General features: G+C 37.3%; 9 protein-coding genes across 10 annotated transcripts in view; 5 read left to right on the top strand and 4 right to left on the bottom strand.

Moving 5' to 3' along the window:
- The first annotated feature begins 4,880 nt into the window (after window positions 1-4,880).
- Window positions 4,881-7,213, top strand: LOC110719236. The gene is made up of 3 exons (XM_021898135.1): window positions 4,881-5,814; window positions 5,905-6,525; window positions 6,600-7,213. Exons 1-3 carry the CDS (start codon window positions 4,881-4,883, stop codon window positions 7,211-7,213), a joined length of 2,169 nt encoding a protein of 722 aa, XP_021753827.1.
- LOC110719288 lies at window positions 7,200-8,282 on the bottom strand. Its single transcript, XM_021898173.1, has 2 exons — window positions 7,675-8,282; window positions 7,200-7,522 (listed from the first exon to the last, which is right to left on the bottom strand). Exons 1-2 carry the CDS (start codon window positions 8,149-8,151, stop codon window positions 7,400-7,402), a joined length of 600 nt encoding a protein of 199 aa, XP_021753865.1. The 5' UTR covers window positions 8,152-8,282; the 3' UTR covers window positions 7,200-7,399.
- On the bottom strand, window positions 8,217-16,120 carry LOC110719237 (protein MAIN-LIKE 1-like). The gene is made up of 3 exons (XM_021898136.1): window positions 16,052-16,120; window positions 8,333-9,384; window positions 8,217-8,268 (listed from the first exon to the last, which is right to left on the bottom strand). The coding sequence occupies exons 1-3, from the start codon at window positions 16,118-16,120 to the stop codon at window positions 8,217-8,219; spliced, it is 1,173 nt and encodes a 390-aa protein (XP_021753828.1).
- Window positions 16,121-16,416: 296 nt separating this feature from the next.
- On the top strand, window positions 16,417-19,706 carry LOC110719652 (high mobility group B protein 13-like). 2 transcript variants are annotated; one of them, XM_021898631.1, is made up of 10 exons: window positions 16,417-17,070; window positions 17,479-17,598; window positions 17,726-17,997; window positions 18,120-18,225; window positions 18,363-18,428; window positions 18,525-18,695; window positions 18,798-18,889; window positions 18,990-19,074; window positions 19,186-19,331; window positions 19,636-19,706. In XM_021898631.1, exons 1-10 carry the CDS (start codon window positions 16,612-16,614, stop codon window positions 19,667-19,669), a joined length of 1,551 nt encoding a protein of 516 aa, XP_021754323.1. In that variant the 5' UTR covers window positions 16,417-16,611; the 3' UTR covers window positions 19,670-19,706. The 2 variants fall into 2 exon arrangements, with proteins under 2 accessions (XP_021754323.1, XP_021754322.1); XM_021898630.1 differs by lacking the exon at window positions 19,636-19,706 and having other exon boundaries at window positions 16,528-17,070; window positions 19,186-19,580.
- Window positions 19,707-22,745: 3,039 nt separating this feature from the next.
- On the top strand, window positions 22,746-29,200 carry LOC110719654 (probable GABA transporter 2). Its single transcript, XM_021898632.1, is given in 8 exon segments — window positions 22,746-23,230; window positions 23,321-23,551; window positions 26,016-26,113; window positions 27,259-27,445; window positions 27,810-27,940; window positions 28,079-28,315; window positions 28,514-28,826; window positions 28,829-29,200. Coding segments are annotated over 8 exon segments (1,389 nt in total). The 5' UTR covers window positions 22,746-23,112; the 3' UTR covers window positions 28,903-29,200.
- Window positions 29,201-41,358: 12,158 nt separating this feature from the next.
- On the top strand, window positions 41,359-42,587 carry LOC110719655. Its single transcript, XM_021898633.1, has one exon. The coding sequence runs from the start codon at window positions 41,614-41,616 to the stop codon at window positions 42,292-42,294; it is 681 nt and encodes a 226-aa protein (XP_021754325.1). The 5' UTR covers window positions 41,359-41,613; the 3' UTR covers window positions 42,295-42,587.
- A 5,602-nt stretch (window positions 42,588-48,189) lies between these two features.
- On the bottom strand, window positions 48,190-49,718 carry LOC110719238. Its single transcript, XM_021898137.1, has 3 exons — window positions 48,981-49,718; window positions 48,615-48,909; window positions 48,190-48,392 (listed from the first exon to the last, which is right to left on the bottom strand). The coding sequence occupies exons 1-3, from the start codon at window positions 49,716-49,718 to the stop codon at window positions 48,190-48,192; spliced, it is 1,236 nt and encodes a 411-aa protein (XP_021753829.1).
- Window positions 49,719-51,472: 1,754 nt separating this feature from the next.
- On the top strand, window positions 51,473-52,984 carry LOC110719239 (hydroquinone glucosyltransferase-like). The gene is made up of 2 exons (XM_021898138.1): window positions 51,473-52,064; window positions 52,108-52,984. The coding sequence occupies exons 1-2, from the start codon at window positions 51,473-51,475 to the stop codon at window positions 52,854-52,856; spliced, it is 1,341 nt and encodes a 446-aa protein (XP_021753830.1). The 3' UTR covers window positions 52,857-52,984.
- A 3,766-nt stretch (window positions 52,985-56,750) lies between these two features.
- The window catches only part of LOC110719656 (protein SEH1-like), a 4,473-nt gene continuing 2,543 nt past the window's right edge, over window positions 56,751-58,680 (bottom strand). The window contains exons 6-8 of the mRNA XM_021898634.1: window positions 57,991-58,103; window positions 57,600-57,726; window positions 56,751-57,203 (exon numbers count right to left, since the gene is read on the bottom strand). Of these exons, the coding sequence (XP_021754326.1) occupies window positions 57,072-57,203; window positions 57,600-57,726; window positions 57,991-58,103 (372 nt within the window). The 3' untranslated portion in view covers window positions 56,751-57,071. The remainder of the gene's footprint in view (window positions 57,204-57,599; window positions 57,727-57,990; window positions 58,104-58,680) is intronic.

Here is a 58,680-nt window from a genome sequence, read left to right on the forward strand (position 1 = left end):
CAGCCGTCTCTTTTAGCAAGAAGAACAGCGCTTAACGCATGATCAGAGACGGCCAGGTACATGTAGAGTACTTCTTTGGGCAAAGGGCTGACCAGCCTCGGCAAGGAATGCAGGTGAACTTTCAATTTCTGGAAGGCCGCCTCAGCATCCGGCCCCCATTCAAACCTTGCCTTCTTCTTAATGGCCTGGAAGAAGTATAAGCATTTGTCGCCTGATCGGCTTAGAAATCTTCCCAAGGCCGCCAGACAACCTGTTAACTTCTGAACCTCTCGGACGGTACGAGGCGACTGCATGTCGATGACCGCCTGCACCTTCTCAGGGTTCGCCTCTATTCCTCTCTGATTGATAAGAAATCCGAGAAATTTCCCAGACTCAACTCCAAATACACATTTCTTGGGATTGAGCATGACATGGTGCCGCCTGAGTGTGGCGAAAGTTTCTCGGAGGTCCGACAGATGATCTATCTGAAGCTTAGACTTGACAATCATATCATCAATGTATGCCTCGACGTTTCTCCCAATCTAATCAAAGAACACAGTGTTTATCATTCGCTGGAAGGTGGCCGGGGCATTCTTAAGACCAAACGGCATGACCGTGTAACAGTATAACCCTTGATCAGTGACGAAGGCCGTCTTCTCCTGATCTTTCTTCCATAAAGGAATTTGATGGAAACCAGAGTAGGCGTCCATAAAGCTCATCAAAGCATAGCCGGCTGTTGAGTCGACCAGGTTATCAATTTTAGGCAGAGGGTAACTGTCTTTGGGGCACGCCTTGTTTAAGTCTGTGTAGTCTACACACATTCGCCAGGTGCCATTCGACTTTTTAACAAGCACCACATTTGCAACCCAGTCTGGGAAGTAACATTGCCGAATGAACCTTGCATCAAGTAATTTTTTAACTTCGGCGGCTGCCGCCTGACTTCTTTCTTCGCCATGGTTCCGCTTCTTCTGCCTTACCGGCTTATTTTTCGGATCCACAGCCAGTTTATGGACCGCCAGGTCAGGACTAATGCCTGGCATCTCGTGGACTTCGAATGCAAAGATGTCCTTGTATTCTTTCAATAGTTTGTGAAAGTCGTCACCCAGGACTCTCAGAGCAGTCGTCCCAACTTTGACTGTTCGGTCAGGACGCGAGTCGTCTAAGATCAGGTCCGTATGCTCACCAGCCAGCTGAGGACGGAATTCATCCGACCGCTCCTCTGCCAATGATTGCTATTTTCTGTCTTTTCTTGCGGCCCCCGTCTGGGCTGCCTTTCTCTTCTTGCCGCCTGCTTCTTGAACAGGCGCACTCTCCTTGACATTGTCAAGGTCTGTTTTTCCACCACTTGACCCAGCGGCCATAACAGTGGGCTTGATATCCGAGAGATAGCACTCTCGGGCCATCCTCTGATCTCCCCTTAGGGACCCGACTGTTCCATCATCCCTCTCAAACTTGAGCAACATAAGAGATGGGATTATAACAGCCTTGGAATTATTCAGGGTTGGTCGCCCCAGAATCATGTTGTAGGCCGAGAGTTCTTCTATTACCAGGAACCGGACTACCATGTGTCGTCCTTCCCCTTTTTCACCCAGGCGGATGGGTAAATCCACTCGTCCCACTGGGTGGACGACTCCTCCTCCAAACCCTACTAAAGGGTGGGATGCCGGATGTATGCAATCAGTCTGATATTTGAGTTTTGACAGACATTTGCTACTGATAAGATCTGAGGAGCTTCCGGTATCTATAAGGATTCGGCCAACTCTCTGGTTGGCCACTTTACATTCAATAACGATAGGGTCGTTATGCGACCCCCTTACCCCTCCTAGATCTTCTTCAGTGATGACAATCTCAGGAAATGAATATTTGGAGGGTCGTTCTTGGTGAACGGAATTTACGTCTAGCCGCCTGATATTGTCTTTGTTGCCCCTAATAGTGGGCCCGCCTCCTGAGAAGCCGCCTGCAATGGTGCAGACGACTGCATCATCTGTATCAGAGCTGTCGGCCTGTTGACTCTTTTCGGCCGACTGCTTTTTCGAGGAAGTGTTCCCCGTAGATTTCTTGACATAAGAGTCAAGATCGCCTTGCTCAGCCAGGCGGTCCAGATACCGCATGAGACTGATGCATTCGTTGGTGTGATGACCAACATCTTCATGATAATCACAGAATTTTTCTTGGTTCCGGTTGCTCGCAGAACCCTTCATGGGGGCCGGCTTCTCTATTGAGATCCGTCCCTTGATTTCCTTTAGGATAGCTTGGCTATCCTTGTTAAACGCATACTTTGGGGAGTATGGTTTGAATTCTTTCCTCTTCTTCTGGGCCGGCTGTTTAGAGGAATCAACCGCCCAGACCTCTTTTCTCTTCTTCTCATCTTTGTTCGACGACTGTTTCTGTCGTTCTTCTCTTTTATCGAACCTTTTCCCGTCCGACTGTTTTCCCGTACTACAAAGATCATTCGCCTGTATATAGGCTTCTGCTTCAATCAAGGCCTCTTGAAGAGTCGCCACCCTCTTTCGAACCAAATCAAATTTGAATGTCGACCCGTCTTTGAGGCCGCTGAAAAAGTCAGTATAGGCTACCTCATCCGGTAACCCTTGAATCTGTATTCTCATCAGGTTAAACCGCTTGATGTAAGAACGAAGCCCCTCCTTCTCGCCCTGCTGAATCGTTCCTAAATCAAGGGTCGTCTTCTTCGCAGGTATGTTCATGGCAAAGTTGGAGGTGAATAAGTAAGCAAGCGTCCTGAAGTTATTCACACAACCAGTCGGCAGGTTGCCGAACCATTGTTGTGAGATTTCTTTGAGAGTCGCTGGAAAACACTTGCACCAAGTGGGATCATCCAACCCTTGAAGGTATATCAGGTTGGTGAATGCCATCAAATGGTCTTCTGGGTTAGTAGTGCCGTCATAGGCGCCTACTAATACATTTTTCACTTTGGCCGGCTGAGCGGCTTCAGTAATTTCCTTGGAGAAGGCCGACGGCTGTTCCCCAAGTCTAAGCAACCGTAGCTGCCAGTCCATAGGTTAAACATTCTTTGCTGCATGCCCTCCAAACAGAGGTGGCTGCAAAAAATATTGTTGTTGCGGTAAAAATGGTAAGTTTGGTACCGCCTGGTCACTATGAAAGCCGGACTGACGGGAGGTACCGCCTGACTGACTCTCATGATGCGAATGAGTATACCTCATCGAGGTATTGCGTAGACTGTCTTGGAATTCTGAAGTAGAGGCCGACTCTGACAATCGGTCATTCTCCTTCTGCTCTAGCAATAGCCGAGCATCTGTGTATGTTTTCTTCGACCCGTCCGCCTGAATATGACGAACAGGTTTCCTCTTTCCTGGAGTAGGAAAGCGGTACTTTGTGAAATCAAGGACATGCGGTTCCCACTTCCTAGAGTTAGGATGAGGGGTCGCCTCTCGCCCTTGAACAAGCTTCCTGTTCCCTGAAGAGGAAGGTTTCTTAGCCGACTGCTCCTTGGCCAGAGCAGGCGGCTTCTTGTTGAGCAACTCTTGAATCTCTCCCTTGAAGCCCCTCATGAAGGTCATGAGTTCGTTTCTTGTAATGGGAGCAGACCCATCAGCCGGCTGCTGCTGAACAGGTGGTGCGCCGGCTGGATCACTGAGTCCAGTTTGAAGATCTTCCCGTTCTCTCCTTTCGGTATGTCGGGTGCGTCGGGCCCTTAGGGTCCCGTCTGAAGCTGTGTGAGCTTCAACTTCAAATTCTTCCTCAGTATCATGGTCCGACTGAACTTGAGGGTCGTCCAGGGGACGCCTCTCTTCAGGAGTCGGTACAGACGTGGATGCCATCTCAGAAGTACTCTCCCCACAGACGGCGCCAAAATGTTTCGGGGTTTTCTGATGTCCTGCGGGAGAGTAACAATTCTGAGACTGGAACCGGACGCCTGCACCTGCAAAACAAACGGATGCTCCGGACGATTGGAGATCCGCCTCCGACGGTCAAGTTAGTACTTGATTAAGGAGTAATTAATGCGGAAATAAAAGTAATTGGGTCTCTCTAGGTGAGAGTGTTAAATGTGCGTCCTCTCCCTTAATGAGGATTAATGGGCATATTTATATGCCTTGGGATGCGTGCCAGTACTAGGTTTAGGTTAAACCTAAGGCTGAATGGGCCTCCCACAATGATTGGGCCTTGTTGGCCGGTTTTCCCATTTGGCATGGGTGGACACGTGTCACATTGCAATTGGTCCAAGGAGGACGAATCTCTTGATGACACGTGGCAGGCTCCTATTGGACTACATGAAGGACACGTGGCGAAACCTGGCTGGCCCACGTGTCGGATGCTGATTGGTGGATAAAAATCCTTTAACTAATTATCATTAGTATTATTATTGTTATTGTTATTATTATTATTATTATTATTATTATTATTATTATTATTATTATTACTATTAATACTATTAATATTATTATTGTTATTATTGTTATTTTTATTAAAATTATGATTATTTGTATTATTATTGTTATTATTATTGTTAAATTTAAAATAGTAATCCTTGCGTTTTTTATTTGTTTGTATTGTTATTTTGATAGGATTCGGAGGTTGAAGACGACGGTGACGTTGTGAATTACAGTGCACATTTTGTGACAGACACGGTTTTTCTAACGTTTGACGATGCAGTTACATGGGCGGATGCTGTTGCAATAAATCTGGGATTTATTTTGGTGAAATCGTCTTTCAACAAATAGAGGGATGGTCGACCAGTTCGATATTTAAGATGTGACCGGGGACACAGGAGTAAGCCGAGAGATCTTGAGAACGCAATTCGGAAGGACACCAAAACCAAGGGCATTGGTTGTCCTTTCTACATCAAGATATGTTACGAGTTCGTCACCAATACTTGGTTTATCCGGGCGAAAGATGATGTAACTGGGACCCACAACCATCCAATGATTGCGTATCCAGAGGGTCATCGTAAAATTAGTGGGTTGAGCCCGAATGCGAAGCAGGTTGTGCGTGACATGATGAAGTCTAAGGTTGCATCACGTAACATCATGGCGACTATTGCGGAGCAATTTCCTGATGATCATCCAAACATCAGACACATCTACAACTGCCGGAATGACTTCAGAGAGGAGATGTCTGATGGGAGAGGAGTTGTTCAGCAATTTCTACATTTGGCGAGACAGAGTCAGTATGTTTACTGGGTCATGTCCGATGATGAAGGCGTTTTACAGCACGTCTTTATGGCGCATCCAGTCATGGTAGACATCCTACGGACGTACGCCTATGTGATCGGTATGGATTTCACTTACAAGACTAACCGATACGGGATGCCGTTCTTTGAGATAGTTAGCGTGACACCAACAAATCAGAATTTTCTCGTCGCTTACGTGTTCATGCGCAACGAGAGCACGACAAGCTATCAATGGGTTTTGCAGAGGTTGAGAGACGTGATTGGGTATAATAAGGAGCCGTCGGTTTTCTTGACAGACCGTGAGCTTGGGCTATGTGCTGCATTGAGGGAAGTGTTTCCAGGAACCTCGCACTTACTTTGTCGATGGCACATTAACAAAGACATGGAGGCTCGGGTCACTGCTATGTTCAAAAGCAACAAAATCGGTGCGTCTTTCAAAAACGGAAAATGGAAACGTATCATGGACACTGCAACCGAGGAAGATTATGAGGCCGCTGTAGAAAACATGAAAGATAAGTGGGCAAGTTTTCCAGCAGTGATACAATATGTAGAGAACACATGGCTTTGTCATAAAACGAAGTTCGTGACATTTTGGACAAACCAAGTTCTACATTATGGAAACACCAGCACTTGCAGAGTTGAGAGCCAACATTCGGCCGTGAAGATGTGGTTTGATTCCTCGACAGGTTTGGTGTAAGATTATTGAACTTCATGTATGTACTTTATTTTAGGAATTTGAGTTACAAATCATAACGGTTTTTCTTTGTAATGTGCAGGTTCTTTAGATACCGTATGGGCTCGAGTTCATAGCCACATTGGTAATCAAATCATCGCAATTCGTAATGGTTTGGAGGCTTCTAGGTCGAAGATAGGTCAAAAGTACCGACAATTGCCACTGTCACGTATAAATGGGAAGGTGTCTCAGCATTGTTTGAAGGTTCTCGATGAGGAGACAAGGAGGATGAGGGAGCTGAGTTATCAAGTGCACGAACGATGTGGATGTGCAATGCGTGTGACCCACGGGTTTCCCTGTGCATGCCAAATACATGATTCGCTAGCTGCTGGGACAGGATTGTACATAAGGCAAATTCACCCGTTTTGGAGGACCTTGGTTATTGGTTCTGGAGATGGTGGGACGGTGCCTGACAATGACTCGACCGAGGATGCCGCACATTTTCGTTCTCTGATGGAGGAGGTGTTTGATAGTGATCCTGCTGTTCTTCGAAACGTGTCTTGCATCATTGAAGAGGAGCTGCATCCGGATCATTCCGATCTCAGAGAGCCTGCTGTAAACCACCGGGTTCGTGGTCGACCAAGAAACAATGATACAAGACGTGATCGTTCTTATTTTGAACATGTAAACCGCCAACACACTGAACGCGGCGCACGACAAACAGGTACGATTGAGTGTTGTGTTTTTCACATAAATCAGCGTTCACTAAACTATTAACTGAAACCTACATTTGTGCAGGAGATGTAAACGACATTAGCCAAAGCCGTTATCGACACATGCTTCCAGGGCCGATGTTGCCTTACATCACAGGATGGAAGGATGTCATTGGCGATGGGAACTGTGGGTTTCGTTGTGTGGCCGAGTTCTTCTTCGGTGATCAAGGTCGATGGTATGACGCTCGAGAGACAATAACGAATGAGGTCCTCGGTTATCGAGCCTTATATGAGAGGATTTATGGGCTTGGAAGACTTGAGATCAATGTGCAGCGTATTCGATGGGACGGTGGGGCGGTTGATTCCCGTCATTGGATGGTTGCAATACAAGATTTATTTCCTATTGCGACTTGGTTCAACGCAGCGGTTATTATTCTTGGTGTAGGCCAAACACCAACTTGCTACTACCCATGCCTCACGATATTGCCGTTGCGGGCAAGAAGGGGGGTCACAGCACCGGAGCGAGAGTTTGTCATCGCTACAGTTGGGGCCTCACATTTTATTTGTATTGAACTTGCACCTGATTCGCCACTTCCCCCGGTTGCAGGTTGGTGGACTGAGCACCACGACCCAAGTGTTGACAGTTGGGATCAGCGTTACGAAGCTAGAAGGAACATGCGGGATGCCTTAATTAGATAGTGAACATGTTGTTGTACTTTCATTTATGTTAAACAGTTGTCGTTATGTAATTTGCAACGAATTGAACTTAATTAAACAAAATATTTACAAAACCACCAAAACAGTTGTTCAATACTTAAAGTACGTGACGAATAAATAGTACATAAACGAAATGCGTACAAGGGAAATAAAAAAAACACAGGAAGTTCACAACCCCATCATCGCCCTCCAATAAGCTCGTAGCGCCTCAGCCATTGATCTTGTATCACGCGATAGGCTCGGATACTCCTCCAGGGTCCTGTTGATGACCTCCATAGACCGACCCATCCACTTTAATTAAAAAAACAACATATTAAATAAATCACAAGTTTTTTTTTAAAAAAACAACATATTAAAAAAATCGGATTTTAAAAACAACATATTATAAACAACATATTAAAATAGCAACTTATTAAATTATACCAAAAAATACAACTACTTACGTAATCCGTGTTAGTTCTCTCTGGCAGTGTGCGACTCTCATGTGATGACGCAACTGGAGAAACACGTGGATGAGAAAATCGGTACAACCACTGCATGTAACCAGGACCGACTGTAGGAGCACCACCACCAAGTCTGCTGAGGGCACCTACCACGACACTAAAAGACATACCAGGGACAAACCGAGTCCACATCACAGATGTCGTCTCTAACGGAAAGTCAACCCGATACATCTTCAAGTTCGTCGGTCTCTTAGCCTTCTCAGGCCTGATAATGGCTGGTGGAATGCCCTGGACGTATCCAAGTTGCCGAACCACTCGATCAGGCATGTATGGCTCAATGATGCTACGATACTGGATGCAGCCAGTGAAAAGAGTAGCAGGCACGCGTCGTGCTGGATCAACTCCGTACGGTAGCCAGTTAACTTCATTGTCAGTCAAATGATCCAACCTAGCCCGAAAAGCGAGAAGGCGCTCCATGCTCTTGTTAGGGCACCCCGATCCAACATCCCAGGCGGACGCACGAGGAATAGCAAGCTCTCTGGTCAAGGTCCCCTGCTGAGGCCGGAAACACGGAAAGTACTCGTAGATCCACGCCTGCAGAAGCGTAAGGCAGCCAACGATAGAATCAGCATCTCTTCGTGATGCTGTACCAAATTGCCGGTACATGTATGCTAGCACAGCAGAACCCCAGGAGTACTCACTACTCTGAACATCCTCAACAAACAGCTCGTTAAGGAAGGAAGGATGAGTACGGTTTCCACTCTTGTCCAAAAACAAACAACCGCCGAGTACTAACCACAGGGTCGCCCTGTAATGGAAACTGAAGGGCCTTTGCGCCTCCAAGGTCGACTCCACTATCCTCTCAGTCAGGACCCCACTACCCTGCCATACGGTTTTGGTACCGCACTTCTCATTCAGCTCTTCCTCAGTCATATCCAAGGTAACCGAGCACGCGTCCTGTAAAACGTCTGTGCTAGGAGTAGTGGAAACCATGGAACCGTCGACACGAAGCCCTAGAATATGATACACATCATGCAGCATGATCGTGATCTCCCCAAAAGGCATGTGAAACGTGTTCGTGTCTGGCTGCCATCTCTCAACAAAAGCAAAAATTAAGGGCCAGTCAAATCGCCGGAACATGATCCCGGGTAAATGAGATAGACCAGTGCCATCAATCGGTTCCAGGTGCTCCGACGGAAGACGAGCGCGCCAGTTACCCAATTCAGAACACAAATGTGTCCTGCTCAAACACCGCAGCATGTTTCGCTCCTGCCCACCCCATATGTAGGCAGACACGTGACCCCCAAAACTCGGAATAACGGTACCATCCTCAGGCCCACCTGACATCGGCTCCTGCACCACCCATGACTCTAACGAGCTGGTAGAATCTTGACCTGGTTCACTACTGCTAACATATCTCCCATGGTCACCCCTATACACAGTACGGTAATCCTGAGGGTCGTACTGTGCATCTCTAGCAGATTGACTTCCTCGATCTTCATCCTCATCCTCATATGATGAAGGCACTCCAGTAGACGAATACATGGGGGCGCTCCCCTGTGACTGGTGCTCCCCCGACCAAGCACCAGCAGTCCCATACTGCTGCTCATGCTGAAACGGTGCATGTGAAGGTCCTGCACCACCTAACTCCCTCCTAACATACGCATTCAAACGTCTTGATCTTGCATGACGAGGACCAGAACCCTCAATCTGCATTAAAAAAATAAGTACAGAATCATATTTCAATAATAATTCATAGTAAAAAAAAATCAAATCAAAACTATAATAAATCAAATCAAATAAACAATAATAATAGCATTACAAATAATAACAATAATATTATTCTTACAATACTAATACACTACTAACAATAACAACACACTAACACACTACAAATAATTTTTTCAACACAATAACAGACCAAATCAAAACTATAATTAACCACAAAACTGCCAAAATTTAAACGCAACAACGACAATCCAATAAAAAAAAACAATTACAATAACAATAACAACAATTTAAGTAAACAACCATAATACATAACAACAAAAGCAGCAAAAACCAATACAAACCAAACCAAATTTACATAACAATAACAATACATAGCAACAACAAACTTACTTTAATGCTAAACTATAATTATTGTAAAACTATAATTATTGTAAAACTATAACTATTGTAAAACTAAATCAACAAAAATTACATATCAATAACTATTTAGGGTAAAAATTACCCATGACAAATGGATCAATCCGGACCTGCCACGTGTCCACCACGTGGGCCAACCAGCGTCCGCCACTTGTCACCCTAAGAGGTCCAATATGGACTAATCAGGCCACGCCACGTGGCCTCCCATATGCCAAATAAGCAAAATGGCCACCAAGGCCCAAAGTCCGAGAGAAGCCCAATTTGCCCTGGTAAACCTAAACCTAGGATTGACACGCTTCTCAAGACTATAAATACTTAATTAATCCTCATTAAAGGGGATTCAGCAATTGATGACTCTCACCTAGAGAAGTCTAAACACATTGATCACTCCTCCCCTAGAGGAACCAGATCTCCCACCTTTATTTTCCGCATTTATTACTCCTCAAACAAGTACTAACTTGACCGTTGGAGGCGGAGCTCCCACCACAAGGAGTCTCCGTTGTTTTGCAGGTACAGGCGCAAGGATACCAGTCCCAGAATTGTAACTCTCCCGCAGGACATCAGAAAACCCCGAAACATTTTGGCGCCGTCTGTGGGGAGAGTACTTTCGAGATGGTATCACAGTATGTACCGGTTCTAAGTGAGAAGCGTTCCATGGACGACCCCCTGGTCCAGTCAGACTAGGATACCGACGAAGAATATGAAGTTGAGACTCACACGGCCCCTGACGGGTCCCTCAGAGCTCGACGCACCCGTCCCATCGAAAGGAGGGAACGGGGAGACTACCTGGCTAAATCTAGTAAACCAGCCAGCCCGCCGCCTGATCATCAACAGGCGGCCGAGGGATCTGCCCCTATAAACAGGAATGAACTCATGGACCTCATGAGTAGTTTCAAAGGAGAGATCCAAGACTTGATCAATAGAAGGGTGCCTGTTCCTGCAAAGGAACAGTCGGCCAGAAGACCCTCCCAATCTGGGAGGAAGAACCTGCAAAGGATCGGGAGGCGACTACTCACCCTAGACCTAAGGGGAGAGAGGCGCCAGTGATCAACCTAACAAAGTACCGCTTCCCTTCTCTAGGGAAGAGGAAGCCCATCCGCCTTATTCAACTGGATTGATCAAGGAAAACATACTCTGATGCTCGAATGATAATCGAGCAAAAGAAGAATCACCAACTGTCAGAGTCGGCCACTACTACCGATTTTCAAGACAGTCTGCATAATACCTCCATGAGGTATACCCAATCAAATTACGAGAGCCAGATAGGCGGCACCTCCCATCGGTCTGGATCCCATAAAAACTAGTCGGCCCCGCATGTGCCACAAACGCCATACGGCCGAATAACAGGAGTCGGATGGTCAAGCTTGTAGGCTATTATTATTATCAAATCATTATTATGATTTTGAATTAAAAAAAAAAAGAAAAAAAAGGGCGACTTGTTTCTTTAAATCTGTTGAGTGGGGCTGTGCTACTTGCAACGAAAGCCAACTAATTTCACACTCCAATACACCATAAACGCCATCATTAATTCCCAAGTATTTGCTATGCTTTATGAGCTGGTCCACTCAATTTGGGGATCATGTCAGGCGGCAAAACTCCACTAGTTTATTAACTATTTTATTAATTAGTGGAACAAGCTTGTCCATTATCTATTCGTCTTTCATTTTCTATATAGAGAAGCTAGCTTACTTGCATTATGAGAAAAGACAAGTGTAAAGTTAGATGGGAAAGCAACTCACTTGTGTATCCTAAGCGGCACCTAGGCATCGTTCCTCAAGCTATCAAGCAAGAGGCAGCCAGCCATGTTAAAGTAGGCGACCTTCACAACAAACGCAACAAGTGTACGTATAGCTTGGTTGGTTAAATTTAAACAACTAGCATCAAGTGTACGTATAGCATCAAGTATAAGGTGTTTGACAACACGGCCGCAAAACAGCCAACCTAATCCGAGCCATCAAACAGCCAGTGATAAATGAGGATAGCCTTGAGAAAGCTAGATGAACTTGAAGAAATGACGTTTGTGTAACACTCCTAAAGCCGATTGCGGTACGACGCTAACAAACAAGTCCTCGTAACCATGAAAGAAGCCGGCATGCTCCACATGTAACCTCAAGCTAAGTGATTCTTGAATCTCGAAGTATCATGGGCAAACAACAGAATATCAAACGGCACTCCAAGAACAAGCGACTCTAAATGCCGAGTCGAATGAGTTCGTGTGTATGTACAAAGTAGGCGGCTGTATGTATGTAGGGGAAGCACTGTACCACCGGCTGTTAAGCCATCAAGAGAAGCTAACAAACCCCCCTTTCTCTCATACAAGCAGCAGCATCATACCATCAATAACCATTATGGTGATTAATACAAGCGACAAGCGTATGATTGAGTGTGTACCGTTCACACTTAGTGTATGAAGACCATCTAGATATGGCGATGGGCGAGTAAACTTACCTTGTGGGAGCAGCCAGATGCCGGCACTCTTTAATGAACAGCGACTAATATATAATTGGCAAGAACGCTATGAGGACAGCCGACACATCATGGCAAAATAAACCGGCCTTATCACCAATTGTATCACTTGCCTAGCTTACCAACTAAATTGCTGAGAGCCGATGGCGTTCAGCCCAGCCCCAGCCAGGCGCATGTGTTAAGTACACCGACTCACCTAAAACAGTCGGCACTTGGTTGAAAAGGCATGAGCTCAAACTCAAACTCAAGTAAAATGCAAGTAAAATGTTGAACTCAAACTCTCGGTTGCCGGCTACGCACCTTGGTTATTAATGGTGTCCGAAACCGTTTAACACCAAAAAGTTCCTTGTTTGAGAATGTGCAAGACGATATCTCAATGTCGAACTTCAAGCTAGCTCTAATAAAGCAGCATATGCGAGAACGAGAGAATGTTATGCATGGCTGGATACGCAAGATGGGTATGGACGCCTGAATTTGAGAAGTCGTTTGTAAATTTTCAGAATAGGCGGCCCTCGTTGCCATTCCACCATTGAGGCGCCCGCACAAGCCAAGCCGGCCTTAGGCTACAGCCGACATTAGTGGTTGAGCACAGAGATGCACCTAGCTAGTCAAGCCTTTGGCTGTTTAACTACACCTAGTGTCCTCGCTAAACTAATGAAAGCAGGCGTCAAAATACAAGGCTCCCAACTGCCTCAATACAGCCAGCTTTATGACACCTATGCTTGAACAACCGTCTCCTAGGCATCGTTCCTCAAAGCCAGCAGGCGGCAGCCGGCCCCAACCCAGCCACTAAGCACCCGGCCTGCCAGCTCTAAACAGCCGGCTGTTACACGAAAGAAATTATCATCAAGAAAATTATCATGGGTACGAGTACAACTAGCATCATTATGCTAAGCCCAACATCATTATGATCATGCATCGTGATTTTGAAGCTGAGAAGATTGGATGTCTTGCCAAATGAAAGCAAGCGGCATGCCGAATGTCTGGTGGTATGATTATCATGGTTTCGTAGCCTTGGTTTAGGCGGCCTCAATCATTATTATGATAAAAAAAAAAGTATAAGATGCCCTAAAAAATGTTGCCTAAGGTTATTAAACCAGGCAGCATAGGCGGCACTCTATTGAAGACCGTCTTTCTTCGTGGATTACCTCCACTTGTTTGCATGACAGTCTATCAGGCAAGAAAAGCGGCATGAATACTAGCCGACCCCCTATACAATGAAGTCTCGTAGCTATGAAAGCAGCCGACTCTCATTAATAACACCATCCATCCTTTATGGAAGGGAACTAGGTGATCCATCTGCTCTAACACTTGAAATGTTTTCAATACTTGATACTGATTCAGAGGGGCATGCCACCTGTACCTTTACAGTCGGCTACTCTCCATTGAGTATTTTACTCTTTATCTTCAAAGGGGCATGCCGCCTGTACCTTTATGGGCGGCTACTCTCCATTGGTTATTTTACTCCACCAGAGGGGCATGTCGTCTAGACATACAGTCGGCCACTCTCCATAGAAAAGGGACGGCTGTTTCCAAAACAGACAACCACCCCCTTATACTTAGCTAAAAATGATTAGGGCCAGGCCGACCATGTGCCTAAACAAGCGGCTTCCCTCTTCTTACTTAGCACCTACGTTCGCCAAGAACTAACCAAGGCCACAGGCCCGATGATCAGCCCAGGCGCCAGGCCGACTGATCCTCCCTTAAAATTAAACTAATACGACCTGTCCCAACATAATAGCAGGCGTCCGGCGGCATCCCTCCGGATGAAATTCGTCGCAGAGAGCAGCTCCCTTTTGGGTGGAACATTGCTCTATAAACTAAGTACACGGCACCTAGACGACTGTCCCCAAGGACAACCACGTAGCCGTTTTTGAGATAAGGATAACTCTATCACTAACCAAACCAGTGGTAGCAGTTGACATCTGAGTCGGATGACCCCCTGTATTACTTGGGATAAATGCAGGGGGTACCTCTTGAGTTAATAGCCAACAAACATTGGCGAATCAAAAGGTTCAGCCGGCCTCCGCCGCCTGGTACCTTTATTACTCAAGCAGGAGTGACGGCGACTGAGTAACACCAAAGTCAACTCATAGGCACTCCCTCAAACTTGGTATGGAACCTAAAAGGTTTGAGTAGACCGCCTGTTTTTTGGCAAACAGGGGCACTCAAACCCCTATTCCTACTAGGTAACCACTCCTTGAGTTAATAGCCAACAAACATTGGCGAATCAAGGGGATCAGCCGGCCTCCGCCGCCTGGTACCTCTACTACTCAAGCTAGAGTGTGACGGAGACTGAGTAACTCCCATGTTAACTCATAGTCACTCTCTCAAACTTAGTATGGAGCCTAAAAGGTATGAGTCGCCCACCTGTTTTTAGCAAACAGGGGCTCTCAACCACTACTCCTGCTAGGTTAACAACCTTTGAGTTAATAGCCAAGAAAAACTTGGCGAATCAAGGGGACTATCCGGCCCCCGCCGCCTGGCTTCCCTACTACTCAAACAAAAGAGGCCAACGACCGAATAATGCTAAATGCTTACCCTTGTGCAATAGTTGACAGTCCACCTGATCAGGGGCTATCTGCATAGTGGGGCAAAGAATCGGCATCTGTCTAGTTCGGCGGCAATCATTATTATGATTGATTAACCTTGAAAATGTCATACCGCCCAAGGTATCAAAATTTTCTAAGTTAATCAAGTCCATCTCCCATTAGAACTAGACAAGATGCCGACCTAGCAAAGCTTCGAGGGTCTAACTTTCGAAAGGAGCAATCCCTCCTGGAAAGAGAAATTACTCCTTCCGAGGGGCAAATGTTTAGGGTAAAAATTACCCATGACAAATGGACCAATCCGGACCTGCCACGTGTCCACCACGTGGGCCAATCAGCGTCCGCCACTTGTCACCCTAAGAGGTCCAATATGGACTAATCAGGCCACGCCACGTGGCCTCCCATATGCCAAATAGGTAAAATGGCCACCAAGGCCCAAAGTCCGAGAGAAGCCCAATTTGCCCTGGTAAACCTAAACCTAGGATTGGCACGCTTCTCAAGACTATAAATACTTAATTAATCCTCATTAAAGGGGATTCAGCAATTGATGACTCTCACCTAGAGAAGTCTAAACACATTGATCACTCCTCCCCTAGAGGAACCAGATCTCCCACCTTTACTTTCCGCATTTATTACTCCTCAAACAAGTACTAACTTGACCGTTGGAGGCGGAGCTCCCACCACAAGGAGTCTCCGTTGTTTTGCAGGTACAGGCGCAAGGATACCAGTCCCGGAATTGTAACTCTCCCGCAGGACATCAGAAAACCCCGAAACAATAACTATTGCAAAACTAAATCAAGAAAAAAATTATTTTAATGCCACAAATGAAGGACACAAATTACTTCAAAAAAAAAAAAAATATGAAGGACACAAATATTTTCAAATTAAAACATGCACCAAATCAACAAAATCGAGGACAAAAAAAAAATTAAGAAAAACATAAATTAAAAAACAAAGGAAAAACAGAAAACAAAAAAAAAGGTGGAAAAACAGAAAAACACAAAAACCAAAAAAAAAAAGGGAAAAACAGAAAAAAAGAAAAAGGGGGAATAACAGAAAAATAAAAATAAAAAAAATATTCTGGACAAGGGGACTTCCGCCCAGAAATTCCGGAAGTCCAGGGGAACTTCCGGAATTTCTGGGCGGAAGTCCCCTTGTCCAAAATTTTTTTTTTCAAAATTCAAAAATTTAAAACAAAAAAAAAAAAAACTCACCGGCTCGCTGCCGCTAACGCCGCCACCCCGACCACCAAACGTCAGCCTAATTCTCCGTCGGTCTGCCATTGTCGGATTCAACGTTTGATTGCAAGATTTGCTTGTGTTTGAGTAGCCTTCAACTATTTTGGTTTTTTTTTTAAAAAAAAATTCTGATTTTTTTTTTTTTCAAAATTTCAGATTTTTTGGAAGGTTTTAGAGAGAGAAAGTGTCAAAGAGTGATTTTGTGAGATGGGAAATGTCTCGTAAAGCCCTTACTTACTTTATCGAGTATTTATATGCGGAGGGCAATTTTAGAAATTCATGTAAAAAATGTGAACGTCACCTAGTAAAATGCGAACGCGTTTAACAACACCTAACAAAAATCAGCCCTGATACCCCCTAACGGTCCACTATTCCACATTTCCACCTTGATATGAAATTTGAATTTGAAAACCAAAAATATGACCGTTACTCCTTCATCTCCCTTATAAACCCCACCATTTTCCCATCCCCAAATTCAAAATTACCAGATACCCTAAAATCAAAAATCTCTCAAACTCAATTTCCTCTAATCATCAATGGCTGCCACTGCAACATCCAATCTTCCAATGGCTTCCGACCCAGTTCCGACGAAGAAGGGAAGAAGCAGAAAAGCCCTAAAAGAGAAGAACCCATCAACAAATGAGGCTAACATTTTGGCTGGGAAACCATCTGATTCGGTGGATATGCCGGCATTGGTGCCGGAATCTGATTTGACCAAGGAAAACAATGAAACTCTCTCTCATCCTCGGTCTGAGAAGAAGAAATCGAAGGCAAAATCGAAAGCGAAGGCGAAGAAAGGTGAGGAGACTAATGATTTTGAGAAGGATTTGCAAGAGATGCAAGAAATGTTGGAGAAAATGAAGATTGAGAAGGATAAAACTGAGGAGATGTTGAAGGAGAAAGATGAGATTCTGAAGAGGAAAGAGGAAGAGCAGCAGAAGCTTCAGTTGGAGCTCAAAAAGTTGCAGAAGATGAAGGAGTTTAAGCCTACTATGGTTTGTTTTCTTAATTTTCAGTTAAATTTAGTCACATTTTGAGTAAAATTTGAGAATTCTGGGTTTTTGCTGTTAATAATTTGATTGGGATTTTGGGGGTTTGATTGGGTTTCAATTTAGGGTTTTGAATTTGGGGATTTCTGATTTTGATGAATGTGATAAGTTGAAATGTATTTGCTCTTGCAAGTAATTTGGGTTCAGTTTAGGGTTTCTGATTTGGATTCACACATTGGATTATGCTTGTTCTTGCGATAATAAGTCTGGATTTCAATTTAGAGTTTTGAATTTTGTGGTTTTCTGATTTATATATATTTCGAATGTGTTTATCAAATTTCGTTTCAATTTAGGGTTTTGTATTTGGAAATTTTCTGATTTTGATAAAATTCATCAATTGTGATTTATGATCAGACTCTGCCCAACATAAAAGACCAAGAATTAGAGAAGAAAGAGAAGAAAAAGAAGGATTGCTCAGAGAGGAAAAGGCCAGCTGCAGCATATGCCTTATGGTGCAAAGATCAATGGAATGAGGTAAATATATTTACCCCATTTTTGGACCATAATCATATACTCCGTATAATTCATCCCACCATATATTTTATAAACTGATTATATATAGTTTATACCATTTAAATTGGGTTTTTGTGTTATGGTTTAGATCAAGAAAGAGAACCCTGATGCAGATTTCAAGGAAGTCTCAAACATAATGGGTGCAAAGTGGAAGACCCTCACTCCTGAAGAGAAGAAGCCATATGAGGAGAAGTATCAAGCTGACAAGGAAGCTTATTTGCAGATTGTCAGCAAAGAGAAGCGCGAAATCGAAGCAATGAAATTGTTAGAGGAAGAGCAAAAGCAGAAGACTGCAATGGAGCTGCTTAATCAGTACCTTGAATTTAAGCAAGAAGCAGACAAGGATACCAAAAAAACCAAGTATTGATTTCTCTCTTTTTTTTTTTTTTTCCTTTTGTCTGTAATATTGTTTGCTTGCACTTGGATTAATTGAATTAAAGTTGGCTAACTCTTGGATTTTTATTTATTTCTTGAAATCTCAGGAAGGAGAAGGACCCTTTGAAGCCAAAACAACCAATGAGTGCTTTCTTCCTGTACTCGAACGAGAGGCGAGCTGATTTGCTTGAAAAGGGCCATAATTTGCTTGAGGTAATTGAATTATGGTTCAAAATCTATAATATACTCCCTCCACCTGAGAAATCGATTTTCATGTGGATATTGTAATTTGAACTTGTTGTTAACTAAATTCAGAAGAGTAACTAAACTGTGTTGTATGTGATTGATAGGCATCAAAGATCATTGGTGAAGAATGGAAAAACATGTCAGAAGAGCAAAAAACACCTTACCAAAAGGTTAGCTTCTGTTAATACATCACAAAAACCAGTCATCATATGTCTTGTCATTTTCTGTTATTCATTTTAGTTCTGTTTTGACAATATTTTTATCAGACAGCAAATATAAACAAGGAAAGGTACCAACAAGAGATGGAAGTTTACAAACAGAAGAAAGACGAAGAAGCTGCCAGCTTGAAAAAAGAAGAGGATGAATTCATGAAAATTCAGAAAGTCGAGGCTTTACAGCTGCTTAAGAAGAAAGAAAAGGCTGAGAACATCATCAAGGTTGATTACTGTTTTTTCATTCTTAAAATGTATCTTTTGTTTGCTGGTATATGTGAGTAATATGGCTTTGAGGGTTGTTTTAACTCCGGTTTATGATTGCAGAAAACCAAGGAGATCAAGAAGAAGAACAAGGAAGAGAAAATCACTGATCCAAACAAGCCAAAAAGGCCTCCATCTTCTTTCTTTCTGTTCAGGTGAATCATTTTTCGAGCTCGCGTTGTTGAAGATTAAGAGAAGGAAACTAGCTTTAAAATTTGATGTTAAATGTTAAACTGGTTTCTCATTGAAATGCAGTATGGAAGAGAGGAAAAATCTGACTAAGGAGCGGTCTGAAACTAACTACTCCACCATCAATGCACTTATTTCTTTGAAATGGAAGGTAAATTTTCACATGTTCTCTTCTTACAACATAACATATTAATAATGTACATGAAAAATGCATACTTTTTGAAACTTAGCAAATTGATGATTTATTTTATGTTAATCACAGGAACTAAGTGAAGAGGAGAAAAAGGTGTGGAGTGAGAAGGCAGCTGAGAGCATGGTAGCATACAAGAAAGAGCTGGAAGAATACAACAAACAGCTCGAAGCCAAAACCGGAACCGAAGCCAAAGCCGAAACCAAAGCAAGAAAAAGGTGTGGAATGAGAAGGCAGCAAATGATAGTCTTATAACATCCTAGTTTAATTTGCATTGATGTTCAAGCTGTATAGTTGAACATCTTGCATTGAATTTATGAGCTCAGGTTGACCTTTGTGTAGTTAGTCACATTAGATTAACTATTTGTTCAACTGGTGGCTAAATGTTAGATTTCAGTAGGTTGTTTAAAACTAGTATTAGTGATTTGATCATCTAATGAAATTGGTTTCTAACCTACCATCAACTACTCTTGCATAAATTTCTTGCTTATTTAATTCATTGTACTTGGTTTATTTTTACAGCAACAGCCAACAGACGAGAACAAGAACAAGATAAACTCTTCAAATAAGTTTATAAACTTATTGAGAGTTCATAAAAAAAGGCACCACTTAATTATTGTTTAAGGAGTTGAAAAGTATAGAAAAATTGAGTCAAAGGAGTAGGCAATACACATTCGTGTGAAAATGGTCTCGTTGAGAGTGGAGACACAAAGGAAGTTTTGCCCCCCACGCGTGATAATCATGTAGTGGATATTAATTAGACGGCATTCCATCTTATGGATATTATGTGTGCTAAACAATATCAGGTGTGGAACGAGTTGAACGACAATTAATACAGGGGTTACCTGAGGCTTATCGGAAAAATCTCCTTCATCACAAGTTTATCATGGCTACAATTTTACAACTTTTTATCGAAAATATGAAATTGAATTGTTTTGTTGCATTGTCTTTTAAAATTAAATAACTTTTAAATAATCCGTACCGTATTACTCAAGTATCAACATGTGCTTAACAAACACTTTGTAATTAATTGAATAAAATATTTTTGTTTTTTAATTGTATACTATACTTAATATTGCTCTACTACTCCACAAAAAAAATAAAAAATAAAAAATCTGAATTCACACTTAAAAATTTTGTCAAAAATGTTTCACTGGTTGACCTTGACCATTGTGTGCGTTGTCAAAGGGCTAAATCTGTACTTCTAGATCTAAGACTATGACAAAGTCGTGGTTGCCACTTGCTAAGTTGCTATGTCATATTATTAAACATAAACTAATACCAACTTGTAAATATTCCTAGTCCTCCGCCACACTTCATTCTTTTTTATTTTAAGGAAATACTTCATTCTTCTTTACTTCTTACATCCAATTGCTATAAATTCTTGACCAAAACATTAGATTTGATTAATTTAAACGGATATTTTTTTAGTGTTTCCTATTACAAATTTCATCATAAAATTATCTTTTTAAATCCAATTATCCTTTAAATCCAATTATCCTTTTAAGAAAAATGGGGTTCACGTAATTTAATACATTTTACAATGGGGTGATAGGTTGTTAGGAGTATATTTTAGTGGGTCGTATGCCCATGTGCTTTAAATAAGGAAGATAGTACAACTTTTCCCTAAAATAACTTTCCAATTATAGTGAGTAACAAGTATTGGGAAACTGATTTTGGCACACCTATTATTGATATTGGCACACCTCCATCTGAGAGGGATATAGAAAATTGTGCTCTCACAATGGGTGTGCCTAAATCACTTTTTGGTGTGCCAAAATCATTTCCGCAAGTATTGTGACATTTCTATTTTAGGAAAGTGTTGCAAGTATTTAAAAACGGAGGAAGTATTAATTATTATTAAAACAAAACATTGATGATATCATTAATCCTCAAACTATCTTACGTGTCATTTTTACATTAAAATCAATTCTACGTGTGATGTCATCAATTATTAATGATTTATTTTTATTATTATTTTTTTAATCTACACTTTTGACTTCAATGTATGCATAAGTGTCTAAATAAAATTCAATTAACTAAGTTTCCCTCCTAAATTATAGTTTCACATACCTAATTTATTTGATGTTGATCGTGGTTTATTTTTTATTTTTTATTTCCTTAAATATAAATTATTTTTATATCTAATTAAAATCTTCATATACAATGAAATGCAACTGAACATAAATTACAATAAAGATTAATCTGATTGTGCATCGTACAAGAATAACCTAGTTATATATATTTTCACCCCGCCTTATAAACATTGTCTTTTAGGCCTCCGTTGTTCCTATACGGCTAGTACTGTAAAAAACCGAACCGAACTGGTCAAACCGAACCGATTCGAATGAGAACTGAAGCGATTAAAAACCGATTTTTTGAAACCAAAAACCGACCCGAACCGCATTTTAGTAAACCCGAAACCGAACCGATCCGAGTAACGTTAAACAGTTTAAGAACCGAACCAAATCTAAACCGAACTGAAAGGAAACCGAACCGAAAATGAACCGAACGTTTCTAACCCAAAACCGTTTGAACTGGCATAAAAAACCGTTTGCACCGAATCGTTAACAAACTGCAAACCGTTTGCACCGAACCGTTTATAAACCGAATCGTATATAAACCGAAGTGCTTATAAACCGAACTGTTTATGAACTGAATCGCTTATAAATCGAACCGTTTACAAACCACTTACAACAACTCATCAAATCATGATTATGACACTATTAACTAAATGATCAAATAAGAAGCATATAATAATCTGATGGTAAAACAATAATACATTAATGCACTAAACTTTTATAATCTACTTCGTAATAAACTAGTAAGATCAGTATGGTTAAACTTGAAACATAACATGATATGTATTTATAAAATTAATGAGAATTTGCATATAAATATATAATATGATGTCTCAATATGAAGTGATGAAGTCTCGGCTTGATATAAAACTTGTTAACCAGCAAAAGGTTAGAAAGTAGTATAAAATTTCAAACCAAAACTGTTTAATTGCCCGAATCCAAACGACTCGATAAAAAACCGATTCTTTGAAATAAAAAACAGACCCGAACGTAATTTAGTAAATCTGAAATAAAACCGATCCAAATAATGTTAAATTGTAGAAGAACCAAACCCGTTAACGAACCGAACCAGTTATAAACCGAACTAAAATAAAACTGAACCAAAAAAGAACCGAACCATTTCTAACTCGAAAACAGGGATAAAAATTACACCGAACCGTTAACAACCCGCAACCCGTTTGCATCGAACCGTTTACAACCCGGACCGTTTACAATCCGAACCGAATTTAAACAGGGATAAAAACCGTTTACACCGAACTGTTATCAAACCGTAACCCGTCTGCACCGAATCGTTTACTACCCGGACCGTTTACAACCCGAATCGAATTTAAATCGTTCAAGAATAAACCGAAACCGAATCGAATCGATAATTATTTAAACCGAACTGAAACCGACCCGTAAGACATTTAAACCGATTTCAAACCGACCTGATTTCAAACCGAACCGAAACCAAACTGTCAAACCGTTTTGACAGTAATATATACGGCTATACACTTATATAAGTCGCAAAAATACACCATGTTAGATTGTTAGATGTTGTGATTGGAAAAATTTTATAGTGTTAAAACAACAATTTGCAAACCAAAAAGTTTGGCATCCTTCCCCTTAAATTATAACTAACCCCATAATTTTCCCGCGATCTGAATTAACGATGGTTATAAATTTGTAAATATCATCACTCATTTCCACCTCTTCTATTCTCTATACTATTCACAAAGTAAAGCATTTATATAGAAACTTTTCTTTTTTCCATCTTAATTCCCATTTTTATATCAAAACAAAATAAAAGATAAATTAAAATTGTTGCAGCAATATCATTTAAGGCTAATTCCGTAGTCATAACTCATAAGATCACCCAAATTTCCAAAAAATTTCCTAAAATTCACCTTTTTCTCTCTCCTACATTGAATTCGTTACCATGCCACCGGAAGATCCAATGACTACAAAAATATATGCAGGACCAGTATCATCATCATCTTTGCCCGAAATCAAATACGACGCCGATGCCGGAGCACAATTCGTCCTCGAGTCTAAAGGTACGAGTCGTCGTGTCACATTACTAGTTCAAATTACACTATCAACACGCCAATATATAGTAATTGGAATCTCGAAAATAATGATTGCAGGAAAGTGGTATCACGCAGGATACCATCTGACGACTGCGATAGTGGGGCCAACAATACTGGCATTGCCGTATGTATTCAGAGGATTAGGTTGGGGATTAGGATTCTTCTGTTTAACGTTGATGGGTTTGGTAACGTTTTACGCTTATTATTTGATGTCACTTGTTCTTGATTTTTGTGAGGGAAATGGTCGCCGTCATATTCGATTCCGTGAACTTGCCGCTGATGTTCTCGGTATGTTATTTTCTCTCTTCTCATTTTTGTTTTGCGGATTTTGTGGTTTAGTGTTATAATTGTGGTATTTTGTTTAACGCCTGTGAAAATGGCGTTTTATTAGGATCACGCTTTATGATGGGTGAAAGATTTTTAGGGTCTAATTCGGGTATGAGTATAATATGAGCATAAAATGGTAGAGGTTATAATTGTGTTGATTTCTTGTGGATGTAGTGAATGGGTTGTTCGGTCGGGTCAAATTTTGGTGAGAAGAATTTAGGGTCAGGTCCATTTATTTAGTTATAGCTAATTATGTTACTTGGACTCTTCATTTTACCTCAAGTATCCATGTCGAACTCTTGCATAGAAATTTTTCACAAAATACTCAAATCGAACACTTGGATACCTACCTTTGTCGGACACCTGGGTCTGTGTAACATTAGTTGTAGGTGCGACTAGTCGACTACCCTACGATTCATGTCAGTTTTGCAAGTCTTATGGTATGAATCAATTCACTTGTACAATTGAGGCTAGCTTTAAGGGTCTCAAGATCTCGACTCCGATCTATGGCAAAAATGCATAGTGTATTAGTGTACCATGTATGTCGTCCATTATTGATATTTATAACCGGTTATCAAACAGACCATTAGGAGTCAAAATTAGTAGATGTTATGTTTTGACAAGAAGAGAAATTCAGTGCTCAAGTAGATAACCATTTAATAGATGGGAAAAGACAAATAATACGAAGTCAAACGTAGCACGTAATTTTGTAGCTCTCCAACATAAATATACTGCAGAACTCCAACTACAAGCATTTAAATTGAGGGTTCACTTTTTAATTAAAGCAATTTTTTAATAATTTTTTTTCTACTTAATTCCTATCTAATCTGATGCTGATTGATGCCTTGAGAGAGGATAGGGTCCAGATTTCTTGTAAATTTTTTAGTTTAAAACAATTAAGAGAATAATACTTGTTTGTTAGTTGTCATGATAATTGACACTTAAGAAAATATAATTAGAGTTGACTGTACGAATATAAATTTCAATATTGTATAAATACTAAATACAAGTAGATATTGATGGAAAGAGTCATCTTTTGTATTATATGGAGTATATTATAACTTATAGGAAGTATTATTACGGAGTAGTAGACTAAATCATGATAATAATGTACGAAATATCTAGCATTCACAAAATTAGATTAGTCAAATGTGTTGATTTATGGAGTAAGTGCAATAAGTAATAATATATTAAGGTAATGTTATTAACTAGAATTAGAATATATAGTCAATTATGCTGCATCTACCACAAAAGTACAAGAACGTTTATTGTAAAAGCAGGATCTTAGTCGGAGAGTATTGTGCTTGCATAGCCATTGATCCTTCGTACTAGTAGCTTGAAGTTGTTGCTATGCTTTTTAGTTAAGTAGAAATCTATATTATTAAAATTGAATTGAACATAATACACCAAAAAGACATTTGGAGGATCGTGCATGATCTAACGAGCATAAATGTCGACTAGCTTAGTTGATTACAATTTTGAGGTAGTACTTTTGCAAAGAGTCGGACACTATCCAAGAATCAAACCTGCATACATAGTTACTTTGTAGAAGCTAAGGCTATAACAAAGACAATGCATACTCTTAAGGTCTTATTGGTGGCAAGTATATCCCTCTTCTATTTTGTATTGAAAGTGGTTCATCAAACATAATATGTAAATGATCAAACTGTTTAAGCAAGCAAGGGATATACTTAGGCTAATTTAAGTGAAAACACTATACGTGATTGATTGATTGATTATATACATTAATGCAGAATCTGGAGATTGATTGATTGTCAAACTTAGGCACCTAATGTATTTGATTCTTACTTGTTGAAAGAATAGAAAGTCTGTTTGATTATTTATTTAAAGAAAATTTGTGGAAAACTACGTTCTATTGCTACTTTTACTTTGTACATTTAATTAGACTTACTTTTTCTTTGAAAAATTCCTATATGGAGTAAGGCAATTTAATTAATAATTTTGACGATTAAACTGCTTAACCTTACCAATATAGGCAATGTAATTGGCTTACTTTGCCCCAAAGATGAAACTAGGAGAGTTGCATGCTCAAAATTCAAATGTTAATCAAGGACCATATAAAAAGTTCTTACTCTTTTACTCCTTACTTCCAGGCTTCCAGTTAATTGGCATGATATTGTTGGTTGTATACTTCTATCTAAACTATGCAACTCAGAATCATGTAGTATTGATTGAAAATTTTGTTTAATAAGGTAGCTAGTCAGTGTGTATATATTAATGAATTGTAACAAATATTGTTTGCTATAAGAAGTTTGTCCATATAATACCTAATACTGTGCTTCATGACTTGCAATGAAATTTTTAGGAAAACAATTATTATTACACATATTTATCAGTGTTATTAGTTTATTACTCATCTACTTGAGCATATAACTAACTGTTGTTTTTTATACAATTTGAATAGGGTATGGCTGGATGTTTTATTTCGTAGTGTTCATTCAAACGGCTATTAACACCGGGATAAGTATAGGAGCTATCCTCTTCGCGGGGCAATGCCTTCAGGTATATATTAGCAGTAGTCTACAGTATTATTAAGCTGTTTTTTCGACTCACCTATTACTATTTGAAGTCAACATTTGATTAACTTTTATTTTTCAAATTTGTGTGCTTCAATTTGCGATTTTAGATTAACTTTCCACAAATAGTTTTCTGATTTTCTGACTCCAAGTCTTATATTATCACATTCACATCAGAAGTTGTAGCTTTCTTCTAGACATCAGCTTTTATATATAAACATCACAGTTTGTATGCCTAGTTTGAATTGGTCACCTGGCTTTCTACTATATTAGCTGAATTAAAGGGACTTAATTAGTGACTTTTCCAACTATTACTTTGCTTTACAAAATAATCAAAACACATGTTTGATTAATCATACAAAGCAATATCCTATTAAATATTCCGACAAGACAAGATCATAGTTTGGAGAGGTATAGATATATACAACATCACCTCAAAATAGTTGAAACTGTCGGAGTTGATAAATGGCATATTATAAACTGCCAAAATCTCTAGCTAGTAGCTCGTTGCTGATAATGAACAGGGAGTATAATAAACATGTCTTTATTTGGGATTCGTTTGAGTTTATGATTTCAATATTTCACCACAGAATGAACATTTTTTAGGCCACATACAAGCCCTACATCTACAGGAGATTTCAATTATATTGTGCAAACTAAACTGAATTATTGCTTAATACTTTGATGGAGTTAAATCTCAAAATTGCTCTTTTCTTTCTTATCATACTTTTATCAAAAAAGGTAGCAAATACAGTCCTTGCATAATTGTGTACTTCCTCTATTTAGAAATATTGTCCACCTTGTAAACTGTTGCACACATTGATGTGAGCCACAGGTAACACAGTTGACATTCTTATCTCAATGAAGGGGATATTTCTCCAATGCAGGAGATCATTGTGGTACAATCTATGGAACTCTGCTGATTAATACACTTAAAATCTCAAAATTTCTCTGTTCATGCTAAGTATGCTTTTACTAGAAGCCAATGCAATCCTAGTAAAAACATGCATCACAATTGCAATTCTCTGGATCACATTTAACTGCCTGCTTCCATATTGATCTTATAATTTATAATGCAAGTATTATATACTATGATACTAATATTATTCTTCTTTTTTGTTGGGTTGGAAGCTTATGTACTTGAGTCTCTTGCCAAATGGCTCGTTGCAATTGTATCAGTTCATAGTGATGGTGACAGTGGTGTTTATTGTACTCTCCCAGCTTCCATCTTTTCACTCTCTCAGATATATCAACTTGGGTTCATTGGTTCTGAGTTTGGGCTATACCATCTTAGTGGTCGGTGCATGCTTATATTTAGGTATGATGATCAGCATATCGTTTTATTTATTTGACTGGTTGAGGCCTATGATACATCTGAGGCTAAATAAAGAAACCTTTAAGAAAAAATCTAATGTTTTAAGAAACTAAACTATTTAATTGCAGTGCTGGACTGTACTTTAATCTTTGGCTTCTTGTTATAAAATTGAAAACTTATAATTTCTAGTTTATGTTGGTTTACACTGAATAGCCACTTACACCAACCATATTTCACATGAAATTTTGCAAACATAATAATATTTATAAAAATAACTGTCTTTAAAAATCACATGTGAAAGCAATTATCAATGAGCTATTTGAGTTATTGAATTGCATATATAATAAGTTTGAGGCTTAATTTGCAGCTACCTCAAAAAAAGCCCCTCCAAGGGACTATTCTTTGGATTCTTCAAAGACAGTGAGCGTTTTCAATGCGTTCAATTCCATCTCCATCATTGCTGCAATTTTCGGTAATGGCATACTGCCAGAAATACAGGTAACTTGTTCTGCAAAATTCTTTAATCCTTAATTTGCATTGTGATGACTCTTTTTTTTTTTTTTAATACAAGTACTGTATAATTTTTTTGGTGATAACAAGCATGATTTATTTATTTCTTTTTTACATCTTTGTTAGGCAACTCTGGCTCCTCCAGCAACTGGGAAGATGTTTAAAGGCCTTTTGATGTGCTACTCTGTCATATTTGTCACATTTTATGCAGTTGCTTTTTCTGGATATTATGTCTTCGGTAACAAATCTACTTCTAACATACTTAAGAGCTTCCTTCCTGATAGTGGACCATCTTTGGCTCCAGATTGGGTTTTAGCACTCGCAGTCATCTTCATTCTTCTCCAGCTTTTCGCCATTGGCTTGGTAAGCTTAAGTTCCAATATTCCTAGTAAAATCATGGTGAATCCTTGATCATGAATTGAGTGGACCGTATGATAAATATTTTGGACGAGTTGACAAAAGTAGATAACCGACTGGTTGTTCCTTATAAAGTAATAGGGTAATAATAATTTTTTTTACAATGCATGTGTATAAATTGATTTGAATCAATTAATTTAACAGGTTTACTCTCAAGTAGCTTTTGAGATCATGGAGAAGAAATCAGCAGATACAACCCAAGGGATGTTTTCAATGAGAAATTTGATCCCTAGGATTATACTTCGTTCATCATACATGGTAGTGTGTGGATTCTTAGCCGCAATGCTGCCATTTTTCGGGGACATCAGCAGTGTTGTAGGAGCCATTGGTTTCATCCCCTTAGATTTTATACTTCCTATGCTTCTCTACAACATGACTCATAAACCATCAAAAACATCAACTGTTTATCTGATTAACATTGCCATCATCATCATCTTCACTGGTGCTGGACTTTTAGGGCCGTCTCTTCGTTCAGGAAGTTGATTCTCGATGCCAAACAGTTCAAGCTCTTTAGCAACAGTATAGTGGATTAGTGATGGACCATAAGGCGACTGACCACTTGAAAAAGTAAAGTCATTTTTCGTACTTAACTAAATGTTCATCACATTGTACACTCAAAGTATACTTGTATCTGAAATACAGATTAGTATACACAGTCAAGCTTCTTAGTGTTAGTTGTAGTTTCCACGATGTTTTTTTTCGCTAACTGTAAAGTTTGTACTTATTTTAGAGGTTTTACATACATTCAGAACAATGGGAGGATTGGGAGCTGTTTTCTGTAACGAAAATTCTGTACAAGAGAATGTGCTCTATGATTGTTTGTTATTATCACTCTTTCGTGTATACTCATCTAAGATCTAATCATCTTTACAAGCGCGCTCATATCAATTAGACTAAAGAATCCATACATTAACTGAGGAAGACACTCCAGTATTATATTTTTCCCTTTTTTTTTTTATACTTGCAACATTTTCTTTTGAGAATTCACAAGAATTGTAACATATCCATTTAAACCGCGCTAATTACATCTTTTTGAAATTGAAATGAGATGATTAGCTAGAATGGACAAGGATTGAGAACAAACCCATAGAAGCTTGGGCTAGACTTTGATAGTTTGAGGCTCAGTAACTGGGCCAAATACTAGAAAGAGAATTAAATAATAAGGAATCTGGCCCAGCCCAATCATTATTGGGATCGGATTTTGATTTTGACTTTACTTTTTTTTTTTTTTTTTTTCGTATAAATCATTATAAGGAATTGATTTGTACACCTCATGATCTCCAATAATTTATCTGTACAAGGTGTAAGCAAGAAATCAGCTAATAGTGGAGTCTTAGTGGACAAGTAATTAATTACTTTTAAATTTTAATTCAATGTATTTATAAGCAGACGGTTCAATATTGTGTTCTACTCCTAATAATGATAATAATAATTATATATGATAATGATTTAGCAAATTATTATGATTTTGTCAATTATCTTGGAGATTTTTTTTTTTTTTTTTTTTTGAAAGAATCATCTTCGAGATTAGATGCATGGTACTTAATATTTTCTCAACCCAATACTCATGTTTTGGTACGGTGTACCCAAATGAATAAAATTAATCAATGAGTTACCTAGTATGAACTTAATCATTGACGACAACTAGGTAGGTTTAATACGTATATGAAGGGGAAAGTCTTCCCTAACCAAGGTTAGATGGGTCTATTAACAAATATAACAAGCTTTTAGCTGATAATTAAGGTAGAGAGTAGCGCGCCCGCGAATTCTGACCAATTATACAATTAGTTGTAACACTAATAAATTGCAACCGAAGCTATATTTTTGGGTCTTTTTACACATTTGTGGTCAGTATACTTTAATTACAGCTTGTTCTTGCAAAGAAGTTACAAATGAGGAAATGTGATTGTTTGTTGCTGGGCAATGCACAAGGGCAAGTCCTAAGGGAGATGACAAGGTCTCCTAACGCAAGTGTACCCTAGAGGGGTGGTGGCCAAATTAATCACGACTGGTTGCACCATGCATGGATGCTTGAAAATAAGCTAAGACTGCAATTATTGCTTCTCTCTTTCGAATTTTTCATTAATCTCGTGTACACATTTAAGGAAATTTGGAGTGAACGACTTAACTTTGTATTGAATGTCGATAGCATATTAGCTGTGCGGAGTAGAATTTAACAAACCTATGGATAAGGTTAGAAGCTCACAACAATTAGAAATCTACATACTAAAGCTTTCTATATGTAGAAATTAAAGACTCGGCTCCTTTATACAGTACGATTTCTTAGGCTCCCAATAGTTGATGTGAATGACGTGCTTGTTATAAGTACGTACTATCAGTTGATGATGGTGTGGTGCATCACGTACATATAGGACTTCGTCGATTTTTACCCACAAATCTTAGGCACTTTATTGTAAGAAAGGCATGGATATATTAAGCATTTTACAAACAAAATAAGAAAATCTGTCCAAAAATAGGTTTTAAATTTCAATATGTAATATGCACTTTGGCTTGTCTTAATGCAGTTTCGTTATGCATAGAGAAAGGCAAACAAGGGGCAAGGGTGTACTTATACGTAAATGCATATTCTGAATTTAGAGTAGTACCATTGGGTGATCAATGCTACCATTGGGTGATCAATACTATCATTGGATGATCAAATAGTACCATTGAACATTCAGTGGTATAATGTATGCATGTTGTGGTACTATATATGCATACAGTGGTACTAACTACGTGTAGATCGAAATGGTATCACTAAATAGACAATGATATTATATAAGCTTTCAGTGGTACATTTAAAAGTGGTTTCACTTACCTATCTCTCTCTTCCATGTACTTTTTAATATTTTAATATTTGTTATGCATTTGCAAATGCATAACAAAACTGCATTAGTACTTCCTCTTTTCTTATCATTCGACCTTTTAACTTTTCCCTTTTCTTGTAATTCTAGTTTTTACGTTTATTAAATTTTAATTTAATTTTCAAGACTTTAATTTGTTGATAAAAGAATAACAACTTTTATAATACATTTCTAACAGACAAAATTTTCACAATGCAATGGTTCCCTCGAATTATTGGTTATAATTGAAACTTGAATTATGACATTAAATTTTATCATATATAGTCAAAATTGTCATACATTTAAAGTTTTCACACCCATATATGTTGCTATTCTTAGATACTCCCCTTATAATATTTACAATTATAATTGTATGTTCAAATTATTTAAAACTTAGGAAACAAATTGCTCTCTTAAAACATTATTCAGTATAATAAATGGTGACCCACCAACTTTAAATTTCTAGATCCGCCACTGCATATTGGGCAAAAATTCAACTCTAATTAATGAACTATTTTGGATAAGCATGCAAGTAAATAAGCAACCATAAATTAGTATGAAAATAATTTCAGCTACAAATAATTTATGATTTCCTAATCCAATCCACTATTATCATTGCTAGCTTTTAAATTTAAATAATGATATGTATGAAGGTACGTGTTAACATGCGTGAAATTTCAAACGTTGAATATATGATGTACAACAATAAGTGAAATCTTGAGAATTCTGGTGTCAAAAATTTCAACTATAGATTTAAATAAACATTCATAATGTTGTCATAAATTGCAATACTAGATAGTAGATACCCATCTTGCCCTTATATTACTCAAACATCACTCAATTCTTACCCACCATACTCCATCTCTTTTGAGTCTTGACTCATGAGTAATCTCTCCGTTTTATTTTAATTGACACATTTTGACTTTTTTCATTATTTATATACAAACTTGTAATTATAGCTTTTGAATTATGTATATAAAGCAATTAGTATTATGTTATATGTTTGTAAATTATAGATACTAATGTAATAATTGACATGTATGCAAAGTTTGACTATGTCAATGAACGAAGGGAGTACTAATTCCTAGCTCACACAACCAATAACCAGTCGTTTGGGGTTTGGTTTGCAGGTACTATTTCTCGATTTTCTTCGGGCAGCTCTTGTAAGAATGTTATGGCTTTGTTTGCTATTCTTTGGGCTATTTGGCTTTCTCGGAACAAGCTGAGGTTTCGACAAGCAGTCTGGTCACCTGGTACAATAGAGAGTCTGGCTAAGGAAAGGTTTCATTGTTGTGTTCAGGCTCAGGAGTTGAGAAATTCTTCGTTATGGTCCTGTTCGGCTAGTGTTCCGGGTTTGTTGGATGTCCCATGGCTTTGCTTGCAGGGGACCTAGTATTTCCCCGATGGCTTGTTTGATTGTGGATGGGGCTTAGCTTGGGATTGTTCTACTTTTAGGGCAGGCTGGGTTATCCGTGACCTTTGCTCTTCGGAGGTCCTGGGTGGTGGGAGTTGGGCTTTTATGGCGAGTTCGGCCATACATTCTGAGTTACAGGTCTATTTGTGGGACTTCAGTTTGCAGTCCGAAAGGGTTTCTTGAAGATCCGGATTCATACTGATTGTGCTGCTATCCTTTCTTTTCTTTCTTTTGCAAGTTTTATAGATATTTCTGTTTGGTGGCTCATTCAGGAATTACGAGAGTCTATACGGTCCCTGTTGGTGTGTCAGATTCGTAAAGTTCCTCGGGCTTGGGTATCTCCAGCTCATTGGTTGGCCAGTTGTGCTCGTCGGCGGCAACTGTTGTATTTTAGTTCTAGTTTTATTTTCTAGCTCTTTTGTCAAAGAAAAAAAAAAAAAAAAAAAAGAACCAAGAACCAGCCACCACAATCCGCCACCAACAAACGAACCATCAAGCATTGTCACCAGTGACCGGCCACCAACAACTAACGATGATTTGCATGTGCAAACTCCATCTTATCATAAGCCAAGCCATGTTAGTCCACCATCTTCCGGCCAGCCCAACACCGGCTGCACCCCAGGGGCCATGCCCCACAACCAAGCTACATACTCCTTACAAAAGATGGTAATAATGCATGCAAATTATATTATAAACACAAAATGTTAGGGTATTTTTTATTCATCCCATGCCCTATGACATCTAATGTAAATTCCAAATGGGACAAAAAATTTAAATTCCAAATGGGACAAAAAATTTATATTCCAATCTAAGAGATAAAATATCAAATCTAAATTCCAAATGGGACAAAAAATTTGTCCCGTATAATCAAACCTATTAATTCCTCATAGATTGCCCATTTATATTTTGCAGATCAGTCCTTCTCTAGCTAATACGTCACTTAGCTTATACTCTAGTAAACTTTTAAATCACGTCTTAATAAATTAATTAAATCTAACCCAATATATAGATTGATCTTAGATCATAAGATCGCCCTGCTCCCATCTGATATCCACATCAACTTGTTTTTTACTCACTGTCCCTTTGATAGGTGTCCGATTTCTATTTAAATAGCTTCGCTTAAATTAAAATATCGGAAGGAAATTAATTTATAATCTCCATGTCCAATTAACCAAATAGTCAAATTGGTATTAAAATAAAAAAATAAAAAAATAAAAATAAAAATTACGAAGTACAATTTTTACTAAATGCGTTATTGCTTTATCTAATTGTTAGAGTTTAAATCTACTCTTTTGGATGAACTTAATTAAAGCTATAGGATCAAGTTCTACTTAAAGCCTTTCTAGTAACACTCGTGGTACGTGTTTGATCTAATTGATTGGCAGGGATGGATCGATACAAATGGTTTATGGTTATGACCCATTAATCCAGACCCAATTTCAATACCAATATACAAGACAAATAGACAATTTTAGAATATTAACTATTAAATCAAAATTAGCTTCTTTAATTTAGGTAAACTAAACTTAGTCATCACAACATGTTACTAATAAGTGTCATTATAATAATATGCTCAAGACTGTTGATGAAAATCTTAAAGTATATAGTGCATAGTTCATATGCCTTTTTGTTCTAGCTCATCAAAAAGTCAAAACGTACTTATGATAATAACACTTACAGTTATAATACGAACACATAAGCCAACAACAGATAGGTAGTAGTTTTGATCAAATCAACTGTATAATATTGGCTTCCGGATTTGACTGCCTTGCTAAGTTGCTAATTGGTGGACAGCATTAGTTTATACTTTATAGCATGGAATGTAGCAAATGAACACGTACATCACTTGTTAAAATTGGTGGTTCTAAAGAATCTACACTGTCTATGATCTATATGGCTGATCCAGAATTCTCCATGCATGCATTCATTAAAGCTACCAAAGTCGGCTGTTGAAGGGATAATATTCGCATAGTGTTCACGGCCTTCTTGCGGTATGTAGAAGATCTGGATGATATATGCTACCACTGGGAATGTGTTTACACATTTGTTGGTCACGACCCCTTTTATGGACGGGTCTTACTTTTACTCCGTACATCTTAGATTTAAAGATGACCAATGAGCCGGTTAGCCACGACTAGACAAGTTACATGGGTACAATTTATTCACAACCCAACTAGACACAATGTGCTTCTAAGGTGGGTGAATATAACCCATAACCTAGTCTAACCTGCCATGGACCATGGACTTAGCTCAACTAGTTTTTTTTGGTGTTTAGAGAGCCACAAGGGCGGGGGTGAGAATCGATCCCAGGATCTCCTACAACCGAGAGCGAAGCTTTAACCACTTGAGCTATCCCTCATTCTCACTAGTTAACTGCCCTTAACTCGTTTCCCAAATACACAGTAGTTTGAAATAATAAAACTCAAACCCTTTTCCTAAATCATTAACCGCCAGCCTAGTTGGGTTACCCCATTCAATCTAGGTCGGCTTGGTCTCTTGGGTCACCCTACCCGCCTCCAATTAACCGGCCATATTATTTAGCTTAGACCGGCCTATGGTCATCTCTAATATAATTGGACTAGGTAGTAGACTAGTAGAATAGTACGTACCTCAATATTTGGTTACATTATACAGTAGGTCAAGATGATCTATAAGCCTATAACCAAACAATTAATTTGACAAAAGAATATTTCATCGTATTAATCATGGAAGATTAATTTTAGAATTACTCCTCACCATAAATTGTTGTAGAACTGTAGAAGGGATTAAAAATTTAGAATCAAGAACGTGGAGGGAGCACGACTACATAAGATTTAGAGAATTGATTTCAGTATATTCATGGTACGTAGGAAAAGGCAAAAAAATACTTAACTCAGGCCAATTATTATGACTTTTTGAGGTTCCTATTAAAAGAAAAAAACTTTTTTAAAAGAATATGCTTTTTCACCCAACAAAAAAGCTATTGGTAAAAGTGAAGATAACAGAAATGAAAATTACACCAAACTTTATCATCCAAACTTTGTTTGATACTTCATTTCTTTAGGCTAGTTTGCCAATACATGAGTTCATGCCACAATTTCTTCAATCATCAATTCAATAAAGTAATGAAAGTTAGTTTCCCTCAAAAAAAAAAAAAAAAAGTTAATGAAAGTTAGTTAATACTTCTATTTGTAAAATATATATTGAGACTCGCGAATCTAACAAGGTCTATCTCATGAATATTGTTTTACAAATATAAATCACTAAAGAAAGTCGGAGTAATATAGGTAAATAGTAATATAAAAAAAAAAAGTCAAATCTCAAATGTGACAATTAAAAAGAAACAAAAGAAATATTATATATGTAATATAATGTATGTTTTGTGATATTGTCAAGAAAAAAAAAACAAATTATAGTAAAAGATAATGTTATACTCCACTGTCCCAGAATATAATGTATAACTCTACATACCATTTTAATTTGCATAGTCATCATCAAGATATATCATTAATGTCTTTAATTACATAAAAATTGTAAATAATAATCCCAATTTTACCGTATGTTTTTTTGTATAATCTCAACTTTGAATTATTCTGGAATAATCCGAACTTTGGGGGTTGTTTACTTTCTTCAATCCCAAACTGGTTAACAAAAGTCAATGACCTATTATATCAGGTCACTTGACTTGTGTCAAGCTCTGATAGGTCCAAAAAATTAAAAAAAAAAAAACAAAAAATCAGAGAACCAAGCAAGGTTCCCCTTCCCCCACCGGTCCACCCTAACCTCCACCACCATTGCCAAGCCCGCCGCTCCTCCCTCGTCGGAATGCCGCGTCTCCCCCAACCTTGGCGTGGCCGTTTTCCCCCCTCCTCGAAAACCCCCTCCCATTCCCCACGCAACCACCAAAATCGCAGCCAAAAACCTAAAAACCACCAAGGAAATCGCAGCCAAAACCCCAAAAACCACCAAGGAAAACGGAATTTTCAAGGGTGGGGGGAAACGGCGACGCCACCGTTCTCTTTCTCCCCTCACGACCACCGCCCCTTAGCTCCCACCACCGCCCTTAGCTCCGACCAGCGCCACAATTATTCTTTCTCCTCTCTCACCCTCTACCACAAGTTCTCATCTCCTCCCTTAATTCTCTCTCCTTTCTCCACCCAGATTTCTTTCTCCTCCTAAGTCCCAATTTTGATGTGGTTGGCTTGTGGCTTTGGTTTTCATGGTGGAGATTATTGTTGAGGACTTGAGGTTTGAAGGTGGGTAGAAGAATGAAGCCCAATGAAGGATTGTAGCACTAGCGCGGGGGGAGGGGAATTAGCGGGCACAGGGGGAGGGGGAATAGTAGCAGTCGTCGCCGACGTTGGGTGGCCGAAATTTGGGTTTGGTTGTTGTTTTTTTTTTATTTTGTTTGTTTTTAAAATTATTTTAATCAATTAACTTGTGACACGTGTCACTTAAAAAAAATAATAACCTATTCAACCGGTCACCGGTAATTGGAATTGAAGAAAGTAAAAAACCCCTAAAGTTCGAATTATTCCAGAATAATCCAAAACTGAGATTAAAAAAAAATACAGCAAAGTTAGGATTATTTTTTACAATTTTTCCTTTTTTTTTAAAACATAATATCTTAAATAAAAACGTAAAAACGAAGTAGTTGATATTATAAAATTACACATAAATTGACGAATTAATCTAAATATATTTCACATTCTCACATGATCGATTATGATTTATGTATGTTTCAGTGAGAAATTTTGTTCAAAATTCTAGTATAAGTTTGACTATGATTCTATGAAAATAGTACTCCCTTCGTCACTTTTTAAACTTTACATTTAAATATTTTTTCCTAAGAGAAAAATATTCAAAGTATAAATTAAAGATTTTGGAAATTTCAGAGGGAGTAATAAGCAATACTCTAAGTATATTATTTGACCATGGGAGTAACCCTTAATCCAACTTTAATTTCCAAGTATATTTGGCAGTGGTAAATGCCAAACAACCAACGAGTACATTTGCATCGGTTAAATTATCCTCAGATCATGGAGATTAGGATTTTGGTTTATTATAATCAAAGTTGGCGATCAGTAAATGACATGATATTGACTTTTTCCATTCTATCGATTATCGACATTATTATATAAATCTTAAAATCTATAAATGTTTAATTAATCCAAGGCCCTAATTAAAATATCTATCAGAAATAATTAAATGCTGCGAATAATATAGATCATGTCTAACAACTAACAAGTGTACGATACTGAATTACAGATTAATTAAATATGCTCGATCAGTTGCATTATTATTGGTCAGAATTGACTATTATTAACTTAAAAAAAAAAAAAAAGAAAAAAAAGAATTGACTATTATTAAGATACATATATAACGTGCATGTTAATTTAAATTAAAAAATCATTTAGGTGTCATAGTTCATACTGGACTATAATTTAATATATGGGTCATAATCACAATTCGTTCACAATGAAGATTATCTAGGCCTTTCCTTAATTAAGCGTAGATAAGTTGAATTTGACACATATCAATTTTTTTTTTTTTTTTTTTTTTTTTTGAAGACACATATCTTTTATTTCATTTCGGGGGTAGGGCAATTTCTTCATCAATAATAATTATATACTAAAAGCGAAATTAAGAATGACACATGTCATCTCTTGGTTAAAAATTTTTCCACCCATTTTACTTTCCTTTTTTTTTCCTCGGATTCTTAAATGAAATTATTTTATAATAATAAAAAATATCTTCTTTCCATTTAACATTATTAACAATAATAATTCTCATCTACACTAAAGTAATATGGAGTATATTTTAACATATACATAGTATTTTATGTTAGGTATATTTTAGAAAATGAACATATTTTAGGCAAATAATATTAAACTATACTACCCTGTACAATAATAATACCAACTTTTTTTTTTCTTCCAATTTTATTTTTTGCAATAATGTTAAATTCAATTAAAAATAAAATCATTTTGTTAAATATACTTCGTATATGTATATACTTTATTTTTCTACTCTTAAAAGTCGTATCAATAATAACAATGCACCGCACGCGGATACTATCCTTAGATTTTTATTTATTTAAATAAAACCTCATAGATCCTTTTTTTTTTAGAAAAAAAAAAATCAAGTCTTAGTGTTTATGATCTTGACATGGATATAGGTTAAAATTCAAGTTATATTTATTTTTAAATTAGTAATACGAGTATATTTTTTTTATAAATTCAATATATAACAGCCCGTTATAAGATTTAATAACAACCATGTATTGCACGTGAGTTAAACTAGTGATTGTCTAGGATGCACGGAAACAGATTCGGACACGGACACGGACACGATATGGATACGGGAAAACGGCAATCCTAAAATAGGGGACACGGGTACGGTGTATAACTAGGCATATAATATATTAAAAAAACGAGAATTTGACAACTAATTCAATAAAACACTAAATAATTAGCCTCAAAACACACAATTTTAATTAAACAAGTAAATGAACAAAGTGTACGGACATAGTCGGATACATATCAAGAAACCATCAAACCAGACATGTCTTAATAGTACTCTTCAAGTAATCAAACAAAACTAGAAACATAACACAAAATCAAACATCTCATCAAGTAATCAACAAAACTGTCAAAACACGGTGGTGGGCGGTGGTTGTCTGGCTGACGACGAACAACAAATTGAATTATTGAAGCAATTGAATTTCAGAAAATCAGAAGTTCTTACACACTTACACTGATTAAAACCCTAAAAAATTCCCCAAATTAGCATTACTCGAATTCACTTCAGAATCACAGCAATTGTTGAATGGCAGAAATTGAGCTCCAGTAAAGATAACAATGGAGCTCAATTGTTGAATGACAGAACACCAAGAAATAAGCACGAAAAGGCTGAAATTGAGCTCCATTAAAGACAACAATGGCGGAGACTCAGAAAATGAAGACCGATTAAGTTCTCTCCCAGACTCCATTCTCACCGACATTCTCTCACTTCTCGACATCCAAGGATGCATATTCAGAACTTTAATTGAATTTAAAAAAAAAAGTAGAGAAGAACCATACCTGGTGGCTGACACGGACGACGGGCGACAAGGTGGGCGGTGGAGTGATAGGTGGTGGCTGAGGACGAGCAGGCGAACAGCAAGGGCCAGGCCAGCAACTCCAGCAACCCCCGCAACAATGAGAGATGAAGGCCACGAGCAGCAAGGGCCAGGCCAGCAACCCTGACAACCGGCAAGGAGGCGAGTGGCGGTGACGGAGACAGCAAGCCGGCGGTACGGTGAGATCTACAAGTCGGCGACTGAGCAAGTGAGCAGCAAGGGGTTCAGTTGAGACTTGAGAGGATGAGAGGATTGAGAGTTTGAGAACTGGAAACTTGGAAAGAGGTAGAGAGGCAAAGCATAGGAATTTAGGTATTTCGCGTGTCCATACCAAAACGGCCCGTGTCAGCCCAAGACACGGCCCGTGTCCAAAAATCAAAAACGGTTAAAAAAAATCGGACACGGTTTTCTGCGTGTCGGACACGTGTCGCCCCGTGTCTCATCCGTGTCCGTGTCCGACACGCGTGTCGACTCGGACTCTTCAGATTTTTGGCGTGTCCGTGCATCCTTGGTGATTGTACTATATGACTATATTCCACGCGATATTTGCATGAAATTTTATTAAAATAATTATGTTTGAAAACCTATAATATATTCATCACATGTGTATGTCTTTTTAATTAAATTGTATTAAAAAAAATTTGAAAAATCTTTTCCTCTTATTTTGCTTTCTTTTGTTTCAACATATTAATAAATATCCTATACATACTCCAACTATTAATTATATCTTGCAAGTACATTAATGCTTTGTTTGGCATTAGTTTAACTTATTTTATCTGAAATAATATTATATGTAGTTGTGTACTAACTTTACTTTATACAGTATTATAGAGCGAGTGATTATGGATGATTTAACCAACTTTAATTTTTTAATACAAAAAAAAAAAAAAAAAACCTTCTCCGGTCACAATATTGTCATATTAATTTGAATCTAAAATCACTATAATATGTTGCTCAAACATTCCCTAATAATCCCACTCGATTAGTTGCATACATTTTTTTTCTTATAATATTACATGGTAAATTTATATGTAACGTGTTCAATTGAGGGTAACCATTTAAGTATTTAATGCATTCTCCAAACCCATTTTCAAGTTAGTGGATCCAATGTATACGTAAAAAAAAACTAATCCTTATCGCTATCACTTTTTACGCGTCAAAATCTTAGCCCGTACATTACAATATTTCATCCAGTTTCTTCATTTAATACAATACTATGCATAAATGCATGTATCAATGTTAGGTTAAAAGCGGATTACCAAAAGTGAAATTATAATTAAATAAAATAGCGACGCATTCTTCTTCTTTAATCTTTACGGAGTAATAAATAAGAGTACAAAATAAGTGTAGCTAATATATATTGGTACAATTATTCATCTCTTGTAAATTTGCAATTAAATTTAACAAATCTGAGTATTAACTTTTTTTTGTTACTAATTAATTAATTTCATCATTTCTCTTTTTAAGGTCAAACTTTAAACATGTTGACCATAAATTAAAATTATTAACCCATATATAAAAGAAAATATAGACATATGTGACTTTGTTGAAAGATACTTAGTTCATGATAAGAAAGAGTCTGACTGTCTGACCACGTATAATCCCAATAAGTAACTACTCCTTTAATTTTATTTTTTAAAATTTAATACTAGAAAACTTGTTCCACCTTAAGTATATGTCTTATTTTTCTAATTAATATTGGTCAAATAAATACAACTAAACATCAACCAACAACTGATTGCCGAATAAAGAATCCGAGTCGAACTACTCCCCGGGAACCCAACTCAGCTAGGAGCATCTAGTCAACTATGAACATGAGAATCCCTTGCACCATACACGAAAATAAACACGCCGTACGTAAAATATATAATTGGTCCCATTCTTCCATATGAATAAACCGCATATTGTGGTGCCCTATTGCTTAATAAACACCCTCATACTTTCCTACCCACCTTATTTTCTCCTCAATTTTCTCTCAAAAATGGAGCAAAAACCTCAAACTCAAACTCAAACAAATTCACAAAAAAATGATCAACAAAAATTACCAAACCTTCAAAAAACCAACCATAACACCAATAAGAAACCAATATGGGATTGTGGGAGCACCCTCTACGACTCATTCGAGCTCACCTCGTTCCAAAGACAACTCGACTCCGCCATCATCAACTCATCTAGAACCTACTCCATGCCTCGTCTTCCCTCCGAACACCGCCGTGCACCACCACCACCGCCGCCGTCGAAGAAGCCGATAACCTCGAAGGTATCCAGATCTTTCCAGAAGCTTCTAAGGTCTGTTTTTAGGGCTTCCAAGCCCAATAATAATAATTCGAAGCCCAATTATGATAGTAGTAGTAGCAGCCCTGATCCATGGTTTTTGGATCATGAGGTCCAAGAAAAAGACAAGGTGGTTGATGGTGGTAGGTATTTTGTTGTCTATGAAAAGCCCAATGGGCTTTCTAGTATTCCTGAAGTTCCGGAAGTTTGCTTTTCGCCTGAGATTAGTTCGTTGGTTAGGAAAACGATGTCGGATCGATTCACGGCTGCTTCTACGGGTATTTACTGTATTTAGTATATAAATTAAGGTATATAAATACATAAAGTAAAATCGAGTATATTAACTTTTTAAGAACTTGTATTATTAATTTTCCTTCTTTTATGAATAGTTGCTAATATTTTTATAGTTTTTTTTTTTTTTTTTTCATTTTAACTCGGTTACAAATTCTTGGTTGTTCCGGGTACAGTACACCTGAAGTTAGGTGTTATGTAACTTAAATGTATGTTAAATGAAGTAGATGCGTGTTAAAGTAGTACGTGATCGATGAATATATGTTTGAGAGTTGATCCACGAGTATTGATCAAATATACTTGTATTGATGTGTCTTTTCAGCTATGCATAATTGCTTTTACGGAGCTTGATTTGCAATAACTAACGTTTGCGATATGTCTCATATAGTATAGCAATAAATATATTTGTTGAGCATCACTTCATTCTTTCATGGTGGACCAAAATATTTTTTTAAAAAGGCAATGCAAAGCATGGCATTAGTTGTGAATTGTGATTGATCTATGCCATATAACAGACCTATATTAAATACTGGATATCTTTACAAGACTTTTCAAATTTCATAACATCACTAGGGCAAAGGTACAATAGTAAAAATTTAATTTGGAATTTCCTATGATTAATTTTGATCCTATCATTTATTTCCATACCTTTTAAATTTCGTGATTCTGGTTGTTTTGTTACTATAATTGATTTCAATTTTTATAAGTTCACATGCATTAATTTTGACTTAGAAAATTACTCTTTAACGAAGTAGAACTTGCTTAAATGAGGACTAAAAATCAAAATGAACACGATAAATTGTGTACTTGGTGAAAGAGTCTCGAGTATTGTATGGATATATTTACTTTCACAACGTGCATCTTTTTTCCACAGTAAATTAAAGCTCTTGAAAAAAGTTCAAATTAATGAAAAGTTGCACAATCACACATAGTAGCAATTGGTTGAATAAAATAATTTATACAGAGTAATGTTGGTTATAATCTTAAAGATAAGACTTAAATTCCTTTGGTCTTATGAAGTGAACTATCTCGATCTTCTTCTTGCTTGTGGGTGTTTTCATTAACATAATGTGTACAATTTTTATCAGAAAACAATTATAACGTCGTACAATAATAAGTTGTAATAAGGGTTGAAATTGGAATAACAAGGTACCGCGACATATCGTGTGGGTAAAGCCCAAGCTTTATGTATGTTGCTCAATACTTAGAGCCAGATTGTGGTTTACGTTGGTCGTGTTGTACAATTGCAATAATTTACATATCATGTACTTTTTTTTTAAAGCCATTTACGTATCATGTACTTAGAGTTACATTGTCTATTAATTAAGATTCTAATGTCACAATTACAAGCTTTAAAAAATAAATATATATGAGATGAAGAGAACATGACTTAACAACCCAATGCAACTATCCAAGGTAGATGAACGTAATTATAAGAGAAGTAACACACAAACATGGAATATCCCAACAGCCTAGCTCCCCCTAGATGGTGCACCCTTACTCTCAAGTCATTGTTCTGAGAGCCTACAGCACTTCTCATAAATTTCCAGATAACTCACTAATACAACCACAACTTAGGGCTTCTTTCTAGCTAGTTTCTACCCCAAGCGAACACCAAACAACCAGCACGTATTCCACTTCACGCTCACAACATTTGAGAATCAAATCATATTAGGATTTAGGGACATTTCGGAATGAGGTACTATCCTATCAGTCTACTAAGCAACTAAACAAGGTTGGTTGACCTATGCGAGGTTTCGTTTGGCAATGCGATTTTCCTTACCAAAAAACTAGGATCCTTTTTAGCTCATTTCATATAATCGGGCCTGAAAATGAATATCCAGAGAATTGGTGGGCCGTAGAAAGAGGCTATTCATACACAGGAGCAGAATAGGCCTATATTCCTTATCTTGGGTTCCTTATTCGTTATGCCCAAATTTCAAAGCTATAAATGGGCTACTTGATCACCCAAACTTGGGCCTCTTAGCTCTGACTGTGCAATTATTGATACTCCGTAAGAATTGCTAAATAATGTAGGAAACTATATTACTACTAACAAGGAAAGGGAAACTATATTACTACTAGATGATTAAAACATCTAGGAAAATCATTGTTTGAGATCAAAAGGGTCTTCCATGATTGCTCAAAGATAGAAAATTGCAAATCAGGAGGCTGCTACTACCGAAGGCAATAAATAGATAGTAGTAGGGGAGCCAAGCCATGGCTCTAGAACAGCAGCAGTCATCAGATTATTCGCCATTAATCATGGCAAGGGCGTGAGCAAGTTCCTTGGTGTAGGAAGCAGTGAGGCCAGGATGTTGTGAGTTTCTGCCTATGTCAGCCAAGCCGTGGGCTATCTTGTTTGCAGTCCTCTTTACATGAAGCACAGTGACCTGCCAATCTCTTTGTAGGAGTTCAGAAACATCTCTGATGATGTTGGAGAGAAGGTGATCATTGTAATAGGATGGGTTTTGGATCATATAGGTGAGAGCTTGGGCATCGGTTTCCAGCTCCAAGAACCTAATGCCTCTCTCCCAAGCTGTATTCAGGCCTTCCCTAATGGCAAGCAACTCAGCAGAGGCCGCCCCTAGGGTCTTGATACACATGGAGAAGCCAATGTGCCACTTCCCCTTATCACAACGGATGATACCACCAGCACCCGCATCACCCAAGCTTATCCAAGAGCCATCCGTGTTAAGTTTAAAATATCCTCTTTGCGGAGGAGACCACACTCTAGAAGAAATTGATATACTCGAGGAAGCTACATCCATATGAACCTGAAATTGTTAAACTTCAATAAAAACAATTAGGAGAAAACGCCTTGATGAGCCTTTACCATTAAGCACATATATATATAGGCTTACAACATTAACCTAACATGCTAAAAACTCTTAACAAGATATATACTAATATAATCACAAAATATATCTCACAAGATAATTATATCCTAACACTCCTCCTCAAGTTGGAGCATGTAAATCACGAATGCCCAACTTGTTAAGAAGAAAACCAAACTGTCGTTTCCTAAGTGCCTTCATCAAAATATCTGCTAATTGATGACCTATAGGAACATACGCAGTAGCTAGATTACTATTCACCAACTCATCACGAACAAAGTGACAATCTGCCTCTATATGCTTAGTACGATAATGAAAAACAGGATTTTTAGCAATATGGAGAGCAGATTGACTGTCACAAGACAACTTCATAGGCTTGGGATGCAAAATACCAAGAGAGGATAACAAAGATTTCAACCACTTTAATTCACAAGTTGGAACTGCCATAGCACGATACTCAGGTTCAGCAGAAGAACGAGATACTGTCGGTTGTTTCTTAGTCTTCCACGAGACAAAGGAACGACCAAGAAAAACCATATAACCTAACAAAGAATGACGAGTCAAAGGACACGCTGCCCAATCACTATCACAGAAAGCCGTCAAACACATGTCCTTCATAGGACGTAACAATATACCCTGACCAAGACTACCTTTGATATAGTGAAGTACCCTGATTGCCGCATCCAAATGTTGCACCTACGGGTTACTCAAAAACTGTGCAAGAGTATGAACAGAGTAACTCAACTCTGGACGAGTTACAGATAAATAAACAAGTCGACCAACTAAGCGACGATTAGTAGCGACGATACTAATCAGGTTGAGAGAATGGCTCCCCTCGGCATATACCAGGCGATGGTTTTGCTCCATAGGTGTATCAATAGGCTTACAACCTAACATACCTGCCTTAGATAATACATCTAAAGCATATTTACGCTGAGATAAAAATATATCTTCCGAACCATGAGCAATTTCAATGCCCAAAAAATACTTCAACACACCAAGATCTTTCATATGAAAACATGTACTCAAATACGATTTAAAACGAATAATCGCATCATGAGAAGAACCAGCAATAATAAGATCATCAACATAGACAAGTACATGCAGAGAGACTGATCCCTGAATATAACTGAATAATGAATAATCTGCATACGATTGCTTGAAACCATACGATTTCAAGGCATTAGTCAATTTAGAAAACCAATGCCAAGGAGCCTGTTTCAGACCATATAGAGACTTACGCAACCTACAAACCTTCCCTGGAGTAGGACAGTTATAACCTGGAGGTAACTGCATATACACCTGCTCCTTCAAATCACCATGAAGAAAGGCATTATGAACATCCATTTGATGCACCTTCCAATTTAAAGAAGCAGCAACAGAAAGAAAAGTCTAGCAATCCCCATTTTTGCCACAAGTGCAAAAGTCTCGTTATAATCAACACATGCAGCCTATGGATTGCCATACTCAACAAGACGACCTTTAAGTCGTTCTACTTCACCTGTAAATGTATATTTAATTTTATACACCCAACCACTACCAATATCCTTCTTACCTGGAGGTAAGTCCTCCAATGTCCACGTGCCATTTCGTTCAAAAGCATTAATTTCTTTTTTCATCGCCTTACGCCACCCTACATGTTTCACAGCTTCACTAAACGAGGAAGGTTCTTTTACCCTTTGAAGCTGATGTCAGAAAACACTTGTGTCTCATAGAAAAATTGTTATAATCAACATAACAAGCTATATCAAAATTGTTTACCTGAAGAACGTGATTGAGAGACGGGAGCAGTAATTGTTGATGGAGTGGGGTCTATTGCCTATCGAACAACCGTATTAGTCACATAACCACGGAGCTTCGAGGATGGGATTTTTGTACGATGACCACGACCCAAAACCTCAACATTGTTAGGAGTATTACCCCCTGCCACGTCACTATGAGCACTGGTTCTCCCCCTCAACTCAAGAGAGGCAGTAGCAACACCATCACCAATTGAATCATTATCAGGCACATGCATATTGTTAACATCACCATGCAAAGAATCACTACTACCATGCAAATTATTAACCTCCACAGTAGCATGCATATCTTGCAAAGAGGCCACATCAGAAGCACTAACAATCTCACGAACAGGTGTAGGCACATGCAAATCATTATCAAAGTCTTCATCATCCCACAATCTAACTTGATTAAAATAATTTTCCCATTGCACTTTCTCCGCCTCATCAAATATATCAATAAAAGGAAAAGTGCACATCTCGGCTTATTAAAAACTCATTAGTCTCTAAATCATAAAACCTCCATCCTTTTTTTCCATATGGATAACCAACAAAAATACACCGTCGAGACTTTGAGTCAAATTTGTCCTTAGCACGCGAATTATTCACAACATAACTCAAACAACCAAAAACACGCACTTCATCATAAGAAGGAGGTTTACCAAATAAACATTCATGAGGGGATTTTCCTTGTAAGATGGGAGTCGGAGTCAAATTGATAAGATGAACCGCAGCTAAAACACATTCCCCCCAAAAATACTTAGGTAATTTAGCTTGAAAACGTAAAGCCCGTGCAACATTTAAGATGTGCTTATGTTTTCTCTCAACACGACCATTTTGTTGTGCAGTATCAACACACGATGTTTGATGCAATATTCCTTTTTTATCGAAAAAGGACCTTAAACTCAAGAACTCTTGCCCATTATCACTTCTCAAAATTTTAATCTTTTTATTAAATTGATTTTTAATCAAAGAATAAAAATTACGAACCAAATTTCCCTCTTCATGTTTTCCAATCATCAAATATACCCATGTTGCACGAGAATAATCATCCACAATAGTAAGAAAATATCTAGCATTACAACTAGACGATAGTCTATTCGGACCCCAAATATCACAATGTATCAAGTCAAACAAACCATATGCTTTATTCATACTCAAAGGAAAAGAGTCGGGGTTGTTTACCCATAAAACAAATATGACAATCAAACACACCACACTTTTTATTCATACTACTACTAGCTACTCCAAGTAAAGAAGAAACTACTTTCATAGAAAGATGACCTAAACGCCTATGCCATAACATACTTGCATCTTGACCACCAAAGAATTGACTTGAAAACTACGAGCACGGACCGGCCGGAAGAGATAGACCCCATTATACTGCACCCCCGCTCCAATCAGGTTCTCCAAAGTGCGGACCTGAATAGTACATAGCTTGTTAGTGAAAAGAACAATATATTTTTGCTTTTCTAATAATTGAGACACTGACAATAAATTACAATTTAATTCAGGAACAAATAAAACATTGTCTAATATTAAACCATCACTCAATTTTATTTTCCCTTCTTTAGTGGCCGTAGTACTTTTCTCATTAGGCAAACTAACGGGAGATAAAATATCACGCAAATTATAAAACAAATTTAAGTCACCCGACATATGATTTGATGCTCCGATATCAATTATCCACTCATCCGAATTATACATACCGTGAGAATTATTGTCAGTTGAAGGAGGGGTTTTTACACCCTTAGTAGCACTCATAAATTGAGCCCACTGTTCATTACTCAAAGTTGGAGCACTTGTACGGTCAACATTATTAATATCATCACCATTATTTTGCTTTGAGCTACTACTCACACTGCCAGCAAACACACGACCACTAGAACCTTGCGCACAACCACCACGGCCACCTCTACTTGACCCACGACCACCACGCTGACCACTAGAATTAAAAGATTCGGGCCAGCCATGTAGATCAAAACATTTCTCCTTCACATGACCCTTTTTGCCACAATGATCACATACACAAGATTCACCACTACTCGACCAATTAGTCCGACCCTGAGCCGTACCAGACGCAGCAAACCCAACAGCACCATCTGGACGATTATTGTGACATCCGAGACGGTTTGCTTGCGTTCATCCGACAAAACCTTTGCATACGCCACATTGAGAGAAGGAATAGGGTCCATCATGAGGAGAGTAGACACCACACTGCCAAATTTCTTTGGGTCTAAACCAATAAAAATTTGATGGAGTAATTCACTCTCAACAATTTTAGCATATTCAGGAGCAGCCGTACACGTACACTTGGGAATTTTAACATAACTAGCCAACTCATCTTGTAATTTATGTAACTCACCAAAATACACCGCCACCGGCCTACCACGTTGCTTGCAATCTACAATTTGAGCCTTTAACTCTAGAATATGAGGGCCATTGCCAAGGGAATATCTATCACGTAGATCATCCCACAAAGATTTGACATGGTCTGGAAATCGAACAGTTGATCGCACAGAAACATCCAATGTATTAACAATCCAAGCAACAAGCATTGAATTAACAATGCCCCATTGATCAAAATCAGGAGACTTAGCATCCGACACCTTAATAGTACCATCAATAAAACCGAGTTTGTTCTTCGCACGGAGGTTATTGCGTAAAGAACGAGACCACTCCTCATAGTTGTCTCCTTTCAACATAATAGGGCTTATCACAGCCCCTGTACCTTCACTCGGATGGAGATAGTAGGCTGAAAACGGTTCATAGCGAGGGCCCTTAGGGGGCTGAACATCATCACCACCAGTCATCACAACTCAAGAAGAACAATAAAGAGCACACAAAGCGGAAGCACAAACTAGGAACACACGCAAACAATCTGGAAAAGAAGAACAAAGCTAGGGTTTGTGTTTGGAAAAAAAAAAAAAAAAACTGGGAAAAGAACGTAAAAAAAAAAAAAAAAAAAAAAAAAAAAAAAAAACTCTAATTTGGAGGGCTCTTATACCATGTTAAACTTCAATAAAAACAATTAGGAGAAAATGGCTTAATGAGCCTTTACCATTAAACACACATATATAGGCTTACAACATTAACCTAACATGCCAAAAACTCCTAACAAGATATATACAAATATAATCACAAAATATATCTCACAACGTAATTATATCCTAACACTCCCTACCCACGTAGATCTTTTCACTTACGCCATGTCACCTACTCAATCTCTCATATGCCACATCACCACTCAATCATTACGCCACGTCATTGTTACTCCATATAAGAACATTCGAACACCTAACCTCTTGTAGGAAAGATGGTTATTTAACCATCTAAGCCAATTAGCAACCATGTTATAAATATGAAAATAAATGTATATAAGTGCTAGTCACAAGGACTAATAAAAAAAGGAAAAAAAACACCAAAAAGGTTAAATACATATATATAATAACAAGGTTTAATTAAAGTAGCAACCCGGTGCAACGCACGGGCCACACACTAGTTATACTTTAATTAACGTATAGTTTAAGATGATTTAATTGACTTATACACCTTTTTTATATGACTAAAAAATATTGTATGTATTGACTTACATTAGTTTGTCTTTTACACTAATCATGTATTAACTTTAACTTAATTTTATACTATCATATAAAGAACAAATATTATTATACAAAGTTTATTTGGTAGAATATGTGATAATGTATAGTCTTACACCAAAATTTGTCAAGTAATGCATGTAAATAGTGTAAAATTAGAAATGAGACACTTATTTTGAAACAATTATGAGTTATGACTTTTATTTGTAGAGAAGAAGTGATATTAACTTTTTTAAAATTTAATACAGAGTAATTTTTGAATAAAACGTATTTGTGTTTTTATTAGCAACTGATTTGTTTCCCTGCTACATTAATTACTAATGGATTCCCTTTCATTTATGAAACATAAATGTATTATACAGTTATACTCTAGTATTATTGATCAAAGTGATATATGTGAACCTATTTTACATTAGCAAAAATGATATATGTAAATGTAAACTAGTATTGGTCAAATTAGTTCATTTCAACTATTATAATTTGATACTCGTATTTTCTCATACTAGAAATAATCAAATTAAATCAAATTTTATCTTATCTTTTTATTTGCATTTATTTATTCTTAAATATCTTTAATTTTGTAAATAAAATATGCAAATTTTACATTTGAAAAATCATATTATTATTATATTAATACGAATCTAATGACATTTCAAATGATAATTAAATAAGTCTAATATAAAAATCAGACCAAATCACATAAGATCAAATTAAATTAGAAAAATTAGAATATGATCAGATCATGTAAAATGAACATAGCCTTTGTAATTAATGTGTTAATTTTTTTCCAACAACTAATTTGTTTTCTTGCTAGTTTAATACCAACGGATTTCCTCCCTTATTCAATCCCCTTTATTCACTCTATATAAACCCTTCCAACACTAACTCTATCAACACACTCATAAACATTGTACAACCCTTTCAACATGCAAGAAACACCACACATAGCCATAATCCCCACACCAGGGATGGGTCATCTCATCCCACTCATAGAGCTAGCAACCCGGCTCACTCACTTCAACTTTACCATAACCATTCTCATTCTCAACGACGGTTCACCACCTTCGAAATCCCAACTGTCTCTTCTCCAAAACCTCCCACCCTCCATCTCCTACATCCATGTTTCTCCCATTGATGTTTCTGATCTTCAATCCGATTGCACCATTGAGAGTCGGATTACTCTCACCATTACTCGGTCCATTCTGGGGATTCGTGACTCCCTCCGAGTCTTGTCAAAGGCAACACGATTAGTTTCAGTTGTTGTTGATCTCTTGGGCTCAAGTATCCTACATATGGCTCAAGAGTTTGGCGCGTTGTCGTACGTGTTTTTCCTTACTAGTGCTTTGGGATTTTGCTGTGCTTGTACTCTACCAAAATTGGATAAGATACACTCTTGTGAATACAGGGATTTGCCCGACCCGGTTCATTTTGTACCCGGTTTAGTTCCGGTTCATGGGGCTGATTTTCCTGACCCGGTTCAAGATAGAAAGCATGGAGTCTATCAGTTGTTTATTAACTTGGTAGGAAGCTATTCTGATGCCACTGGGATTTTGATCAATAGTTTTAATGATCTTGAACCGGTTGCCTTAAAATACTTAATGAGTGATCGTGGTCGAGAAGCTAATATTCCTCCGGTTTACCCCCATTGGACCGGTAATTCGGTCCGGTTCAGAAGACGGGTTGATAGATGGGTCGGGTTCTATAAAATGGTTGGATGAGCAACCAAGTGATTCGGTTTTGTTTGTGTCATTTGGTAGTGGTGGGAACCTTTCATATGAGCAAGTAGTTGAGTTAGCATTAGGGCTTGAGTTAAGTGGGCAAAGATTTTTGTGGGTTGTTAAAACCCCAAATAATAAATCTAATGCTTCTTTTTTTGGTGTTGCTAATAATATTGATAACCCACTTGAGTATTTGCCTCAAGGGTTTCTAGATAGGACCAAAGGGTTAGGTTTAGTGGTGCCTAATTGGGCCCCTCAAGTTCAAATATTGAGTCATGGTTCGACGGGTGGGTTTCTGACTCATTGTGGGTGGAACTCGACTCTAGAGAGTATAGTCCATGGCGTGCCCTTGATTGCTTGGCCGCTTTATGCCGAACAAAAGTTGAATTCCGTGCTGGTAGCTGATGATTTGAACGTTGCATTGAGGGTGAAACCAAATGAGAAGGGTTTGATTGATAGGGAACAAATTGCTGAATATGCAAAATGTTTGATGCAAGGAGAACAAGGAAAAATACTACGAGAGAAAATGAGAGCTTTGAAGCATGCAGCTGTTGCTGCTTTAGATGAAGATGGATCGTCAAAACAATCATTAGCAAAGGTGGTTGAAGAGATGAAGAATCACAAGATCATATAAAAATAGTTGTGATTAGCCTATTTATCTTGATTAATGATGTTTTAGAATTTCAATTATTGTCTAATTAATGTATGATTATGTTTTAATGTTGCGTATAGTTATAATTACAAGTTTAATTTCATTTTCAATCGACGAGTTCATAAAGTTATAAGCTCTTGTAGTTTTTTTTATTTTTTTTATTTTTTTTTGGGGGGGGAGGGGCAGGTAGTTAATACGAAGTATTCATTTGTACTCCTAATAGGAATGTCAGTGGGGCGGGTTAAGAGGATGAGTCCCGGTTTAGCGGGTGGTGGGGCGGGGATGGAGATAAAAACCATACCCGCCATGGGTGATGGGGCGGGGTTGAGTTTAGGTTATACCCGCCCCATCCCCACTTCATACCTGTCCCGCCCACCCGCCCTATACCCACATCCATATATTTTATTACATAAAAATATATATTTTTTATACCATTTTATATAAGAATTAAGTATAATAATATAGTAAAAGTATAATACTCTGTAATAGACTTAATTATATTATTAAAAAAAATGTATAACTTAACAATGATTTTTTTAATCATTATTATGTAGTATAGTTGTATTTGGAAGGTGGGATTAAGCGTGTCTTATGTGGGAATGGATATTCAAGTGAAAGGTGGGGCGTGGATGGTTTTGGGTTTGTACCCGCCGGGGCAGGGATGGGGATGAATTTTGGACCCAACGCGGGGATGGGGGTGGGGATGGGGATGAAAATTTTAGGCGGGATGGGGATGGAAAAGCCAACATCCGACCCACCCTGCCCCATTGACATCCCTAACTCCTAATCCTTACATACAACTACATGCATTTAAATGAACATGGCTTGTTCTGACCACCTTTTCGTACAAACCCTCAATCTCGATCATTAAACCATTACTCCCTCTGTGTTTTAATAAGTGTTATAGTTTGACCAAAAACGCATGTTGAGACATGACTTTTACCATTAATTATGGTAATTACTTACTCCGTTCTTTTTCACTTGACCCGCTTTGACTTTTACACTTTTAACCACCCCTCCTTTGACCGTCTTTTGTGAATTATATGTAAGGAAAAACATATTCACGTGGGATGTTTTTAAATTCATCTTAATAAGTACTATCATAATATATACTTTTATAATTTTTACTTATGTAGATTTAAAGTTATTGATCGTTAAAATTATGTATTGACTAGCGTGATAAAAGAAACAGGTCAAGTAAAAAGAACGGAGGAAGTATATGTTGGTAAAATTATAAAAAAAAATTTGATATTATAAAAGTAAACATTATAACAAATCCAATAATGTATTATACAGTAAAATTTGTATTTTATATATTAGTAAATTAATCAAGTCAAAACCGTTATATAAATAGTGAAAAAAGTTAAAATGTAACACTTATTAAAATACGGTGGGAGTACATCATTAAAAAAAGACAAATTGTATATATTGCATTGTCCATATCGATTAGCCAACATATCACGTATCTTACCTACCTATGACTATTGGAGTACTTCTTTTTTTTTTTTTTTTTTTTTTTTTTTTTTTTTTTTTTGGAAAATGACTATTGGAGTACTCTATTATAGATTCGTTTCTGTCAACTAAAAAAAAAATTATAGATTCGTTGTAACATATCAATATATCATTCCATCAAAATTTTGTCAAAAAGCATGTAATAAAATAGAATACTTTTATTCCGACAATTACCAAAAACAATACTCCAGGCATTTTTTATATTATAATTCTTATTAGTGATAATAATAAGAACGATTTACGTAACTATTGATTTCATTTGCTCGATACGAATACTACGAAAACAAGTAGTTTTTATTCCATTTATAATAGAGCCACTCTTTCATACAGGTATCAACTATCAAACTATGTAGTGTTGCATGATTGCATCTAATAATTCATTCAAAAAAGTCACAACAATTTCGATCGCAATTATTATTTCTTAAATACTACGAAGGAAACAAAAAAAAAAATTAATAGCAGCCCACAAATTCATAATCATAAACCAATGCATGAAAACTAGAAAATCAGACAATTGTAAAATAGTCAGTGAGCCCATGCACACCAGACAAGATTATTTGTTATTCAACTCCCAATAATTTATCGTCACTGCAGACAGATCACCAAATCAAGAAAATAAGATTGTTATTCCTTTTGAATTTGTAATGACAAATCATGATATATAATTAGATAAACTAATTCAATAATCACGTTGATAATTATGCATTCAATCAATAACTTAATACTAAAACAGACACCGGGAGTGACATGTATCACATTCTGGTGCTGTTTTTTCCCTCTAAAACTCTCCCTCCCCTTTTAGCAAAAAAAAATTATTTTTGGAATATTTTTATAATAAAACTATAATAATATTATTCCAAACTTATATATTATCTCTATATAAAATGTATTCCTTTTTATTGTGTTCTAAAATTTTCCATGCACATTTACCTAAAATAGTTTTCCAACTCTTTTTTAATTATCTTTTAAACGAGTAATATTGAGTTTTACCGAAAAAATAATAAAAAAATTGATTCATATCGATGTAATTGATATTAAAGAAATTACTTTAAAACATCACTTTAATTTTTTTTTTCAAATTCCTTTTTATTTTGTTTATTAGACTAATGGAGTATTATATATGACCAGGTGTTTGACAACTATATTATATGTTTAATTCGAAAATGTAAAATATCAATCAATTTTTTGTTATTACATTATTAAAAAAAAAGTTAATATCTTAGTAAATACAAAAAAGTTATTATCTTTTGCTGAAACACTTTATTGAGATGATAATTTTATCACATTCGACATTCATAAATAAGCTGCATTTTAAAAAACACGTCGGACATAGTTACAAGTGACATATTCTTGTGTTTCTTTTTTTTTTTTTTGGATAAATAGCTATCATCGACAAATAAAATTTTAAGGCAATAAACAAACAATGATCAAACTAGAATTATTAGATAGCTTTGAAACACATTTTTATATAGTAATAAAGAGTGACGATATCATGTAAAGCATCAATCCATAAATAGAAAATGTACTACTTATAATATAAGTTAGTGTTGCCTAATTATTGATTGTTATTGCCTTTAATGATCTAAGTAGTATATATTTCCATTGAAATTATTTTATTGGATATAAAGATGATATATTATTTAATTTGTAATTTATATATTTACATGTATGTTGTGTCAATAGTTTTACTATAGATTTTAGTTTGTTGTTTGATTAATGTTTTGATGTTTATTAAAAGACATTTATAAATAAGTCTTTAGTCATATATAGTCACTAGATTATATAGTTTTATTGGGAATAATATGCATTATTAATGTAATATAATGTATACTACTTTTAAATATTTTCAACTCAACTAATCAACAATAATTTTTTTTCTTTCTCGATAGTAGTTTTAATGAATTTTGCCTTATTATTTTATTTTTCTATATGCATTGCATTTGTTTATTTCACATGAGTTGCCTCATTTTTATATTGTATTCCATTATGGGAAAAAGACTATTACTACCATGCATCACATAGGCACTAATTTAGTACACACTAATATTTGGTTATAGCAAATGTCAAAAAATAAAATAAAATAAAAATAAAAATAAAAATAAAAAACAAATATGGTTATAGCTAATCAATTTACTACGTCTCCTTAAGATTTTCGCCTGTTCGGTTCCGAAATATACTGAACCTAGAAATAACTATAATTTCACATCTACGTAAATTATAGCCCATGGCATGCCCTTAGTTGCTTGGTCGCTTTTTATCGAGCAAAGGTTTTAGTTCCATATCATCAACCAAAGATTTAAAGGTTGTGCACAATGAATGATGCAAGGAGAGCAAGGAAGACTATTACAAGGAAAATTGCTAATGTTGCTAAAACGAAAACGGCTTGTTAAAACCTCTACAAAATGAGTATTACAAGTATTAGCAACTACTGTAGGTAAGATGCAATACAAATAGCCAAGACTGCAAGACTCACGAAAAACCTCTACAGTATTTCAAAAATTCTATCATCTACTCACATCTGTCACAAAATGAGGCATAATTTTGATATAATCTTCTCTAGAATTTGGTTGCCAAAAGAATGCCAGCCAAATTTCAGGCCAATCCAAAACATACAGCACTCTAACAATATAATACGGCCCTGCAGGTCAACTGAGATACTCCGTAATACAGGGGACGGTTACAAGATTACGAAGTAGGTTCCAAGACTGCCTGTTCATGCCAGACACCATTCAGATTAGATTGCCACAGCCTGACCACCCCATCACTACCAGTGGTTGCCAATGTCATTCCGCTCATGTCCCATTCCGTTTGCCATACCTATTGTCACACAAGAACCTCACCAATTAGCAGTTTGGTGAAAAAGAGTGTTTCATATGCATCACAAAAGGATATCCTCACCACACCTTAAAGTTTGCACCATCCACACATTCCACTTTATTACGAGTTGAGTTGAGCAGATAACCAGATACTAAGTATGTTATTAGTATGTAGAGATTGTAGGAACCATGTTAACTAAAATGGAAATGGGTCAATCTTTCAGGGACGGAGGGACTAACACTTGAAGTAAATATCTGTTCGAATTGACAACCTTCACGAGTTTTATTTTTGGTGTTTCCATTATGTGCATTTTTACAAGCTAAACATGGATAAGGATCTAGTCTGAAACATATTTCGGAGAACTAAATGCCAAACGAAAGAAAAGTGCTGTCATACCTCGCCGTGGTGACCTGATAGCAAAGCTAACTTCTCAACCGAGAGATGCCCGTCAACATCAGGGTTCAAACCAACATGCCATATTGCTATACCCATTTGAGTTGCAACAGAGATTATTTCATACGGCCTGTAAATGAATATTCAGCAGGAATATAATTATAATCAACAGAAATACTGGCACATTGTTTCTGCATATTTCAAATTTACAGGGTTAATGCCAAGTAATAATACTACAGGCTAGAGACCATGAATGTGAAGTTCAACCCTGCATGGCCATAGATCAAGATGCCACACACCAGCAAAGGCTCAAGACGATCAACCAACAATCAGGAAATACGATTTTTAAGTATTGACATTAAGGAAAAAAAAAACTAGCTTGGGTGAGGGCTACCTGCAAATATTTGGAGCCCAAGCAACAGCATGCACTGGATCACCTCTGTTTTCAGGTAAAGCTAACTCAGCAACAGTAAACCACCTTTGATGTAATTGATCAAACTCCCAGACCTGATATCATCTAACATGAGATTGATTTGGATAAGTTATTCAATCAAGCAGGTCACTTCATCACACATATTTCCAACCAAGAACTAAATCAACATTCAGGGGAAAAAAAACCCTTTTATCAAAGATTTGAAGGAAACTTGTGGAAAATCAGAGATCTCTAGGAAGATATATAGATCAAGACATAAGGTAATTTCTTAAGATTTTATCTTATTAGAAACGAAATGTAACAAAAGAAAAATAGACTCTTATAAACCCTATATTCGGTATGCTGTGACTTAGCAACCAAGACATCAATTCTAAGTAGCCGGATTAGTAGATGATAATATAGTAGTAGCATAACTTTCTTAAGATCTGGCGATTTGGAATGCCATAAAATCGTATTGGCTATGATTCTCATACATATTCATTGGGTTCATAAGAGGTTTCTATAATTTTATATACTACCTCTGTTTCAATTTATTTGCAACGATGTGACGTTCACCAACGTTTAGGCAAAATTTGTTTGTGAGTAGTAGATAGAGAGAGAAAAATAAAGTTGCATGTGATGAGGAGAGAGATAGAAAGAAATGAGAAGTAA

Source organism: Chenopodium quinoa, unplaced genomic scaffold (genome assembly GCF_001683475.1).
Source record: "Chenopodium quinoa cultivar QQ74 unplaced genomic scaffold, ASM168347v1, whole genome shotgun sequence".
Classification (NCBI taxonomy): domain Eukaryota; kingdom Viridiplantae; phylum Streptophyta; class Magnoliopsida; order Caryophyllales; family Amaranthaceae; genus Chenopodium; species Chenopodium quinoa.

Excerpts from the sequence above, each read along its gene's own strand:
- LOC110719237 (XM_021898136.1), bottom strand. The coding sequence starts at position 16,120 with ATGGCAGACCGACGGAGAATTAGGCTGACGTTTGGTGGTCGGGGTGGC. Across the intron at positions 9,385-16,051 it reads GCGTTAGCGGCAGCGAGCCG|ATTGAGGGTTCTGGTCCTCG; the intron begins GTGAGTTTTTTT and ends TTTTTAATGCAG. Across the intron at positions 8,269-8,332 it reads GTGCTAGCATACATGTACCG|GCGTGGATCTACGAGTACTT; the intron begins GCAATTTGGTAC and ends ACGCTTCTGCAG.
- LOC110719288 (XM_021898173.1), bottom strand. The coding sequence starts at position 8,151 with ATGGAGCGCCTTCTCGCTTTTCGGGCTAGGTTGGATCATTTGACTGAC. Across the intron at positions 7,523-7,674 it reads AGAGAACTAACACGGATTAC|TGGATGGGTCGGTCTATGGA; the intron begins GTAAGTAGTTGT and ends TTTTAATTAAAG.
- LOC110719652 (XM_021898630.1), top strand. The coding sequence starts at position 16,612 with ATGGCTGCCACTGCAACATCCAATCTTCCAATGGCTTCCGACCCAGTT. Across the intron at positions 17,998-18,119 it reads AAGGATACCAAAAAAACCAA|GAAGGAGAAGGACCCTTTGA; the intron begins GTATTGATTTCT and ends TTGAAATCTCAG. Across the intron at positions 19,075-19,185 it reads TTATTTCTTTGAAATGGAAG|GAACTAAGTGAAGAGGAGAA; the intron begins GTAAATTTTCAC and ends TGTTAATCACAG.
- LOC110719236 (XM_021898135.1), top strand. The coding sequence starts at position 4,881 with ATGATTGCGTATCCAGAGGGTCATCGTAAAATTAGTGGGTTGAGCCCG. Across the intron at positions 5,815-5,904 it reads GTGGTTTGATTCCTCGACAG|GTTCTTTAGATACCGTATGG; the intron begins GTTTGGTGTAAG and ends TGTAATGTGCAG. Across the intron at positions 6,526-6,599 it reads ACGCGGCGCACGACAAACAG|GAGATGTAAACGACATTAGC; the intron begins GTACGATTGAGT and ends ACATTTGTGCAG.
- LOC110719655 (XM_021898633.1), top strand. The coding sequence starts at position 41,614 with ATGAATAAACCGCATATTGTGGTGCCCTATTGCTTAATAAACACCCTC.
- LOC110719239 (XM_021898138.1), top strand. The coding sequence starts at position 51,473 with ATGGGTCATCTCATCCCACTCATAGAGCTAGCAACCCGGCTCACTCAC. Across the intron at positions 52,065-52,107 it reads CACTGGGATTTTGATCAATA|TGATCGTGGTCGAGAAGCTA; the intron begins GTTTTAATGATC and ends ATACTTAATGAG.
- LOC110719238 (XM_021898137.1), bottom strand. The coding sequence starts at position 49,718 with ATGACTGGTGGTGATGATGTTCAGCCCCCTAAGGGCCCTCGCTATGAA. Across the intron at positions 48,910-48,980 it reads TGTTGGGTTTGCTGCGTCTG|GGTCATGTGAAGGAGAAATG; the intron begins GTACGGCTCAGG and ends TGTGGCAAAAAG. Across the intron at positions 48,393-48,614 it reads AACTGACAATAATTCTCACG|TGTCTCAATTATTAGAAAAG; the intron begins GTATGTATAATT and ends ATTTATTGTCAG.